The sequence below is a fragment of the Euleptes europaea genome, chromosome 9 (genome assembly GCF_029931775.1).
Source record: "Euleptes europaea isolate rEulEur1 chromosome 9, rEulEur1.hap1, whole genome shotgun sequence".
NCBI lineage: Eukaryota > Metazoa > Chordata > Lepidosauria > Squamata > Sphaerodactylidae > Euleptes > Euleptes europaea.
Window position 1 is genome coordinate 90,760,192 of NC_079320.1, and position 72,089 is coordinate 90,832,280.

At 46.0% G+C, this 72,089-nt stretch overlaps 1 protein-coding gene across 1 annotated transcript; it reads right to left on the minus strand.

Moving 5' to 3' along the window:
• Positions 1–14,925: 14,925 nt before the first annotated feature.
• On the minus strand, positions 14,926–50,079 carry CPZ (carboxypeptidase Z). Its single transcript, XM_056855474.1, has 9 exons — positions 49,953–50,079; positions 41,264–41,473; positions 39,815–40,011; positions 34,011–34,172; positions 33,543–33,701; positions 22,937–23,072; positions 20,832–20,971; positions 15,584–15,683; positions 14,926–15,269 (listed from the first exon to the last, which is right to left on the minus strand). The coding sequence occupies exons 1-9, from the start codon at positions 50,077–50,079 to the stop codon at positions 14,926–14,928; spliced, it is 1,575 nt and encodes a 524-aa protein (XP_056711452.1).
• Between the last annotated feature and the right edge of the window lie 22,010 nt (positions 50,080–72,089).

A 72,089-nucleotide genomic window follows, 5' to 3' on the forward strand; every position in this document is an offset into this window, starting at 1 on the left:
CCCTCAACCTAGGGTTGCCAGGTCCCTCTTCGCAACCAATGGGAGGTTTTTGTGGCAGAGCCTGAGTAGGGTGGGGTTTGGGGAGGGGAGGGACTTCAATGCCATGGACTAATTGCCAAAGTGGCCATTTTCTCCAGGAGAATCAGGGTCATATGGAGGAAGACAAAGGACATCTCTGTCTGGGGGCCCGTGGTGGCTCTCGGCAGCCCTGGAAAGGGAACATTCCCTTAAAACAGCCACAGTGGAACTTAAAGCCTCCTTGGTTGAGTTAAAGCAATGCATTAAACACTATAAACCACAGTGCTGTGTGGCAAGAGAGACTCTCAGGTTTCAATTTTGCAGGGCATAGCCTCTTGATGTTAGAGGAAATCAGAAGTTTTTTTCCCCAGTTTCAGAATGAAAACCATGTATTCCCCACCAAATAATCACTCACTCTGATCTGGAGAACTGGGTTTGATTCCCCCCTCCTCCACATGAGGGGCGGATGCTAATCTGGTGAACCGGGTTGCTTTCCCCATTCCTCCACATGAAGCCAGCTGGGTGATCTTGGGTTAGTCACAGATCTCTTAGAGCTCTCTCAGCCCACCTGCCTCACAAGGTGTCTGTTCTGGGAAGGGAAAGTGATTGTAAGCCGGTTTGATTTGTCCCTTAAGTGTAGAGAAAGTCAGCATATAAAAACCAACTCTTCTTTTTCTCTAATTTAAACCTTTATTTAATATCAATCTATTAATTCTTGAAATGATTAGACATGCAGTTATTACCATTATACAGATTAAAGCTATTGAGAACAATTGTGCATACATGACATTCCTACTCCACCTAAATTGAATTCTATAATGAATGAATAGAAATTTCTAATATTCTTTCCCAGAACTTTTGTAGAACTAAAGAAAGCAGCAGATCCTGAGTGATTCACGGCATATCACCTTATACAGCGTGCTTATGTTTAAAAGTCCATGTCTCTGTTGCGTTGTCTGATTTATACCAGCTAAAGAGTGACATTCTTGTAAGCATGCAAAGATATTTCCAGCTGAATACAAATATCCATTTTTGTACTGTTCTTTCCTGGGATCTTTCTGAGCACAGAACCAACTATTCATAACTCATTTTAACAGCGATCTACTTCACTGTGGCCAACTTGTTTTTCAAGGCTAAACACAGAACATTGAAGCTGTGATTTAAAAAGCCTGCTGGTAATTTTTACAGGAAGCTAAGAACCAAAAGTATATTCAGACCAGCCAATATTAATCAAATGGAAGAACCTGGAAAATTCATAAGTAAACAACATGGAATTATATGATTGACATTACATTCTACCACAATAAGTCTGCCTTTGACCATTCAGAAGGTTAAGTTAGTGAAAATGCTGTCATCAGGAATGAGTCTCTCAAATTCTGATAATTTTCTTATTGTGGCATTTTGGGAGAAAATAAAAGTGCTCATGATTTTTAAAAAAATGTTTCTTATGATCTGGGACCTCTTGATCATGGAATTTCTTCTTAGAATCATAGAGTTGGAAGGGACCACCAGGGTCATCTAGTCCAACCCCCTGCACAATGCAGGAATTTCACCATAGAAGCGACTTGACTTACCAAGTCACAAGTTTTGGTTCCTCAGGCCGGTTCCAGGGGAAGGAAGGTTTCCGCAGAAGGGAGGGAGATGCGCCGCTCTCGCCATTGCACGCGAGATTCGGCTCACCCTCCCGGGGCTTCCCAGCCTACCGCTGAGCTGGCATCCTGCATTAGGGTTTGTTGGGAATACAACCAAAGTGGGTGTCAACGCGTTCGTTGCAGGTATGAGCACAACTGTGATAGCTGTTTTGGCCCCCACCCTCAGCCATCTTGCCTCCGGAATCAATCTAATCAGCAGCCCTTTCGGCAAAACCACCCCCTTACGGGTTGTGGCAAGGGGGAGGGTGGAGCTGGTGCCGACGTGGCCAATGACTCCAACTCCAACAAAAAGGTCCTTATACGCCACCAGTGCACTGCCTTGGCCTGACACCTGTGCAGTCGGAACATTTAGGTAGATTGTTAGAATTTTACCCCCTTTTTTTTTGTATTCAGTCCCTCCCTCAGCCCTGGTCGAATACAATGCCTCTCACGGTTGGCAGACATCATTCTGGGGTCATTTCCCTGTGGTTTTAATGGTAGGTTTCTGGGGTGACAACCAGGCTGTGGGCCGGGCAATAAATCGGCAATCATCACGCTTTGATGAACTCTCCCTTTGTTGGTCGCTGCAGTCGGAGCGTTGGCGGGAGCAGGGCGGGAGCTTTGGCAGTTTTTGGCATGGGGACTGATCCAGCTGGGAAGAGGTGCATTTCCTTCCAATTTTGGGGATCCCCATAAGGAGTCTTGGGATGGAGTACATCATCATTGCCCAGCTCGGGGGCCTGTTTGGGGTGCTCCACTCCCAGGTGGTGTAGGCTTCACACAGAGATTTGTGTCCTGGTGTGGCCATCAAAGCGCCACTCTGGTGCTGTCCCAACATGGGTTTTGGTCATTTATTGATGCTTTCGATACATCGGATGACAGGGTGGTCATTCAATCTCTGGATCCACCCCCATGCTCCGCCAATCTCTATCTGTTGTAATCAATAAAGCTGTGGCCATTTTCCCCCCAAAGTACAATTTGTCTGTGTGTTTATTGGGTTTGCCCTTCCCCATGGAGCCGTTTGCCCATGGGACCACAACTACCTCCCCCACACACACCCAATGACCCCTACTCCATGCCCAGAAGATGGCCAAGATGCCCTCCCTCTCATGAACTGTCTAAGGTCATAGAATCAGCATTGCTGACAGATGGCCATCTAGTCTCTGCTTAAAAACCTACAGGGAAAGAGCACTTACCACGCCCAAGGAAACCTGTTCCACTGAGGAACCGCACTAACTGTTAGAAAATTCTTCCTAATGTCTAGATGGAAACTCTTTTGTTTAATTTCAACCCGTTGGTTCTGGTCCAACCTTTTGGGGCAACAGAAAACAACTCAGCACCATCCTCTTATCTTAAAATTGCTGATAATCTATCCTACACAACTAACTTCACAAACTAACTAAACTTACAAGACTTTGTGCATTCTATTTATTTATTAACTTACTTCATTTATAGCCTGCCTTTCTCACTGAGATTCCAGGTGGATTACAAAGTATAAAACTATGCAGTCCCCTTTTCCACAGCAGACTTCAGGTTTGGCAAAAGAGAGAGAAAAGCTCTCAGCTTCTGGTCAATATTTCAAGGAGTTCCTCAGAAGCAGGGAGTTAGTTTTTGGACCAATAAGAAGGGAAGAGTTTAATCAACAGACCTTTTCCTTAACAGCCTCTGGTGTTTTTGCCCACAGATCTTTTTGGTGTGGAGTGCTAAGAAGGTACTGGGGAAGTACTGGGGAAGAAGGTACAGAGGAGAAGTACTGGGGTGTCAGACTGGAGAAGTTCTGTATACATTCTCCCCTTGGATTGGATAGGTGACAGGTGATTGTGACAGATGGCCAAGTTGTGGCATGTATATGTTGATTCTGTCTCAAACCCCCACCCCCAGTATGGGAAGCTTAGATGCTTTGCACTTCTATGCACAATGGAGTTTTGTACTTCACCGCAGGCTCAAAACAGCTCAAGTTTGTTCCTTCATATAACTCAGGATTTATTTTCATAACAGGGACACCCCAGACAAGACAAGCCAGCCCAGGAGACCAGGGGAACCCAAGTTCTTGCCACTGCCCAGAGGTGGGGGCTGCTTATACCTGTCATGAAACTTTAGGATTTTTTTAACCATAGAGATTCTGAAATTCCCAGAAGGTCATGACATCACTACCTCTCTGAAATAGGGATTGACATCCCAGAGCCTGCCCCTGCCAATGCTCCCAGAGTTTGCCAGCCCTTTAGGATGAGAAAGGAGGGTGAGGAGGCTGGAAAGTTCCTTGGAGGGAACACCCCACTCTTGACAAACCCCAACATGGGTCCTACTTTCCTTGACAGGATCCTAGACAGATAATTCCACTTGCAGCACCAATGGAGGCACCAAGACCTGTCATAGGACAACTGTCCAGGCTAGGACCCAAGTGATGCTTTGAGAATCTAACATTCCTCAAATACTTAAAATAGGCTCCAGTTCCACCAACAATCTTTACAGAAGGCTAGTCTACTTCTAAGAGTGCATTGAGATGGTCCTCAGTCATGAGTTAAACACCTAAGTGATGTACAGCAGTGCTGAAGATGCCCATATAGTGCAAGTCCATGTCTGGTTTCAGGAGTTTGTTTTGGTGCTCAATGGGCAATATGTGAGGGTTTTCTTTAAAAATTGCATGTTAGCAATATATCAAAACAGCAATACACGATGCATGATTAGAGTTGCCAGCTCCGGGTTAGGAAATGCCTGGAGATTTTGGGGCTGGAGCCTGAGGAGGGCGGGGGAGAGACTTCAATGTCATAGAGTCCAATTACCAAAGCAGCCATTTTCTCCAGGTGAACTGATCTCTATCAGCTGGAGATCAGTTGTAATAGCAGGAGATCTCCAGCCATTACCTGGAGGTTAGATACAACAATTTTAAAAAAATCACCTGCGCTGTAAAGTTGCTACAAAACAAAAACCAGCACACAGCTCAAATGCAAAAATTCTTCAAGTAATCAAATATATATAACAAGGTAAGGAAAGAAACAACAAGCAAGTGTGATGACAATATATGCAATAGAGAGCGGAATAACAATAACGAGAAATATAGTTCAAAAGAACTTAGTTCAATGTCTGAAAAGACTTCCACTAGGTTGCACACGGAAGGGGAGAAAAGTCAAAACCCCAAAGTCCATGTGTGTCTAGAATGGTGGTAGCTAAAGTTGTGAGCAAGGGAGAAGAACGTCCCCCAATGCGGCAGGAATAACAAGATGGAAAACGCCTTCCGGAATTACAACGTTTTTTGCAATAAGTTTGCTTCTTCTGCATTTTGGAGGTAGAGTTCCATTTGGGAACTCTACCTCCAAAAAATCCCCCATAGCTTCAATGGTGGGAACTTTCAATTAGCTACTTCCTCTCCACATGGGTCTATGTTGCAAGTAGGCTAATTGAAAGTTCCCACCATTGAAGTTATGCTCCTGTGGGGGCATTTTTGGAGGTAGAGTTCTCAAATTTTCAGGCTAGCTTGAAGGGGCTCTCCTTGCATGAACACCAAAGTTTGGTGAAGATTGGGTCAGGGGGTCTGGTTTTATGGGGTCACCCCTTCCTCCATAGAAAAGCATAAGCATCTAGGCAAGGATCAGAGAATCTGACAAGTTTCTGTATGGAGGGGGGCAACCCCTTCCAGAACCCATAACTTTGGATCCTGATCCAAACTTCACCAAACTTGGGGGTTCTTGCAAGGAGAGTCCCTTGTAGCTGCGCTGTTAATTTGGGGGCTCTACCTGCAAAAATGCCCCCCAGAAGCCACGAAAAGCCCGGGGAAAGCTGAACCTGAAAAAAACTGAGTACTTATCCGGCTTTTTCGGGGATTCAAATTCAGGTTTGGCATTCTCTCCAGGTTGAGGCATTTGGTAAACTTGAACTTGAAATTTACCAAAATGGCTTTTTTCGGAGGGGTTTCGGTTTGGGTATACCAATATGCACAGCCCTAGATATAATTGTGGGAACCAATCCTGAAACACTTACCATTTAACCAGTATAGAAGTGAAACTACAATAGTGTGTGTGTGTGTGTGTGGAGGAGAATACACATTCCAACCACCCTCAAATATGAGGTGTTACTTTTTCTCCAGCTTTCCAGTACTTCGATGGCTTACCCCCCTCCCCACACACACCTTGGGGATGGGTGAAACCAGTTGGGTTCACTGGTGTGGAGGGAAATGCATTTGCAAAACTGGGGGGGGGGGACACACAAAAACAGCCAGCTCAATATTTCTGCTGCTGCTCCCACATGCCAAGTGAATTGTTGCCCTGGTTCCAGCCTGAACTTGCTGCAGAGCCAAAGAAAACAGCCAGTCACATAGGAAATGGACTGGGGGGCAGTAACTGCATAAGCAAATGGACTGTATTCAGTAGAGAGCACCATCACAACAGTACAACAGTGAATGCACACAAAACAAGGGGGGACAGTCGGAAACTGAATATCTGAAAAGGAAGGTAAGACATACACATGGGGAAGTTCCACATAAAAAACTGCAGTGTGGAATGAGTGCCCCAAATGTGCTGTGATCGGAAGTGCCCCACTTTGATCTACAGCCCACTTATTTCTCTTTTTGACAGTCCACAGTATCTGTAAAAGTCTCCTCTAACACTACATTTCAAATGAATCAACTTTCTTCCTGTAGGCTTCCTGTCCAACTGTCCATAGTAATAGGGAATACTATGGTATTAATTACCTTGATCTTGGTTGCCAGCAACACATCCTTACACTTATAGGTCGTCTCTAGCTCCTTCATGGCTGCTCTTCCCAGTCTCAATCTCCTTCTGATTTCTTGGCTGCAATCTCCCTGTTGGTTGATGATGGAGCCAAGGAACAGAAAATCTTGAACAATTTCAATTTCTTTATCATCAACCTTAAAGTAGTCATTACTTTTGCCTTCTTGACGTTCAGCTGTGATCCTGCTTTGACACTTTCTGCTTTAACCTTCATCAGTAGTGTTTCAAGTAGAATCATAGAATCATAGGGTTTGAAGGAACCACCAGGGTCATCTAGTCCAACCCCCTGCACAATGCAGGAAATTAACAACTACCTCCCCCCACATCCCCAGTGGCCCCAATCCTCCCCCCGCCATGCAGGATCCCACAATCAAAGCACTCCCGACCGATGGCCATCTAGCCTCTGCTTAAAGACCTCCAAAGACGGGGACTCCACCACCCTCTGAAGCAGCACATTCCACCATCGAACAGCCCTCACCGTCAGAAAGTTCATCCTAATGTTTAGGTGGAATCACTTTTCTATTAGTTTAAATCCAATACTCCGTGTCCTAGTCTCTGGAGCAACTGAGAACAAGCTAGTTCCCTCATCAACATGACATCCCTTCAAATATTTAAACATGGCTATCATGTCTCCCCTCAACCTTCTCTTCTCCAAACTTAACAAACCCAACTCCCTAAGTCTCTCCTCATAAGGCATGGATTCCAGACCTCTGATCATTCTGGTCGCCCTCCTCTGGACACGCTCCAACTTGTCAACATCCTTCTTAAATTGTGGAGCCCAAAACTGGACACAGTATTCCAAGTGAGGTCTGACCAATGCAGAAAACAGTGGTAGTATTACTTCCCTTAATCTAGACACAATACTCCTATTGATGCAGCCCAGAATTGCATTGGCCTTCTTAGCCGCCATATCACAATGTTGACTCATGTTCAGTTTGTGGTCCACTAAGACTCCCAGATCTCTTTCACATGTACTGTTGTCAAGCCAACTATCTCCCATCCTGTACCTGTGCCTTATATTGTTTCTGCCTAGGTGAAGTACTTTACACTTCTCCCTACTGAAATCCATTTTATTGCTTATGGCCCAGCTCTCCAGTCTATCGAGGTCATTCTGAACTCTGACCCTACTCTCTGGGGTATTAACTACCCCTCCTAACTTGATGTCATCTGCAAACTTGATTAGCATGCTCTCCATTCCATCATCCAAGTCATTAATAAAAATATTAAATAGTACCGGTCCCAGGACAGACACCACTGGTCACTCCTCTCCAGGATGAAGTTGTGCCATTAATGAGCACCCTTTGGGTTTGGTTGGTCAACCAATTACCAATCCACCTAACAGTAGCAGTGTCCAGCCCACATTTTACTAGCTTTGTTTCAAGAAGATCATGGGGGACTTTATCAAAGGCTTTACTGAAATCAAGGTGCACTACATCTACAGCATTCCCTTCATCTACCATACTTGTCACTCTTTCAAAAAAAGATATGAGATTAGTTTGGCATGACCTGTTTTTGAGAAACCCATGTTGACTGTCAGTGAGCACGGCATTTCTTTCTAAGTGCTTACAGACCGTCTGTTTAATTATCTGCTCTAGTATTTTACCTGGTATTGATGTCAGGCTGACTGGGCAATAATTGTTTGGGATTTCTTTTCCCCCCTTTTTAAAGATGGGGACCACATTTGCCCTCCTCCAGTCTGCTGGAACTTCTCCTGTTCTCCATGAATTCTCAAAGATTATTGCCAGTGGTTCTGAAATCACTTCAGCCGGTTCTTTTAACATCCTTGGATGTAGTTCGTCCGGCCCCGGAGACTTGAATTCATTAAGAGTAGCCAGGTATTCCAGTACTATCTCAGTGTCTATACTATGCTGTAATTCCCCTATTGTATCCTCTGCGCCATTATTCCCAGGTTGAGCACTATTCCCCTTTTGGGAGAAGACAGATACAAAAAAGGAGTTAAGTAATTCTTCCTTTTCCGCCTCCCCTGTTAATAACTCACCATCCTCTCCACGCAATGACCCAATCGTTATCTTGATCTTCCTTTTGTTATGGACATAACCAAAAAACCCTTTTTTGTTGTTTTTAACTTCCCTGGCTAGCCGGAGCTCATTCGGCGCTTTAGCCTTCCTGACTTTCTTCCTACATGTGCTGGCTACTTGTCTGCATTCCTCTTTGTTGATTTCTCCCTTTTTCCATTTCTTGTACATGCCCTTCTTAAATCCTATCTCAACCAAAAGTTCTTTAGTCATCCACCCTGGTTTCTTCAAACCTCTACCTTTTTTTCTCCTCGTGGGAATTGATTGAAATTGCGCCTTCAATATCTCCCTTTTAAGAATTTCCCATCCTTCATGTACTCCCTTTTCATTCAATATTCTCACCCACGGGATCACACCCAGTAGTTCCCTAAAGTTATTGAAATCAGCTTTCTTAAAGTCTAGAGTACATGTTTGACTATTTCTTGCTTCTCCTTTCTGCTGTATAACAAACTCCAGGAGAACATGGTCACTCCCACCTAAGGATCCCACTCCTTCTACCCCATAAACCAAGTCATCATTATTGGTTAAGATCAGATCCAAAATGGCTGTTCCCCTTGTCGCTTCTTCCACTTTTTGACTATAAAGTTGTCTGCAAGGGAAGTGAGGAATTTGTCGGGCCTAGTTGTTTTGGCAGAGTTAGCCTTCCAACAGATGTCCAACAGTCTTCACTATTTTCTGCTAGTAATGTGGTGTCATCGGCATATCTCAAACTGTTAATGTTCCTTCCATTGGTTCTGGGTCTACTTTCTGGGGCAATAGAAAACAACTCCGCACCATCCTCTATATGACAGCCTTTAATATACTTGAAGACGGTTATCATATTACCTCTCAGTTGTCTCTTCTCCAGGCAAAACATACCCAGCGCCTTCAACCTTACCTCATAGGACGGTCTCCAGACCCCTCACCACCTTCGCTGCCCTCTTCTGGACACGTTACAGCTTGTCTACATCCTTCTTAAACTGTTGCCCCAAACTACACAATACTCTAGGTGAGGTCTAACCAGAGCAGAGTAAAGCGATACCATCACTTCACATGATCTGGACACTATAATTCTGTAGATACAGCCCAAGATTACATTTCCCTTTTTAGCTACCACATCACACTGCTGACTCATGTTTAGTGTATGGTATACTAAGACCCCTAGATCCTTTTCACACATACTACTGCCAAGACGAGCCTCCCTCACCCTATAATTATGCATTTGATTTTTCCTACCTCAATGCAGAATTTTATATTTATCTCTGTTAAAATTCATTGTATTAGTTTAGCCCAGTTTTCAATCTGTCAAGATCATTCCATATCCTGGCTCTGTCTTCTACTATATTTGCTACGCCTTCCACTGGGGGTGTGGAGGGGAGGTTATTGTGAATTTCTTGAATTGTGCAGGGGGTTGGACTAGATGACCCTGGAGGTCCCTTCCAGCTGTATGTTTCTATGAATGCCATTGAGTGTGCAGAACTAAATATTGCAAGAAATACCAGACACAGTTGATTTTATACGATACATGACCAACCCATGTTGATCCTGGGGCGTAGGTAAAGTTTTTAAAAAGATCTAAGAGTGTTATGGCCTGGACTTTCTATTGCGCTAGAAAGTTACTGAGAAGGTGCAACTTTCAAGATCCTGCAGTAATGCTGGTTTCCTGGATGCCTCCTTTTCCCTTTGTAATCTGGACATGATACTGAGATTTGACTGTGAAATTAAAGGTGGAGTCAGGAAAGTCAACTCTCTTCAGGAAAGACTATTTTAAAATAACAATAATAATATATTCATTGAAACCAGTAGTGTACAGTGACACAGCAACATTTGTGGATGCCACAGAACTGTTTAGGATGGTGAAACACAAAGGGTGAATGAAGAGCTTCTAAGGGGCTGCTCCAAAGAGGGCAACAAAATGGCAGATGAAATTCAACATAAGTGCAAAGGGATATGTACATCTGAACAAAAAAAATCTTAATTTCATGATTTTCCTTTTGTTATGGACATAACCAAAAAACCCTTTTTTATTGTTTTTAACTTCCCTGGCTAGCCGGATTAATTTCTGATGGGGTCAGAACTTGTGGTGAGAGACCAAAAGGAAGGCCTTGGGGTGAGACTGGGCAGCACACTGAAGACGTTGACTGGGAGCAGGACAGTGATCAAACAAGTAGAAATTCCATGCTAGGAATCATCAGGAGAGGGGCTGAGAATAAAGCTGCTCGTACAGTGGACCCCTGGTAGGAGTCCCGGCTGCAGACACATTTGGAAGACTGCCATACAGTTCTGGTCTTTAGTAGATCAGTCTCTGGAGAAGGAGGCCTAAACCTCACCAGTGTGCTCTTCTCTACCATTTTTGTTCATGCCTTCAGGACAAAGGCCTCTGATGTCTGCCTAGATTTGACTTTGGATCCCAGTGGTGGTTTGTATGGAGGGCCCCGATCTGTGTGAGCATGCAGCGGGGGGGGATATCTAGGCCTGTTGAGCCTACTATCTCAGAGTTCTTTTTGTCTGAAACTCAGATTCTTGCCTGCCTCCTAAATAGGGTTGTGCATATCGATAAACCTGAACCGAAAATAAATCCAAAATTAGCCATTTCAGTAATTTTCAGGTTTTGGGTTTACCAAATGCCAGAATCTGGGGATCTTTGCTCAGAGGCACGGCTCTGTGCTTTCTCCCATTTTTCTATCTTTTCTTTGACTGATTTTGTTAGGGCCCATAATTGGGGCCCTTTTGAGGTAGGGATTGTGTAATCGGAGCCAACTTGATCTGACCAACCATCCAACCACACAACCATCCATCCATCACCATTGGTTAATTTGGATAAAACATAAGGCTTGTTTAAAAGTCGGAGCTCACCAGTCCCGCCCAGAAGGATATACCCTCCAACTAAAAAGAAACGGCTTCAACAGCTGCTGACACCACCAGTCTTCCAAAGGAGACTCCCTCACTCACGCAGATGAGCAGTCTCCTTCAGACAGCCCCCATGGTCGAGACTTTGGCTGGCTCCAATGTAATACCCCCCGCATTGAAAACCTGCTGTCAAACTGAAGGTCGCCCTGAGTAGAGGCTTCATTTCCCCACACCGTGACCATCTCTTGAAATCAGATTTTTGATGACCACAATAAAGAACTGTTCATAGGATGTCATTTGCCACCAAACAAAATGTTTTCCTGCTTTATTTTTCTTGCATTTAGGCTTTTTCCTTAGTTTGGAAGCTAATTTGCATGGACATCATACTATGCACCCCAGATACGAATGGAGCCCCCAGACTTTGAGGCACCAGCCTGGCAATCGGCTCTTTCCGCCAGTCCTCGACAACGCTGAACTTCTGAACCTGAAAACCAATGGAAAGCTTGGCTCCAAATGCCTACAGGATGGGGTGACCCCTTTGCAGGCCCATAGAATTGGACCCCCTGTCCCAAAGTTCACCAAACTTCGGTGACCATCTAAGGAAAGTTCCTTGTAGCCATGCTGCAAATTTGGGGACTCTACCTCCAAAAATGCCCTCACAGGAGTTTCGGAAAAAATCCCCATAGACTATAATGGACCAGATTTTTCGGTAGCCCAGAAATAAGCTGAATACCAAAATTTACAGGTATGGATATTCGGCTTATTCCGGGTTTACTGGAAAAAATCAGGCCCAATAAATCCAAACCCGAAATTTACCACAAAAAATTTTTGCACAACCCTACTCCTAAAGGCCGACTGCTATGGCTCGTCTCCCTCAGGGGGTCTTAATTATTCAAGAACATTATCTCCTGTGAGCATGGTCCATCCTGGGAGGAAATCACCAAAGCTCCTTCTGCTGTTAAAGCTCACAAGTCACTTCCTTAAGCACGGTTATCTCTCCTTTGGTCAAAGCCTTCTCAAACTGGTCTATAACACCCAGACTCAGCATGAGAATGGTTCAGACAAACTGGAAATAACGATCTGATTTCAATATGCACCTGTATGGTAAGGAACTAAGTGAAGGAACTACATTGTGCAAACTATGCATTTAAATTATGCTTAAGAACCTAGAAAACCATTTACGTCCCATAAGGGCATAATACCCTGCCACTTCCCCAGTGAAGACAGCCTGCTGGATGAGTGTAGATAATAAATTGACATGGTGCTGCAATCACTGCATGGCTCCCTGCCATACATCGCGGGAATCCTGACCCCCACTCCACCCCAGATAGCCTCTACTCCTATTCTCTGACACAAATCTTGAGGTGGCTGCAACCTGATCTGGATGTGTGTGGTATAAGCCTGCCTTGTGATACGGCTTCTCCAGGAGGAGACCCCCTCAAAACTGCTGTCCAATGGACCGTATTTATTTATTTATGTACTTCATTCATACCCCACTTTTCTCCCCAATGGAGATCCAAAGCAGCTTACATTATTCCCCTGTCCTCCATTTTATCCTCACAACAACCCTGTGAGGTAGATAGGTCAGACTGGGACACCCAGAAAGTTTCCATGGAAAAGTGGGGGTTCAAACCTGGGTCTCCCAGATCCTAGATGGACACTCTAACCACTACTCCACACTGGAACAAGAGTGGAGACTGCTCACCCCAAGACAGGACATACAGTGAGGGAAAAAATGACCCAGAGGAGAACTGGGTGATTCAGATGTGCATTGGCAAACTGCAGACGGGCCTGTACATATGCTGTCTTGAGCAAGGGGACCTTGCGGGCTCTGCAAGATCTCAGTCCTTCACGGCGTAGTGTATTACCAACTGTTTTCATGGTGACTATGGTCCCAGCTGCCCTGAGATCATTGACAAGTTCCCCCCGTGTAGTTCTGGGCTGCTTCATCACCGTTCTCATGATCATTGCAACTCCACGAGATGAGATCTTGCATGGAGCCCCAGACCGAGGGAGGTTGAGGGTTAGGGTTAGGATCTGGCTGGTTGATGGGGGAGCAAATACTTATTTCACTCATTATAATGCACTTCAATCTCTGACTTTTGTCTTCTGGTTTCTGGGGATTATTCTGTCTCTCACAGCTACAACAAACCTACCATTAAAATTATGGACTGGTCATTTCTTCGTCAGAGGGCAAACGGGCAAATTTAGCAGGGGATCAAATACTTTTTCCCTCACTGTACCTAGAAGTGTTGGCAGCACACTTCACAGACTCTTGAACTAGGTAAGAATGATGATGATGATGATGATGAAGAAGAAGAGGTAGTTTTTATATGCTGACTTTCTCTACCACTTAAGGAAGAATCAAACTGGTTTACAATCACTTTCCCTTCCCCTCCCCACAACAGACACCCTGTGAGGCGGGTGGGGCTGAGAGAGCTGTGACTAACCCGAGGTCACCCAGCTGGCTTCATGTGGAGGAGTGGGGAATCAAAACCAGTTCTCCAGATTAGAGTCTACTGCTTCACCACTCTTAACCACTACACCACGCTGGCTCTTAAATGGTTCCATATTCACTTTGTCTCCAAAAATGTCTTTGGTAGCCATATTGATAACCAACCTTCACAAGCTTTGTGCAAGTTAGTGGTCCCTTACAGAAAGTTGAGATTCGTTGAGAAGAGTCCAACAGATTCTTAGAAGAGGAACAGAATTCTTGATGATGGAAAAGAAATGGTGAAGGCCCTTGTCCTGCCAAGAGCACAGCTAACAAAGTGACACTGTGGGATGATTCTGATACGACTTGTGTGGTGGAAGCTGGCTATCAAGGGCTGCAGAAAGACCCTTCCCCAGGAGTTACGTGTAAACATCAACAACAAGAAAAGGAGGAGGAGATAACACCAGAAGCTACGTTATATGGAGATCCACTGGATCCTCAAGAGGAGGTGAGCAGACAACTGTTCCCCATCCCTCATTTGCCTTGGGAGTCTGGCTCATCGCTTGGGTATGGGTACTCTTGGTGCTTGGAGAAAATTCTATGAGATGGCAAACCTCTCGTGAAGATGTCAGCGAGTAGGTTCCTGCCTCCAGCTTGATTCCCTTCAAGTTCTCGCAGACGCACCTCGTCTGTTGAAGTTTTTTAGACTATGTAAGTCATTGGCTTATGTTTAGACTTTTCTTACTTTCTAGATTAGGAAATCTACCTGAAAATTAGATGGTTTTTGAAGAAATCATTTCAAGTTGGAAAAATGAATGAAACAAGTTATGCACAAGTGTAATGGTATGAAGGAGGGGTCCTTCCTAAAAAAGCTTTTCCTAAAGGGTGTTTCAGCTCATAGTAACGAATGAGTTTAAGACATTTATAAAAACACGTTAAAGGATCAGAAATATTTTCTTCAGATACTTACGTTCTTAAAATCTGATGATGAACTTCACTGGCATGAGGGAAAACATAGAACAAGGAAACAATGTCTGTATCACAGGCAGCTTTAAGTACATGCTGATTTTAATATGCATATTTTGTGTATGTAAATAAGTACAGAAAAGTGATGTAAAGTGTGAGAGGATATTATACTTACACATGAATTAGATTCAAATGCTTCCATTAGCATCCAAGGTAGTACTGGAAATGCAGCCGACTGCTAGTTCTTTTCTGGGGGGAGGGGAAGGGCTGCATCTTCTAAGAGTTTAGTGATATTTAAGCAGCCACAGAGGTTTATGGTTATTCAGAGAACTGAAGTATGACCACCACCAGGGCTTCTCTCGATCTTCTCTTGGCTCTGGCTGAGCATGCGGAGCATGAGGATCAAAGTCCGCCAGTGGATCCAATTGCTCTTGTGCTCTTCTCATGAAATCACGGGCAATTTTGGGGGGTTTCCCAGTCAGGGGACGTAAGACAAAGTCTACCCGTCCAGCCTTGGTCATCTTGGTAGGCAAAGTTACCTTCTTGAGGACTTTGCTATAGCCACGAGCCTGGGCACTGATCACATAGGTTCCAGGAGGCAGGAGTCGCCAGTAGTCCCCATCAGCAGCTGCAGGAAACATATCCTTATTCTTATTTCTCAAGCCACAGAAGAAAAGATGCACCACACATGCCCATCCACAGCTCTCTGTGAGCAGGGAGTTGGGCAACCCTCCACAGCAGCACCCTCAGTTTCCAAAAACATCCCATTTCTTTGACTATGCTGGTAATTTTTATGTTTCCTTATGTATTTTTAATGGTTTGTACTGTGCATGGGTTTTAGATGAGGCAAGGTATAAAATAAACATAAAATAAACAGCCATATTCCTACCAAAAGCAAAGTAAAAATCATGTGACATTACTCTGTTTTATCAGTCCAGTTACCTGTAAGGATGTCGTGACGAATTCCTTTGACTGAAATACGGGCATTCTTGATTGGGTTTCCAAATTTGTCAGATACCCTTCCTTTTATTCCACTATGGACCTGGCAAGAAAGAAAGCAATTTCAGCAGCTGGTCATACTTCACGGAATCATAGTTGGAAGGTGTCACCAAGGTCATCTAGTCCAACCCCATACACAATGCAGGAAATTCACAACTTCCTCCCCCACACACACCTGCAGTGACCTCAACTCCACACCCAGAAGATGGCAAAAAAAAAAAAAAAAAAAAACCACCAAACCCTCAAGGATCCCTGGCCAATATGGCCTGGAGGAAAATTGCTTCTTGACCCAAAGCGGCGATCGGCACTACCATGGGCATGCAAGAAGGGCCACAAGCGCCGAACACTGACGCAACCCTTCCTTCCCTCCCTCGCATGATCTGCCTAAGGTCATGGAATCAGCATTGCTGACAGATGGCCATCTACCTTCTGCTTAAAAGCCTCCAGGTAAGGAGAGCCCACCACCTCTCGAGGAAGCCTGTTCTACCAAGGACCTGCTCTAATTATTAGAAAATTCTTCATGTCTAGAAGGAAACTCTTTTGATTTAATTTCAACCCATTGGTTCTGGTCCAACCTTCTGGGGCAACAGAAAACAACTCGGCACCATCTTCTATATGACAGCCCTTCAAATACTTGAACATGGTTATTATTTCACCTCCCAGTTGTCTCCTCTCCAGGCTAAACATCCCCAGCTCCTTCAAACTTTCCTCACAGGACTTGGTCTCCAGAAGCCTCACCATCTTTGTTGCTCTCCTCTGGAAACGTTCCAGCTTGTCTACATCCTTCTTAAATTGTGGTGCCCAAAACTGAACACAATACTCTAAGTGAGGTCTAACCAGAGCAGAGTAAAGCGATACCATCACTTCACATGATCTGTTGATACAGCTGAAGACTGCATTTGCCTTTTTACCTACCGCAGCACACTGCTGACTCATGTTCAGTGTATGGTCTACTATGACCCCTAGATCCTTTTCGCACACACCACTGCCAAGACAAGTCTCCCCCATCCTATAATTATGCATTTGATTTTTCCTACCTCGATGCAGAACTTTATATTTATCTCTGTCGAAATGCATTGTATTAGTTTTAGCCCAATTCTCCATCCTGTCAAGATCATCTTGTATCCTGGCTCTGTCTTCTACCGTATTTGCTACCCCTCCCAATTTAGTATCATCTGCAAATTTAATAAGCAAACCTTTTATTCATCCAAATCATGTATAAAGATGTTGAACAACACAGGGCCCAGGACAGATCTCTGAGGAACTCCACTAGTCACTCCTCTCCAAGTGGATGAGGAACCATTAACAAGCACTCTTTGGGTGCAATCTGTCAACCAGTTACAAATCCACCTAACAGTCATAGGATGTAAACCACATTTTCTCAATTTGTCAACAAGAACATTATGTGTTACCTTATCAAAAGCATTACTGAAATCAAGATAAACGATGTCTACAGCATTCCCCTGATCCAGCAAGGTAGTAACTTTCTCAAAAAAAGAGATAAGATTAGTCTTGTTCTTGAGAAACCAGTGCTGGCTCTTAGCAATCTTGAAACTAATGGTCGCTCCATCACACTAGGCACTCTTCCCACCCGCCAGCCTCTCTGCGGCCCCACCAGAAAAGCTACTCCTTCAACGGACAGAAGAGACATTGGTTAGGTCTCCAGGCCTTAGACCACTTCCTGACCTCCACCTTCCCTTTGTCCTCGCTGCTGCTCCTTCCTCCTCCTCCCCAGTTTCACATTCCTACTGTTTTATTTTCCCCAAGGCACTTCTTAAAATGTCTTCCAATGGTTAACCAACATCCAGAATCTGGCAAGGTTATTAGTCCAGCATAAGTTGCAAAAGAGGTGCAAAAGGACATATTGCTTTGTAATAAGTGCACTGGAACACTATTTTTTTAAAACCTATGGATTATCCAAATCTCTCTTGGACTATTTGGAGTAGCCATTTAAAAAGGCAATGCTTAATGTATTTGTAGTTATACACATGATGAAAAGGAGCAGGGCATAGATCAGGGGTCACTGGGGGAGAGGAGGGGAAGGTAGTTGTGAATTTATTGCATTGTGCAGGGGGTTGGACTAGATGATCCTTGAGGTCCCTTCCAGCTCTATGTTTATAAGAAAGAAAGAAAAATCAATGGATAATTCTGACCTAGGCTTAGAAGGGTCCTACTAACTGAGCTTTCATGTGGGCCACGTTTGCTGGACCAGAGCACTAGTACGATATGCTCTCAGCTGATATCATTTTACCTCAATTGGATTGTCCAGATTTCTGATTCATACCATACTTACCTGTACTGCTCAGTTCTGTGCAACACAAAGATGTCCAAAAAATAATATTACATCTTCACAATGAACTCAATTATAATAGCCTGCATTTGTGACAAGATAAAGAAGGGTTTACATTTTACTCGTCATACAGATTTGCACAAAACATCAAGTAATCTGGTCCTTGTCAGAATGAGGGGAAAATCTGAATCAGTTCTGGCAGGCACCATCCTTATCAGGAGTGTCTTCATTAGAGGGCTGCCTGACTCACAGCTCTTTCCCCCTTCAGGTTCAAGTATAATGTACATGGATTTAATCCAGCCTCGTTTGCCTTCGCTAAAACAGATCAGCTGTAAAACAAAATTAATTTATGGGTCTGCACAGTATTTTGTTTTGAAGGATGATATTACCGATAACGAGAGGCTGTTCAGTGAAGAATAACCCATAAAGCCTGTGCAGAGAAGCTGGTATACTCCTAACCACATTAAACCACTGTTACAAATGGGCTCCTCAGAACGAGGCGCGGGCTTTGGTTTTTGGCTTGGAAAGGACTCTTCTACTCCCAGCCAGGGGAGTTGTGGCCAGTCAACACTCAGCAGCTGTAGGTTAGTCATGAGAACACAGAGGTTGACTTGGTGGGGCTGTGTAGGGCCAGTATAAAGTGATGCCCCACAGAAAAAGGATTTCAGCAGCCTGACCCTGACACAGAGCAATATCTGGATTTCTTATTTAAAATGTCCTCATAGAGAAGAACGTGAAAGCAAAATAGTGCTGAAAAAGGATCTGATGTAAAGCTGAACCAAAAATCTCCACTGAATTTTGATTTTGTCTAGTTTGCAATAGTTCACTGCATGTTCCGACTATGAGCGATTTTAACTACTCAGACGTGCACCAAAACAGAAAGGTCTGTGGTGTTGTCCTGTGCTGTATTATTGTCACATAAGATCCTTTAAAACTGTCTTTAACCTTGCTGTGTTTTCTTTTATTGTTATATTTGGGCCGGTGGTTTTTGTTATACTGTTATGGCCTTTGGCCTTACACGATAAATTTTAACTACCTACCAACCACTGCAATTGGATACAAGAACAGTGACTGGTTGGCATTGCATGTATGGGCATCATCCTCACACACCCAGCACTGCAGACAGCCTGCATGAACTCCAGTCAACAGTGCTGGCTCCCCAGAAGCATGAGCCCTCCGGAGGGATGCGATGCAGAGGGTAGGCATCTGGGAAAGGAGAATGAAAGGGTGTCTTGATCTTAGCAGAGGCTAAGACAGCCGGGATCCAAGAAGTCCCAAGTCCAAGCCTCAGTCCCTTTATACAAGCCCCTCTTTTGATGTCCCCAGTCCCCATCCACAATCATATTTCGATTGCAGGGATTGCGGAAATAAGGGACAAGAAGTGCTTTGGATGAGCACAGATCTTATCTCAGCAATCTGTACAACAGCCTTGTACAGTCCAAAATGCTATGCAAGTGGAAAAGGGTGGCAGAGCCTCATTTAAGAGACTGCTATGTTTCAGGGCACTGCCTAGAATGGAACTGAGGGAGGGAACATCCTTAAAGGCAAAAAAGGTAAAGGTCCAGGTCATTACTGACCCACGGGGTGATGTCACATCACAACGTTTACTAGGCAGACTGTTTACAGGGTGGTTTGCCAGTGCCTTCCCCAGTCGTCTTCCCTTTACCCCCAGCAAGCTGAGAGCCAGTGTGGCGTAGTGCTGGGTGACCTTGGGCTAGTCATAGTTCTCTCTGAACTCTCTCAGCTCCCCCTACCTCACAAGGTGCTTGTTGTGAGGAGGGAAAGGGAAGCCACTTTGAGACTCCTTAAAGGTAGAGAAAAGCAGCGTACAAAAACCTACTCTTTCTTCTACTCATTTTATCGACCTCAGAAGGATGGAAGGCTGAGTCAATCTTGAGCTGGCAACCTGAAACCAACTTCCGTCGGGATCGAACTCAGGTTGTGACCAGAGCTTTTGACTGCAGTACTGCAGCTGACCACTCTGCGCCACGGGGCTCTTCCTTGCAGGCAACTAATTCTGCAGATCTTGCCCCTACAGCCTAGACTCACAGCTAATGTCAGGGGAGAGTCTTTTCCCCCCTCTAATCCCATCATTGTCATTTTAAAGAGTGAGTTTGCTTTAATTTTTCATTCATTTTGATTACATTCATTTCATTACATTCATTTCAGTTCATTTGTTTTCATCTTTGCTGTTCCTTTTGGTTTCCCTTTCATTGCAGTGGAAGGATCAGCCTGTCTCCTCTGACTGGTAATGGTGGTGTTTTGAATCCAAATGGCACAATATTCGTAGGAGCTCTGATCCTCTTACAAAGCACCAGACCTGCTGAACCGTGCAGGGATATTTATGATATTCCTCTGCCACCTCACCCCAACCTCTCCTGGCTGCACCAGGCATCATCTGGGCCCAGGAAATGGTCTCTGAAGCCGCAGTGAGCCATCATCCCTGATTTGGGATGAAAAGTAACACAAGTAGCTGGTTTGACAGCAGGAATTTGGACCTTGTGTTTCCAAATGCTCCACTATCATCTCATATTCAGGAGGATGCCCCATAAGAAGGCTAAACGAGAGGGGACACTGGGAGATTTAGAAATGCCACTTTCCAGCACAGCGACACTTGGATCAGGGCCGTGGGAGGAATGGGTTTAGGTCTTCTCCACTTTGCTGTTTGCCAGTTTAAATGCACACTTTCAGGGGAGGGGAGCTTAACTGTTCTGGAAGGGGGAGGAGGCCATCAAAGAGAGAGAAGGGACCTCACAGCATCTTGCGGCCCTGAAATATCTGCAAATTGCAACCTAGAAGAAAAGCAAGATGTCCTTTGTGTAAAAGCTGTCTAGAACCAGCCCCAGTGAACCGCTCTGTGAGGGCAAGAAGGAAGGAATGAGCGCGAGAAAGGTGCATTACCATTTCCATGAATTTCACCAGAGCTTCTCTGTTCTGATGCCAGAGTGAATAGAGGTCATCTTCCACAGGAAACTTCTCACAACCAAGCTCTACAGTAATTTCAAAACAGTTTGTGTGAAGGTAATTAAAATCTGCCATTCCTAGAAAGAAGAATTGTGGGGAATTAATTAGTGAGCTTAACACAATGCTAATTCTGACAATGCTGATCAGGAACATTTTTACATAACCTTAAACATTACTTTGAAACTTACCTGGTTTGTCCGTGGGCTTGTGAGAGCATGTGAACATGGGACAGAAACCAGCAGGCAGGCATTTATAAATAGAATGATGTTCTAATTAATATTACTTCTACGTTCACCTTTCAGCCAGGTGGAATGAAAAAGGTGGGTTCAGTAGAGACACGTAGATTGGATTTTTGGTGGACGGTTCAGTGAATCCATTTTGCTCTGCCAAAACTCTGAACTAGACTGAGGCATCTGAAACCAGTTCTACAACCCATGCTAGGCCTCCACTGTGCCAACTGAGTAGCAATACTATTGCTCCTTTTGTGTGATGTAGGTCCCATAGCCCAAGGGCTGGCTTTCTCAGCAGGCCTCCTTACCTCTGCTCCAGGGCCTCCAAGACCATGTTGCTGCCCCCTCAGAGGCACAACAGAGACTTCCTGGCATGGGAGGTCAGTGCAGCACAGCCAGGGTTAGCCCAAGGCACATTGTCCTCTTCTCCTACAGTTCTAGTATAGGATTTTAATCAGCCACTAAGCGGTCATTCCTAGGCTGAGTCCAGAAATGCTTCCACCCCAATCAGGCGCCAGGGTTTCAACCCATATTTTGTTGGGCATAGGGTTGCCAGCTCTGGGTTGGGAAATTCCTGGAGATTTGGGGGGTGGAGCCTGGAGAGGGAGGATTTTGAGGGAGAGGAGGGACCTCAGCAGGGTATTGTGCCATACAGTCCACCCGCCAAAGCAGCACTGATCTCTATCATCTAATTCTGTCAACCACCTGGAAGTTGACAGCCCCAGGAAGGGGCTTGGGGTGGGGACACGGGGGGCAGAGTGTTGCGTGCTCCATGGCAACACCTCCTGAGCAAGACCTAAGCACGGCTGTTAACAACAGGACATTTGGAAGGTCATTAATTTGTAGGGTTGCCGAAAGTCAGAAGCTACTTGACAGCACATATCACACACACACACACACACACACACACACACACACACATATTTCAACCTTATTTGTTTGCGGGGGAGGGGACCAGAAAATAACTAATCCAGTGAAATAGAACAATCAGATCAGAAATGCTGATGTTCTGGACAAACTGGCCCTGGTCCACCTCCAGTCACACGCAATGAAGATGTGTGCAATTAGTGTCCCAAAGAGGGATTCACTTTCTCAGACACATTTCCAGAGGGATCCATCACATTAGTCAAGCCTGGATGAGCCCTGCAATGCAGACGTGGGCTTGCAGCGGCTCCACATCCAGCAGGGGCTCCACAGTGAGAAATACGTCGCCAGGTGCAGAGATCTCCCATCTTGACAGCCTTGCTCATTTGGTGGCAGCATTCCTGTGGGGGGGGAGGGGCAGAGGCCCCAGCCAGTTTCCATGAGGGCTCACTGGAGAACAATAACATCCCTGAACAAGGAGCTGGGCTACCCCTGCTTTATGTTACCCCTTGCTTCCTTTAAGCACCTCACCATTCTAACAGTATATGTGCAGGGGAGCAATTTTTATGATCTAAAAGCAAACTCACATTCTTTGAATGAAATATTCCAGGTCACAATTTACAGGCCAGCATTTTTTGTTTGTTTTAAGTTTGGGGCAACTGTGCCCAAGGATGTGTGTGTGTGTGATGCGCCCACTGTTCCCATCCTGGCCATAACTAGTGCTGGGCGTGTGCATTAGCACCTTTTGCCAAAGCATCTCTCTTTTCTGCTTGTTTAGGCTGTGTTGCCCACCTGCTTTTGAAAGGGGTTCCTCCTGTAATGCACTCTTGTGTAAACAGTGCGTGACTGCAACGGCTTCTGCAGCATCTTCACACTTTCTTCTCCTCTAGTGCCTTAGATCACACGCTGCAGCCCACTTACAAGACTAACAATGACTAAAAAGATTACCTCCAGGAAAGCTGTACCACTCAGCTCCATTAATGATGCCTCCTCGTTTCACAAAATTTCCACCACAACGCATTTCTGACTTGTCTGATATAACAGGGTGTGCATTTGCGTAGGCTTTGGACAGCAGCTTGAACATCTAAAAAAGAACATGTCGAATTGCTTTCAGTTTTATAAACTAAGCCACAAATCTTTCATTTTGTGTGTGTGCATGCCCCACATAAGGGCCTGAGAACTTCCTGGGCCCACCAGCAGGCTCACAGCTAGGCCTCCAGCACACGGAAGCACCATTTGTATGAACTTCTGGATTCTTCATGGATTCTCAAGCAAAGCAGACCCAGTATCATAGGAAGTGTCACTGAAATCCAGCATCCAGGGTTTCAACAAGCTATGACTTCCAGTGTAGCTCACCACTCTGAACCCCCAGGTCACTGTGGTGGCTAAAAAGGCAATTGCTGCAGGTCTAGGGTTGCCAGCTCAGGGTTGGGAAATTCCTGGAGATTTGGGGATAGAACCTGGGAAGGGTGGGGTTTGGGGACAGGAGAGACCTCCTCAGGGTATAATGCCATAGAGTCCACCCTACAAAGCAGCCATTTCCTCCAGGGGAACTGATCTTTGTAGTCTGGTGAGGTAATTCTGGGAGATCACCAGACCCCACCTGGAGGTTGGCAACCATATCCTGGTTTGATTACTTGAGGCCCTTTGTGCATTCCTTTGGGGAGCTAACCTGAGTCACAGCCTTTGATTCTGGCTAGGATTGATTTTGTAGACTCCCAGCAGATATTTGGAATTTCTATTTGAAGTCCTGGGCAGATTATTTATCAAACTGCTTGTTCCCTTGATTCCCCCTCCTGGGTTGCTCTTCACTGACAGGAGCTGCTTGGCACAGGCCGCAGAAGGTCTCACGGGTGGAGCTTCCCATTGCCTTTTGACAGTCAAAACTCCAGATTCTGTGCTACTAACATTTTGGTGTTCACCTGTGGATGCTCTAACAAAAGGCCTACGAGAGTAAAATGTCCTGCATCTTAAGCATTAATGGAACAGCATCCGACTGATTGGGGCCTAGCCATTATCGTCCCAATATATCAAAAAGAGGACAAATCTAATCCCTCTAATTATCACCCAATCACCTTGCACAGTGTAAGCTTGACACTTGTGCTGGAAGCCTTGGGACTGGTTGGATCGAGAGAACATCATAGTTGAAGAACAAGCGGGATCAATACCTGATTTTACATCACCTGGCAATGAAATATGGCACCAGGCCCCACAAGGCGCTCTATGCGGCCTTTGAAGCATTACAAAAGGCTTTTGATAGTATTGCCCAGGAGAGATTATGGGCTAAATTAGAAGCAAATATCCCAAATGTTTTAATAACTTCTGTGTATAATTAACTACAGCACAATAAGATCAAGAATTTTAATCTCTGTAAATTAATTTTATATTTGTATGTAAATTGTGCTGTTAAACTGATGTTGACTGATCTTTTGATCGTAATAAATGTTGAACTGAATGGAATAGAATAACTCATGGACAAGAAGAGAGTTCACAAAATACATAAAATGCAAACCTCTGTGTATTTTCTCTTTGCTGTTGGGTACAAGACCCACAAGCGCGCACACACCCGAACACGCTGCCTCGACTGCTACTCTTGTCCACAGTCACAGTCAATCCCACTTAAAGCTCCAGAAGAACTTCAGAGGAAACTGCTTATCTATTGATTATCCATTCTACTTCGAAGGGTTCAAAGTGACACAAAGAACAACTTAGAGTCAATCAATTGCCTGGTCTCACCTGATTCCCCTTTCTGGGGGCCATCTAAGAACACATTCCTGAGGGCAGGGCTTTCTGTCAATGTGCAACCAGACACAAACTGCGCAGGTGCCAGGGCACAACTTTCCCCACTGATGGGGAATTTACTGCAGGTTCCAACAATACAGTACAGGTACCATTACTGTTGTAGTCCATTGCAGCGTCTACAACTGGAGACAATGACCCCATTGCAAAAGAAAATAATGCTCTTGCTGATCAAGCAACCACGAACATCACTGAATGGTTCCCTAGTGCCAGAAACTCTTCCAGTTTCTTCATTGCTCCACCCCACCAATCCCTCCTCATCCAGTATTCAGGATACAGCTAAAATGGGCTCAGGGACAAGTCTCAAATGGCCTGAAGCACTGACTGCCTTAGGGTTCTGATGCAGATAAGAAATATTCCAAGCAGCAAGCCCAGACTGAGTCCATTTGAAGTAGTGTTTGGACAACCCTGCTGCTAGGACAGCAGCCTACAACCAGGGATTCTTGTTTCCTTCCAGCAGGGCAGGACAGGTTGTACTCATATTTGCAAAAATGTAACGAATGTTTTGACTGTGTTTTCACAACAGGTGCTTAGAACATCAGAACATAAGAGCATCAGAAAAGCCCTACTGGATCAGACCAAGTCCATCAAGTCCAGCAGTCTGTTCACACAGTGGTCAACCAGGAGCCTCTAGGAAGCCCACAAACAAGACAACTCCCTCCTCCATGAACATGTCAGCTCCCCTCTTAAAGCCTTCCAAGTTGGTAGCCATCACCACATCCTGGGGCAGGGAGTTCCACAATTTAACTATGCGTTGTGTGAAGAAATACTTCCTTTTATCAGTTTTGAATCTCTCACCTGCCAGCTTCAGCAGATGACCCCACGTTCTAGTATTATGAGCAAGGGAGAAAAGCTTCTCCCTGTCCACTCTCTCTATACCATGCATAATTTTATAGATCTCTATCATGTCTCCCCTTAACCACCTTCTTTCCAAGCTAAACAGCCCTAAGTGTTTTAACCGCTCCTCATAGGGCAGTTGCTCTAGTCCCCTGATCATTTTGGTTGCTCTTTTCTGCACCTTATCAAGCTCCGCAATATTGTCAGAGGTGGTCTTTTGTTTCTTCTTCAGTTGTCCATACTAGTCGTGGTGGAGCTGACTCGTACAAGCAGTCAGGCTCCTGACATGAGTTAAGGCCCTGCGAGGTGTTTACATAGTTGCTCTGCTGTTCTCACTCCCGGTTTCCCCCCGCCCTCTACCCTGGCCTTGAGCAGCTAACAAGCTGCAGTCTGTTTTGGGGTTGCTTCGCTCTCCTCTCTACCAGACATTGTTATCAGTCCCTTTCCCAAGCCTGTTAGCATGCGCACCTGTGATGTAATCATGTAACCATGTCTTAAGTATTATCCTGTACCCAGGCCCGCCATTAGCAGCTTTGCAAGTTACCTTAGCTGGACCTGATGCTTCTACAATAAAGTTTGCCTGCTTCTGACTTGGCTGTCTGAGCGAGTGGCTTTTTGGGAATTGCCCAGGTTGGCTGGAGAACCTGACAAATATCCTTTTTTAGGTGTGATGACCAGAACTGTACAAAGTATTCCAAGCGTGGTCTCACCATAGAATTGTACAAGGGCAGTATGATATCAGCAGTTTTATTCTCTATTCCTCATCTAATTATGGCCAGCATGGAATTTGCCTTTTTCACAGTAGCCGCACACTGGGTTGACATCTTCATCGAACGATCCACTACCACCCCAAGATCCCTTTCTTGGTCTGTCACTGCCAACACAGATCCCATCAGTATATATGTGAAGTTCAGATTTTTTGCCCCAATGTGCATCACTTTACACTTATTCACATTGCCATTTGAAGCCCAACCACTTCCATTGGACTGTGCGGGCCATAATATAGTTCCAGGTGATTGGGTGCTGATCAAGGAGTTCTGCAGAAATAATTGCCTGCAGCCAAGGTGGAGTGGACCCCTCCAGGTACTACTCATAACCTTCACAGCAGACAAAGTCATGAAGAAGAAAGTGTGGATTCATGCCAGTCACGTGAAGAAGACAGCCCCACAGTCTGTTGTTGAATCAACAAAGGGGATCCCAGACCCTAAAATCTGGACCTAGTTCTGGAGAGGGAACAAGGAGACCAATGAACCAGGAGTCTCTCTCAGACGACGAGTGTTCTTCCTGAGTGTTCTTCCCGGTGTTTAGAAGGCAATCCCTAGAGAAGGTCTGCAGCTGAAGCTGACATGACACAAGGACTGAGTCATGTTGTTTAGAGGGTTTGTAAATCTGGTATTAAAATGGACACTGGCTACTCGTCCATGTTTTTCAACCTTGCAAAGGCTGCAAAAATAGGGAATCTAACTTAGCATTGGATATATGAAGGGATGCATGCCTAAATGCAAGAGGTCAAGCTCCTGGCTAGCCATGTGCCCTTACGTTGGTAGAGGAGACCCTTGGTTAAGGCATGGATGCCATCGAAGTGGTCAATGGAAAAGCCAGAATAGAGTATTGGAATGAAAGCAGGAGGTTATGGGGATATCAAGAGAAATGCTTTTCCAGTCTTTATAGACCGGGCATGCCTCAATTTAATGTAATATGCGATGCTGTCCATCCTATATGCCTAGAAAATAAAGATAGCTTCACTTATGCTAACTTAAAATTCCCCATATTTTCCCACTTAAAATTCAACTCATGCAAAAGTTGGAAATGTAAAGAGGTGGATGGCACCTTTTAACCTATGGGTTGAACTTGCAAAAAGACAAAAAAGTGTTGTAAAGAAATACATGGTGAAATCCAGAAAATTATAAAAATCAAATTTGCTGTGAATGCTAAGATTATGCTACTGGGTATCTTACCCAATAGTATTCCAAAAGTCTTGGAAGAATTATTTAGATATATGATAACGGCAGACAGAGTTACATTTGCAACAAAATGTGTCCATGGTGGGAAGACTGGGAAAGCGGCAGCCCATTCCTGAGCAGAAGGGCTGTCCTGGTGACTGGAGGCAGGCGCTGCCTCCAAAGGAGCCCCACACACACACCTGAGGCTGAATCCTTCCCCTTCTCCCAAAAACCCATGCAACTGCTCCATAGGGTTGCATGGGGAAGGGGCGTTCCTGGGCCGAAAGGGCTTTGTAGGCCACCAAAAGATGGACCCTCCCCTGGCCCTGTGCCAGAACACCCCCGGGAGGATGCCGGCATGAGGCTGTGCCAGCGTCCCTGAGTGGCGCTGCCACGGTAGCACCAGGAGGACAGCATCCGGGTCCCCACTCCTACACACGAAGCCAGCTGGGTGACCTTGGGCTAGTCACAGTTCTATTAAGAGCTCTCTCATCCCCACCTGCCTCACAGGGCATCTGATGTGCAGAGGGGAAGGGAAGGTGATTGTAAGCCGGTCTGAGTCTCCCTTAAGTGGTAGAGAAAGTCGGCATATAAAAACCAACTCCTACTCCTACTCTTCTTCTTCTTCCTCTTTGAAATTATTTTTAGATATCCTTGTTTAGATGTATTATAATAATTACCAGTGCTTAGTAGTTATTATTTCATCACCATTTATTTTGTAATATTTGTTAATATTTTTGACATTGTTATGCTGTTGTTATGCTATACATACATTCCTTGTTATCATTTCTTTTTTCCAAGGAAATTGTATATGTTTTTAACTTCTGATGTTTCATTTTCTTTTAAGTAATTGAAATAAATCTTTTGTTAAAAGGAAGAAGCCCATGTGGACAATGGTGGAGCACTCTTGTGGCACACTGTCAGTGATCTTCTCCTGTGAGGAGATGGGTTGCCATGTCCTTTAAAGGACCTGCCATCAACTAAAGCTCCCAGACCATCCTCAAGGGTGGCCCCATGAAGAACACGTTACAGTAAACAGCCCTGAGGCTAAGGGAGAACAAATGACTGCCACCAGGTCCTAAATGGATCAAAGGAGTTGCCACCTTCTCAAAATAGGCATGAGTATGGCCCCCTCCACTGGCCTGACTGGGATCAACAGCCATTTGGATCCTCTTCCCAGAACTGTTTCCTGCAGTGTCCAATCCAGCTGGTTGTTACAGAACTATATGGGGACTGAGAGGATTTGTGAGGGAGGGGAAATCTCATTCCACCTGCTGGATCCCCATTTCCACTTACTCCATCTTCCCCGCCTTACATTCCTCTTCATGGTGCCAGTGGTTGGTTGCTATTGCAACCTAAAATGCCACCCAAGCTCCATTTTTCCCACTTTTGATATTTTGGAGAGATTCCGTTGATTTTTAAAAAAAACAAATTGGATTTTTCTGCAAACCCAGGAGTTTCCCATTCCTTGGCTTCTACATACAAGAATGACACCTCCCAGTCGTCTCCTTTCCAGGCTAAACATACCCAGCTCCTTCAACCTTTCCTCATAGAACTTGGTCTCCAGACCCCACACCATCTTCGTTCCCTCCTCTGGACACGCTCCAACTTGTCAACATCCTTCTTGAATTGTGGTGCCCAAAACTGAACACAATACTCCAGGTGAGGTAATCTCCAGAGCAGAGTAATCTGTCAACCAATTACAGTTCCCTTGATCCAGCAAGGTAGCAACTTTCTCAAAAAAAAAGAAATGAGATTAGTCTGACATGACTTGTTCTTGAGAAACCCGTGCTGGCTCTTAGTGATCAGATCCATCCTTTCTAAATGCTCAAGGACTGACTGTTTGATGATTTGTTCAAAAACTTTTCCCGGTATAGACGTCAAGCTGAGGAGTCGCTAGTTACCCGGATCCTCCTTCTTCCCCTTCTTGAAGATGGGGACAACATTTGCCCATCTCCGGTCTTCTGGCACCTCACCTGTTCTCCAAGAACACTTCCCCTTTCTGAGAAGATTATGGAGTGTGTGGTTCCCCTGCCCTCCCAAGCTCCCCTGTCTGGTCCTGGCAATGGGTCTGCCCTTCTATTCCTGATCAAGGAAGCTGCTGGCCCAGCTCTCTACGTCTCTAGATCAGAATCCACTCCTTGCTGGGTTTGGTATGGTTACATATGTGTACATGGTGAGTGGCTTGGCAACAATGTCCAATCAATGTCTAAGCCACCTCAGAGAGTCAAATTGTTTTAGCTGGGCCAGTTGTCAAAGCTTCTGACTTGCAACCCCTCTTGCTCTTTTCCAAAGTTCAGAAGCTCAATTCTTCCTAGCTCAGAGCTTGCCAGCAAAAGTTAGGAATGCTCATTCCAGGGTACTTTTTGTCTCCAAGAACAAACTAAAATGTCTTATAGCAGCCCTACCTTAATGTCAGTAGCACTAGACAATAGATATTCCACTAACCACATCTGAAAAACTGTGCATGTGCCTGGCTAAAATATTCCGGTGGCAAAGTGTCTGCTTGAGAGAAAACCGCAAAAGCCACAGAGCCATGAAAGAGCAGACGTGCCACAGAGATTATGAGGTGGAGACAGCGAGGTCCTGAGCACTTGTGACTGGGCAGTCAAAAAGAGTCTGTGGCAGGATCAGACGGGCTGCAACTGCCAGAAGAGGCAACCCTGCAGCTCAAGATACCCAGCAGGGTCAGCGCTGCTCAGGACGGCAGCCAATGCAGGCCGATTGCTGAGCCTTTGCTGACACGTCTGCAACTCCCCGTGGCTTTGTATTCTGAAGTTGCTTTTCACCTTGTGCAGAAATTGCAGTGGAGAGTGCCTAAGTGCCCAGCCCAAAATCACCCTCTGAGGTCTTGCATGAAGGCTTGGAGAAGTTCTGGAGAACACTTGCAGCTGGCTCTTTATCATCATTATTATTACTGTTATTGTTAGAAGCATCTATGAAAGGTTCCCAAATATCTAACAATATGTCCATGTGCAACTGTCTCCTGTATGTTGACAAGGTTGTACAGGTATATGTTCAAGTGCTGATAAGGTTGTGAGGTCCGCAATCAATTAGATTATGGGAGGTGGGCACTTCTCTCTCCAATGCTGCAATATAAGAGCATGGGAGGGTTCCTTTCCATTGAGTATCAGCCTCCATGGGACAGGCAAATAGTTTAAAAGTACATAAGCATCCTCAAAGATCAATGACTGTCCTAATACAAAATTGATATGAGAAATTACTTCCTCCCAAAAAGACTGAATTAACTGGATACTTGTGCCCAAAGCATAAATTTAAGAGGTGCATCCAGTAAATTATAATCCCAACAATTAGACATTTTAATTGGTCCTTTACTAAAAAGGCGCTGTGGTACCGAATATATCCTAAACATAACCATTTTGTTCAATGAGTTGCAGTTTGAGATCCACAGAAAACACAGGTATAAAGTTTAGGGCCATGTCACCATGGCTTGGGCAAAATGGAGCAATCTAGCGCCTTATTCCATTCATCCCTGAGATTTTTTATATCATAATTATTAATCAACATCAAATATTTTAAAACTAATATTGTAGGTTTTGTTTTCTGCATTGACTCAATGAGAGTTTCCAGGAGCCAAGGGAGGCTCTGAGACATTTAGTGCCGCAGGGTCATATTTGGATACCAACAGATGTTGCGGTTGTAAATACTGCCATCCCACAAAGGTTGATAAGTCAAACCCAGACCCCCAACTGAGAAATAAAAAAAACCTCGCCATTGTAGCCTGGTAATTGGTCCAAAGTAAAAATCCCCCTATCTGTCCAAGCTTCCCATAAAGAAAGATTTCTTCCCAGTTTTTACATTTGGGTCAGCCCACAGTATAGGCAGTTCATGAGAGGCAGTTCATGAGAGGGAGGGCATCTTGGCCATCTTCTGGGCATGGAGTAGGGGTCACTGGGGGTGTGTGGGGGAGGTAGTTGTGAAATTCCTGCATTGTGCAGAGGGTTGGACGAGATGACCCTGGTGGTCCCTCCCAACTCTATGATTCTATGATTCTATTCTATGACTGCACATTACTTTGTAGGAGGCCTCCCCGGGTGACTAGGCCTCAGTTTCCCCCCTCCAGCCACTGTAAGAGGAGACGTTTCTCTGGGAAAGAAATCAAACAAGCAACATTCAGTTCTTCTTAAAATTTCCAGCACAGAAGCTCACCAACCTCATGCCTTGGCTTGAGTTTTACTGAGGTTACTTTGCATACATTGCATCCAGTAAATAAAGTGGCTTCTGTTCCATGAACCCGCAACAGAAAAGAAAAAGAGCAATATGTAATTATTCTGTTTTAGGAGGAAAGTTTCCCCTTAGGAATTGGCCAGAGGTGAAAGCTAAACTTTAGGCCTCAGCCACTAGGGTTGCCCAGGTCCCTCTTCGCCACCGGCCGGAGGGAGGTTTGGGGGGCAGAGCTTGAGGAGGGCGGGGTTTGGGGAGGGGAGAGACTTCAACGTCATAGAGTCCAATTGCTGAAGCAGCTATTTTCTCCAGGTGAACTGATCTCTATCGGCTGGAGATCAGTTGTAATAGCAGGAGATCTCCTAGAGGTTGGCAACCCTACCAGCCACCCAATGGGGCCTTGGGCAAAATAGAATAATTATTTTGTTAATAATGAATTTTGAAAAACAAAAAAGCAGACAACGCCTTGCTTCACCTTTTACATGGTGTCCTCCTCTCTCCTTCCTTTTTAAATATCCTCTCCCTTGCTCCCAACCCCTCAGAGTGCTCTTTTTTCTTACAAGAAGCCCCACTCGCTTAGCAAAAAAGGAAGTAAATTTGCCTTTTGACCTGATAGAAGAGCACCAAGGAGAACTTACAGGACCAAGGAAACCCTCCGCTCAAGAATTGTCCCTACTGAGGCCTTGTTGATGAGTGGGCAAGTCCGGCCCTTTCTCCAGGGTGACAAATCCTAGGCCCGGCAGCCTCCCCGTCTCTCCTGCTCCTCGTCTTCTTTTCAGAAGGTTCACGGGGAAACGGAGTTGCTTCAAATACAGCTGGAGCAGGAGGAAGCTTCCTCTCCCCTCCAAAGCATCCCCTCACTATCGAGCCACTTGTTTTGAATAAGTTACCCCTTTTTTGTGTTTTAACACCCAAATCAGGCTCAGAGTCACCAAGAGACTTCAGATTCGGTTTGGGGCCTTGGTCATTAAAAAAATAACAACAACCCTCACTTGTTTTCTGGGTGTGGGTTCAGTTCAGCTCCTCACTTTTAAATACATCACAACTATTTTGATACCTTGTAATAAATAAATGTCAGGATTTAAATAGGCACCCCAAAATCCAGATCTCAAATCACACTTTAAACGCAGAATGTGCATAAACATAGATCATTGTAAACTCATGGGGTTCCATCCTGCAGGCAGCATCTTGCCCGTTTGCTGTCTTAACTTCTGAAACATAAAAGTTCGTATTCAGTTATTGGTGGGAGTGGGGTCCTTAAAGAAGGAAAAAACATTCTAAGGGGACAAAGGTGTATGGAAAATCTTTCTCTTCTAATTCACGGTTTAAAGGCAATAAAATGGACATGAGAAGGGAAACACACTCCATGATGCATTTAAAGGGGGGAAGCGCTCAGGGTGTAATTCTAGACATGTTTGCTGGGAATAAATTCCACTGATTTCCAAGTAAAGAAGCTTCAAGTTGCAGCCCCCAAAGGAAGCCCCATGGAAGCGCTGCTTCTGACCGACGCAACAACACTGCCCCCTTCTGACACCATTTTGTTTTACTCAGAGCTGGTCTTGCTTTTGCTACTTCTGTTGACAAGAATTCCAGCTCACCAGGACAACTGCAGACACCAAGTGGGGTTTGACCATTTTCTTCTCAAGCACAAAGGGTCTTGTTCTAAAATACTGAAACGGTGGATGTGACAAGTATAATTGGACTTTGTTTCCCTGCTAAATTCCTCATCAGTTAGACATTTAAGAAAACATTCAGGTTTGCTTTCAAGTTACTCTGCAGTTTGGCATTACCTTCTCATCAGGGGTAGGAGAGAACATTTTCTCTTCCAGAGGATGCCTGGAATAGTCATAAGGGTAAGAAACCACCAAATCACCCCCATGGAGACTTGCAGAGAGGACGAATGGGATGGACCTCAACCACTTCATCACAGCTTTGGTCTCAGGTGCTACCTGAAGAACGTTTCAAAAAACAACATGCATTAAAACACATTTAAGATACTCTCATTAAGACATATGAATACCACACACTGTGTAAAAGCTGCACAGTCTGATCACTAGAGGAAGCTACAAGGTATCTCCTTAGAACAGGGTGATTGTCACAATAACCAGAGTGACTTATATGCAATAATGAATCACTTGGCTATTAAAGTGTACCATTAAACACAATACTGCTTTACACTTGGATCTTGTAAATATGGCCAAATAAGTCTCTCACTTTGGCTCCCAGAATCCACAGTATTGCTGCTCATATATCCGTACCTTACCCCACCAGTAAGACTCTGGGATGGGGAGGTGGTCCGTCCGTGCCCCTCTGATCCTTGCCAATCTGTAAGCTTCGGCTGTCAAATCTGGGAAGTTCCTGTTAAGGTCAAGATTCTGAGCTGTCTGTCTCCCATTCGTCCAGCCGTTGTAGCCAGCTCCCTAGTATGCATTGGACAAAAAGACAAGGCCCACCATTTTGGAGGATACTTTTATTGACAAGACCAGTCAACACAAACAGCAAATGTAACTTTTATACTGTTAACTGAGACTTAGGTTTCTTAAAACCAACTAAACAGTAAAATCAATGCACTTAAAATAGTTAGTGGCAAGAGCATTCAGAATAGTCACAAGCATATAACATAAGAATATAAGAAGGGCTCCGCTAGATAAGACCATCCATCTAGTCCATCTAGTCGAGCATTCTGTCTCACACCGTAAACAATTAGTTACTATGGAGGGCCAACAACAGGGCATAGAAGCCGCGGCCTTCCCCTCTTGTTACCTCCTGGCACTGGGATTCAGAGGTTTGCTGGTACCTTTAGTCACCATGGCTAGTAGCCACTGATATACCTCGCCTCCATGAATTTGTCTATCCCCATCTTAAGCTGGGCTTGTGGCCAGCACTACATTCTCTAGCCATGAATTCCACACTTTAATCACTCATTGCATAAAGAAGTACTTAATTTTGTCCACTGAGTGCCCACAAGTTCTAGTATTTGGGGAGAGGAAGAAGTTCTGCTTACCTACTCTCTCTGCCCCATGCGTACTTTTATAAACCTCTACCATTTCCCCCCTCAATTGCCTCTTTTCTAAATAGAAAAGTCCCAGACTCTTCAGCCTTTCCTCATAGAGGTGCTCCAACCCTCTAATTATCCTGGTTGCCTTCTTCTGCATTTTTTCCAGTCCTGCAATGTCCTTTTTGAGATATGGGGACCAGAACTGCACAGAGTACCCCAAAAGAAGCCATATGCAAGAATTACAATATTGTCTGTTTAATTTTCAATCCCTTTTATAATAACCCCCAGCATGGAGTTAAACTTCTCTCCCCCTGCGTCAGTATTTTCAATGAGCTGTCCACCTGACCTCAAAGCCCCCTTCACTCTCGATTTCAGCACATTCAGACCAGGGGTGTGCACACATTTTCCCCCCAGTTTTTTTCCAGGTTTGAGTTTATCAAACCCAGAAATTTTCAAAAAATCTGGAAAACCCGTTTTTTTTAAAAAAAAATATCAGGTTAATAAACCCAAACCCGGAAAATGCCAGACAAGAAACCCAGATCTTTCAGATCTGCCTCACCAGCCTTCTCCGGAGTCCAGAGGAGGCTGGGGCGGGGAGATCTAAAAGCAATCCGTGTGGCATGGATTCCCCACCCACCCCCGGCGGGGCTCCCCCTCCCTTACTTACCTGCATTTAGCTTCAGTGTTGCAGGGAGGGGGGGGTAAAAAAATGGCGGTGGGGCCATAGCAACCCCAAATAAATTCAGTATTATTCAGGGTTCACTTTCTTAGCCCCCATTTATTGCTCCCATTTTTGCCGGTAAAAACAACCCCGAAATATACCAAAAAGGTATTCTTCGGGGGGTTTAAATTCGGCGTATTGATATGCACACCCCTAGTTCAGACCCCATTAATGCAAACTTAAAGTTGGTGTTTTTGTTCCAATGTGCATCACTTTACACTTGCCGACACTGAACTTCACTTGCCACATTACTGCCCACTCCTGGAGCTCTTCGTAGCCATCCTTGATTTTCACCATCATGAATAATTTTATATCATCTGCACGTTTGGCCACTACCCTGCTCACCCCTAGTTCCAGATCATTCATGAACTAATTAAATACTATCAGCCCCAATACCAGGCTTTGTGGGACTCTACTGCTTACTTCCCTCCATTGTGAGAACTGTCCATTTATTCCTACTCTTTGCTCCCATTTAACCAATTTTTTATGTACAGGAGGACTCATCCTCTTATTCCTTGACTGCTAAGCTTACCCAGGAGTCTTTGGAGAGACACCTCATCAAAAAATATTACAAATAAGAGACAGCTAAGCCAAGTAGAAATTTAATGTGAAAGAAAAGATGGACCTTTGAGATGCACATCTTTTGAGATGAAATTGTAGACCAATCAAGTGTATATGTTTTGTATAATGCCTAGAAGCTACAAATAAGATATGTGACAGTCAAAACATTCAGAAATTATTAACATAGTGGGACGGAAAGAGTTAAATATAGAAGTGACAGGAGAAATACCAAGGATTATATATTTAATTAACTGTCTCTTTAGAGAGGTAGAACGTAAAGTTGTAACTTGGATCTATTAAAGACCTCACAGATGGTGGTGGTTAGATATTTTGGGGCAAGTAAATTAGATTAACTGTATAGCAGCAAATTTAGCATGCTAGATTAATTATATGTATAGCAGCAAACTCAGTATGGTTTGTTATATTTATTTGCCTTTCTATTTACTGTATTCTTTGTATTTTTTTGTATTTTTGTATGTTTTATATTTTCTGTGTTCCTGTATTTTCTGAACCTATTATTACATAATAAAATAAAATACAAAAAATACCCCAAAAAAAGCCTTTTGGGAAGTGCAAATATATAATGTCTACCAGATCACCATTAACTGTGTGCCTGTTCACTTTCTCAAAGAACTCCAAACGTTTGGTGAGGCCTTTGCAGAAGCCACACTGAGTTTCTCTCAAGAGATTTTGTTCCTATATGTGCCTAATAATTTTATCAGTTTCTACTAATTTACCTAGGACAGACATTAGGCTAACTGGCTTGCAATTTCCTAGTTCCCATCTGGACACTTTTCTAAATATGGGGGCGACATGTGCTGCTCTCCAGGTGGTAATTTTAGCAACAATTCACATATACTGGTTTTTGGGGCAGAGCCTGAGTGGGGAGGGGTTTGGGGAGGGGAGGGACTTCAATGCCATAGAGTCCAATGGCCAAAGCGGCCATTTTCTCCAGGTGAACTGATCTCTATCGGCTGGAGATCAGTTGTAATAGCAGGAGATCTCCAACTTGTACCTGGAGGTTGGCAATCTTATCCATAGGTCTAGAACTTCATTTCTTGTCACCTCAATTTGACACAGTTCTTCAGACTCCTTTTCTGCAAATGGTGGCCGTGGCCTGGATGTGCGCCCCACACTTTCCACAGTGAACACAGATGCTGAGAACTCATTTAGCTTCTCTGCTACCTCCTCATTCTCTTTTAGTAGTCCTTTTATTCCACAGCCATCCAAAGGCCCAACCGCCTCTCTGGCCGGTTTCCTGCTCCTGAAAAAATGCTGGTTGTTTGCCTTGATGCTTTTAGCAATCTGCTCCTCAAACTCTGTTTTCACTTGCAGAAATAATGTTAACTTGCACTTCTTTGCTCTGGGCTCCCTTCACTGTTGAGATAAACTTTTTAGAAGAAGACTTTTTGCCTTTTATTGCTTTATTGACTTGGGTCGTTAACCATGCAGATGTCCTTTTACATTTTGCTGTAATTTTCCCACCCTGGGGAATGCATTATCTCTGGGCCTCAGTGTGGTTTTAAACAGCTTCCAAGCACCTTCCTGTAATTTGAGGCTCCCAACTTTCCCTTTTGTGGTGGAGACTTACAAATAATGATATAGATAAGAGTGTAGGTTTGGAGGCGAGGCAGGGCTGGCAGGCTTGTTTGCCCAGTGCCACTCTGAGCGGTGGGATAAATTTTTTTAATCAGCACAGCAGCTGCATTGTGACGTCACCTCCAGGAAAAACCCAGAAATGATGAAGGGGAGCTCTAAGAATCGCCAGAAACTCTATGCTTTACCACTTCTGGGTTTTCCCTGGCCAGGGTTGCCAACTCTGGGTTGGCAAATTCCTGGAGATTTGTGGGTGGACCCTGGGGAGGGTGGGGTTTGGAGAGGGGAGGGACCTCAGTGGAGTATATTGCGATAGAGTCCACCCTCCAAAGCAGCCATTTTCTCCAGAGAAACTGATCTCTGTTGTCTGGAGATCCGCTGTAATTCCAGGAGATCTCCAGGCCTTGCCTGGAGGTTGGTAGCCCTACCTGGAGGTGAAGTTGCCACCTAGCCTCCTTCTCTTGCCCTGCCACTGCTTGCACCACCCCCAGCGCCCCCACCGGTTCCAAGGCTTGGCAACCCTAAGGAGAGGCCGTTCTGACTCCTATTCAGGGAAGAAAATGAATGTTATTGTCATCAAGATGGCTGCTGGAGTTGTTGCAGGTAGGGTCCCTAGGGCACAGGTGGTATATCAGTAAAAAACAACAGTTGTCCCTTCACAAGTGGCTGAGATCGGTTCTTTGTGGAACCTGCAGGATCTTCCTAAGTAAGGTTCCCATTTGCTCACTTACGGCAGGAGACTTCTAGGCAATTGTGGCAGTTGCCTGCTGTCACTCAGCAGGTCTGGGGTGGGGGTGGAAACTGGTGGGCCAAATGGGGGGGTGCAACTGTCATCCCCGCATGATGACACAACTTCCAGCACTAGCTGGAAGTGACAGCATCACTCTGGGGGCAAAAGCTCTAACACGTGCGCCAAAACTCTACAGAGCGTTTGGGTGAGTGCTAGAGCATCACCCCTGGCGCAATGTTGTCATGCTGGAAGTTGCATCATTGTGCACAGATGGCCTTTCCCCCCTCACTCCCCATGAAGTTCTCACCTTCCCCCATCTCCTGCCAGTTGCCAGGCCACACCTGGCAATCCTGTTCGCAAGTCCCCATTACATAGGGTTGCCAACCTCCAAGTAGTACAGAGGCTCAAACTACTGAAACATATATCTAATGCAAACCACAAAGAGCAAGTACAAAGCCATAAACACATGCATATAACAAACAGTCAAAAATCCAAGTGCAAACATATATACACTCCAGCTACAGACACAAATTCCATGTTGAAGAAAGCAGTCCAATATTAAGTTTCCAAAAGAGACAACCCGAAATCATACGGCTCAATAATGTTCATAAGGATCCACCGGAGCTGGACCCACCAAGGTAAGGCAAGACAAGAACGCGACTTCTAGATAATTAACGTGTTTTGTAAAATACACATACCAAAGCAGCAAATAGTTAAATTGTGGAACTCCCTGCCCCAGGATGTGGTGATGGCTTCCAACTTGGCTTTAAGAGGGGAGTGGACATGTTCATGGAGGAGAGAGGTATTCATGGCTACTAGTGAAAATGGATACTAGTCATGATGCATATCTATTCTCTTCAGAATCAGAGGAGCAGGCCTATTATCTTAGGTGCTGTGGAACACAGGCAGGACAATGCTGCTGCAGTTGTCTTGTTTGTGGGCTTCCTAGAGGCACCTGGTTGGCCACTGTATGAACAGACTGCTGGACTTGATGGACCTTGGTCTGATCCAGCAGGGCCTTTCTTATGTTCTTATGTTCAAATCACCATGCAAACAGAAGACAACAGTAATATCTACCCACCAAAAACCTTCTGAAAGAATCCAGCCCTGGCCTCCAAAGCCTCCAGTAAGACAGCAGACCTTGGTTGCCTGCAAAGTGAACTTCTCCTGTCCAAGAGGTTCGGCAGCAGAAAAGACATTTTCTCATATTGTGAACCATTTTACTTCTGATGTGGGGGAGGGGATGCAGGAAAGGGCCTCTGAAGATGATCTGGCTAGACTCATAGGTCAGAAGGAGGTCCTTGAGGCATTTTGAACCCAGCGCCTACTCCACGTATACCCAAAGGTTGAGCACTTCGACTTCTGAAGGTTCTTCTATGAAATACCCACTAGAATACATTTACTGTTGTTCCATACAATACACTCTGCTTGCACCTAGAACCTGTTGGGCATGTACCTCTTCTGCCGCAAGTTCATACCCATCTGGATTCATGGAAGGGAGGAGGTGAATCCGTGTGTTGTTTATCAAAGTCTGAATCCTTGGATTTCCGAGGAGATATTCAGAGCAGAGGTACTGAGCAAGATAGATTAATAATTCTTTTCCCACAACTTCATTCCCATGCATGTTGCCGATGTATTTAAACTCTGGCTTAACTGTGAAGAAATAAAGCAGGATAGATTATTTGGATGCTTTCCAAATTGGAGAAGGCAGTTGCAAAGATTCGTTCATTGATCACTATGCCTTGTGAAAATTCTAAAATGTACTAATCAAGATCTACCTAAGCCTATTTTTAAATACCATAGTCACCTAAAAGGTAGGATATTTTAAAAATCCTTTTGGCTTTAGATAAGAGTCGGCCATCTTCCATCCTTAAGGAGTCTCTCCTCCCTATTTGCACACCTGACAGCAAAAAGACAGGGGGCAGAGAGAGGAGCGTGCCCCCCATCAGCTGGCTCGCATTGCTGATTTCAGCCCCATGAGCCAGCTTACAGCATTGCTGAGACCCTGGGCAAAAGGGGTGGAGGCAGAGAGAGGAGAGTCGGGGGGGTGACTTTAGATTCAGGTTCATCTTCCTTTTGGGTAAATATGGCATTGTAAATGCTCTGGACCTAAAGAGAGCCCTTCCCATTTCTGCAGGAGTTGGAGGCAGTTGCAGCTTGGTGCTTAACTTACTAGGTGTGAGGTGTGAGATGAGGAGTCAGACTCAAGGTGCCCAGTTCTGGAGGTGCAGGACCAGTTTCCTGCCGTTGCCCCTCGGGAGAGAAGCCACAAGTCCCAAGTAGTTACAGCCTCGGCAGCACCAGCCACACTTGCACCAGCCTGGAGGGTAGCTGTTTCCCCCGGAGCCAGGCGGCCCAGCCCGTGCCTGCCTGGTAAAGCAGTACGGCAGGCTTGTCCTGTTCAGGACCCTGCTGAGAGCTCACCTGGGCCCAGAGCCTCACAGCCCCACCCCCTTCAAAGCAGCAGCTTCCTCTGTGGCTAGAAGGAAGTCCGGATCAGCTGCTGCTGCTGCTGCTCTCTCTCTGCCCTCGCTGGGAAAATCTTCTGTATGCTACACGGTAGACCTGTGTCCATCATTTTTGTTACCCGGTAGCCGGGGAGGGGTATGTGTGTCAGGATTTGAATGATTGTGGATATAGGAAGCTGCCTGATGCCAAGTTGGACCACTAAAGTGGCCTCATCCTTGAGCCCACCACAGAAGGTCTGGGCAGAGCCAGGACATTTCCACCCCTGCAATGTGTGCTGCACCGGTCTTTCTCTCATGAGCCTAACCACAGCTCCAGGGGAGAATGGTTAATTGTGGAAATGGTCCAGGGTATGGATTTTAAAAATATCCTACAATGACCGTGGTACTCTGAATTACCTCTGTGTTGTTTGGATGCCCACAGACTTCTTATTACTCACAAAGCTCGTGTCTCCCAGGACTGGTAGAAAACTCAATCACAAAGAGGTCTTTCCCTTCAAAGCTTCGGCCGATGCTGTAGAGTTGGGCAATGTGGGAGCACCTGGAGACGGTCTTCTTCAGCTCCCTCACCATTTGGGAGTAAGAGTGGTGGGTGAATTGAATGGATGTCGGTAACTCCATGAGGACATCGTCTGAAAATTCTGTCTCCCCTGTAAGGTAAACATGTTCCTTTAACTACGTCGATTGTTTCTTTAGGCAGCTGCAGAATCTGAGACCATCGTTTCGTCAAGGGTTAATTCAAATAGGAAGACCATCAAACATGACATCCAAGCTGTAAAGAGATAGTTAACTTTGTATATTTGAATCACATTTACCACCAGATATCAGAGATATCTGTTTGGGCATTAATGAAAGCCAAGCGAAGAAGGCTCGGTCGGTTACTGGAAGGGTAACTGACTAGGGTTGCCAAACTCCAGGTACTAGCTGGAGACCTCCTGCTATTACGACTGATCTCCAGCCAGTAGAGATCGGTTCACCTGGAGAAAATGGCCACTTTGGCAACTGGACTCTATGGCATTGAAGTCCCTCCCCTCCCCAAACCCCGCTCTCCTCAGGCTCCGCCCCAAAAACCTCCCACCAATGACAAAGAGAGACCTGGCAACCCTATAACTGACCTATGTTTTCTCTGACTTTGGAGTCCAAACCAAGTAGGCCCTGGCCCTGCAGTGCCCGGGGGGGGGGGGCTGCCGGCCCTCTGCTTTCCATTCCCATTTCCCTGCACTGTCTTCACCTTTCCATTTCGCTGGGGGCAGTGTGGGAGATGAGAGGGACAGCAGAAGGACAGAAGGGTTGCCAACCTCCAGGGCCTGGAGATCTCCCAGAAATGCAACTTATCTCCAGAGGACAGGGATCAGTTCCCCTGGAGGAAATGGCTGCTTTGGAGGGTGGAATCTGTGGCATCATACCCTGCTGAGGTCCCTCTGCTCCCCTAACTCTGCCCTTTCCAAATCTCCAGGCATTTCCCAGCCCAGAGTTGGCAAGCCTAGAGGAGAGAGTGGCTTACCAGAACCAGGACACTTCAAACCAAACTACAGGTTACATTTTCCCCAGCTGTCACCCAGCAGCTGTTGGGAAACGCGGGTGCCTGATTTGGCTCAGAACCACGGCATGGGGGGAGGAGATCCTACCTTCCCTCCACACCATTTTCCCAAGCAATAATGGTCTGGGGAGGGAGAGATTTGCCCCATGTTTAGCCCTTGTTTGGATCACACTAAATGGTGTTTCTGCACACACCATTTTGTAAGGATTTATGAAATCAAGTTAATTGGCCGCTAGGCACACCCTAGCCATTTTAATATTGGTTCCACAGAACCCTGATCCTTGCCATATTGAAATATTGGTCATAACAAATTCTAGGTCTATGGAAATGCTCCTGGCCAAAGTCTACTGACTGTATAGTGACCTAATGACCTCAGTGTAGCAGCCTTAAAGGGATTAGCTTCTTTTAATCTCATCATTCTATGTATGTTTGCTCAAAGGATGCTGGCTACAAGAGGAATGTGTCATTGTCTTCTCTATGCCTTGATCTCATTAATCATGGTATGCCTTGCCTAAGTTCCATTGTGTGATCACTGACTGACCTTTGCTATCCATTGTAATATTCCTTAATAAAACTGAGAGATCACTGGGGCAATTCAGATTGATCTCTGGAACTCAAGACACTGTAAGCGTCTTCCCTCAAAGCACCGTGAGTGCTTTCCCCAAGGCACTTTTGGGGTGCCTTTCCTTCATCTGGCGCCCTGCGAACAGGGACTTGATGCAAGCCCGCTTACTTCACCCGGCAAGGGCTTCGAGGTCCACCCTTCATTCTGTTTACAGAATCCCAGGTAAGTATGGGCTCCTCCCTCTCTGCTGGACAGCAGAAGCGTGTGGAGGAATTGAGCTATCTTTTAGAGAAGATAGGACAGAGCATTTCCAGCTCACAGCTTTCTCAGCTGGTTCAAGAAATAGGGGAACAGTGTCCTTGGTACCCTGAACAAGGATCCCTAAGATTGGGAGATTGGGAAAAAATAGGAAAGGTTCTCCACACTGAGCCAAGAGCATCCATTCATACTCTGAAGCTCTGGCATTTGTGTCGGTATGCCATTGAGAAATTTGGTCCCTCTGACAGTCCTCTCCTCACCTTATCAACTGTCTCCCCTCCATCTCAGTATCAGTTACTTGTAGTAGTTCCTCTATCGGCACTTCCTGAGTGCTCAAGTCCTCTTCCAGAGAAAAACAAAAACAAATGCAAGTCCTCTAGGTCCTGTGATCAAAAATGCCTTTGAACAAATGGTGGAAGGAGTGACAGAGAATGGCAAAGTGGAGGCTGAGGGACTGGCAGAATCATTGGAGGTATTTCCTATCACATATGAGCAGGATGCACAGGGAAATGTTCAAATTAATTATGCCCCTCTTTCTCATTCAGTTTTTAGTGAAGCAAGGACAACAGATCACATGGCAGGTAAAGGGCAGTTTTCTACATTGGAAACACAAGATCAGCTGGCTCAGGTAACTTTGACAGCCAGCACCCAATGTGCCCTTCAGGCTTTTTTAAAAATTCCAGTCACAGAGGTGCCACCTCCTTGAGAATACAGGAAAAGGAAAAATCCATACCCTATGGGTCTAACTTTTCAATTCATTTCAAGTTATTGTTGATGGTTAACATGTTTTCAAGACTTTATTTTGCAGCAAGATTTGTAGAGCTATCCTGAACAAGCAACCCAATGGAACAACTTCTTTTCTCCAATTTTGAGTCTCTCTCTTGAATGAATGACAGTGTGAATGTGTGGTCTTGACCTATTTGTCTAATTTAAAGTTATTGCTAGCAATCTGAAGATATATTTATAATTGGGTAACCTATTATGATCATATTTAGTTTAATGTTATTACTATTTGAAAATATTGCAATCTTTTTATATGTCATGATGTTCAGCAGAAATTGAACCTCTTCAGTCAGAGAATGTGTACCAAAATCAGCCAATGTTTAACTCTTCCTTTACAGGTTAATGAAGGAAACAGCCTCCTCAGCAAGGAAATTTGTTTTTGTCCTTTCTAATCTAACTTTTGTCTAATATTAAAAATGTGTAGGTTTTAGTCATGGTTTGCAATTGTAGTGAAACCTCCTTGGCTCAGAGAAGTCTATCTGGCACAGGAAAGAAATAATTATATAGTGTGTTTTCTCCTTGTAGGAAATGGTATTGTGTATGTGTTTTCCTGGTTTGAATATATGTCTCTGTACCATTTAGAATGTTCACTAGGAACAACAGTGAATTTCATTTCAAAAAGCCCGGCCAGCTTTTTTAATGTCAGTTCACAAAGAAAACTAAGAATAAAAACACATTTTGCGTAGAAAAGGAACAAAAATTGGCAAGACAAAAATTCTAGCATTTTCTAAACAGGGTTTTTGTTAATCCTTAAGGTACCATGGATTAATAAAAGTCTTGCTAGAGTTCTTGTGTGAAATGAATTTCAGGAAAATTATTTATCTTTTAGTTTCTTTTAACCTGCTTATTTTGCATTATAGTTTAAGTATAGAATATAAGTTATGCATTTTACTTTTAATGTGTATTACTGCGCAGTAATATGCATTTTAGTAATATGGTTTCAGTAAGATATTTTTAGTAATATGTTTAGTAATATGATTTCAGTAATATGGTTTCAATAAGATATTTTCAGTAATATGACTTTAGTAATATGTCTACTCCATTTGCTTCATTTTTGCATATATTGGAAACTGTTTATTGCATTTTTAGAAATTATATTGAAAGTGGCTCTTGCTGCCTTTTCTTCCTTAAGGAAATCAAAAGGGGCAGGAGAGAGTCCACTAAGCTCCGCTGTCCACCCCCCTTGCCTATATTCTGATAAAAATCAAAGGGTACAGTATATAGAAATGATGTATAAGAGAAAAATTATAGGAGTGGCTTTTTGCCTAAGACTGCAGTCGGAAGCCACAGAATGGGATTTTTTAATAGGAACTTGGTGAATGGTTTTTGAATTGTTTAGAAATAAGCAGAATCTCCCTCTCTCACCTGGGAATTGCTGCTCTTATTAGAGGCAAACTTTTCCTCAGGTTGACTTCTATTGTATCTTTGGATTATCAAAAGAAAAAAGACATTAAGTTCTGGTTCCAATTAGGAAAAAATTGAAATTTGTATAGCATGGGACTTAAAGCAATCCCCACGAAAGTTTTTTGAGTATGTGTCCGATCTAAACCTATTTTAACTTTGTGAGCATGGCTCTCTGTACATGTACAGAGACACGTGCTCTATTTTGCTCTCACCTTCAGTTTTCCCTATGGGAGCTCTATATATTTGTTTGACTACTACATGTCTTTATAATTTGCCTAAAGATTCTAACATGCATAAGACATTGCAGCTTCATTTTTTATTGGTCTTTTGTAATTGGCTAATTTTAAAATTTGTTCTTACTAAAATGAAATGCTCATGGTATTTTTTGTACAGTGCTCTCATGGGTCATCATTTCAGCTCATGAGCAGATTTTCTCCCATTTTGAGTAGTTTTATATAGATAGATTATTACTATTTTAAGAATGCATTTTGCTTTTAATTCATAAGGACCATAATCAAATAGTTCTTGCTTTTGTGATTTTCTTTAGAAAATTAATTGACACTCAGTACGCATTTTGAATTGTCAAGAATTGAGAGGCAGGGAATAGCCTCTTCTTTCCTGCCTCCAATCTTTTGTCCTGTTTTTGTGTGTGTTTGCCTTCCACAGCAAGTCTCCAGCAATCTTTCGTTAATGCAGCTCGATGTCTTAAGGCACTCTGCACATGAGCAGAAACATAACCCCTTTTTTGATAACCTTTTTGCTTTCACCCCCGTTCCTTCTCTCATAGGAATCTTTCACACTTGCTTGCAAATTACACATGACGCCTAAGGAAAGCTTTATTTTGGAAATTTTGGTTTTAATTTGGAAAGGTGTCAAATTGGATTTTGTTTTGCTACTACAATTGAGCTGCCTTACCATATGGCATTTTTACATGCTCTTGGGCATCACGCCTCTCAGTCATGTTCAGCCAAACTTTTAAAAAAAGTTTTTTTAAAAAAGTTAGTATTTTTTATTTTGGAAAGCTATTGTTAAGTTTGTACACTCTACCCTTCTTGGTAAGTATTTTTACTTGTTTTCAGTTTTTTTTTAACCATAGGCTCTTTGTTTATTTTTTGTTTCCTTTCCCTTTTAGGTACATCTTTGTTTTAATTTAATGTATGCTAGGGTTCTCCTAAAGGACCCCTCAGTAATCTTGCTTTCTCTCCTCTAGCAGTATGAGAGAGAAACACCTTTTTCAATTTATTTTATAAATATGTATATTGCCTTGATTAAATATGTCACTCTGCTTTAGGATGCCCAGTTCTATCTCCTATCCTGCCAACTGTAACTGGTCTTTATCATATGTCTTGTTTGCTCTGCTTCAAGGTGCAACGTTCTCCAGAGCACCTTTTCAGCCACTAATGTGTCTGTTTTATCCTTAAGTATGCAGGTCTCTGCTCTCGAGCCACAGCAACTACTGGTGGACCTCCCTGCTACAGGCTCCTCCATTACTCCTCTATGCCATCTCCAGGCAGGACAACTCCTGGCATGCAGCAACATGGGTTAAACTGCTGCAGCCTCCCTGCTGGTCTCCGCCCTCTGATGTTATCTGGAAGGGGCAAAGCAACTGAAAAAGGAACCCTTCACTTGTTTTTCTTACAAAAACAAATCTCATAGATTTAATTTATCTTAAGTGCTTGAATATTTTGAGTTTTATTGTCAATTTTATGTAATACCAACTGCAAGGGATTGCCCCTTGAGTCACTGATAATGCCCCCTACATATGTATCCCAAGCATTTCAAACATTTTGTACACAATGAGATATCAAGCTATGCCATAGAACTCCATACATTTCTACTGCCCAGACTCTTGTAAACACAGTTCTACAAAAACAATTAAAAAAGGATGAAATGTGGATCTTCACATCAGAAGTGGATAAATCATAACTGAATATAGTTTTATTTGCTCTTAATCATTTAACTGTTAATTTTGAGAATTTTTGCTCAGCTCAGTGCTAATTCAATGACAATTCTGTGTATTATGTTAAGTCAAAGAGTTCAAGCTGTCAGTTTTGCTGATCACCTACAATTTAATATCTGGGAACATTTATCTAATATATCTAATGTATATAATGTATTTAATGTATCACATTTTTGCTTGTTTGTATTCCTGCATGTAAACATCCTGTAAATGTCAGCAGTACAATGTTGTCTTAGCCGATTCTCCATTTTACTTCCTGATAAAAATAATCTTAGCGTTCAAAAGACAAAATGGGAATCACAAATATTAGATGCACAATGTGACTCTAATGTTCATCTTTTGTCTCAAACTGAATATGTTGCTCTGGTCACCTCATTGGTAGGTGTACCTGGTCTAGCTGTTTATAATCATCGTCAAATCTCAGCCATTGCGTGTTCTTTAGCAAAAACACTTAATGTAACCTCTACAGCTCTTGCTGCATTAAATAATAAACAGCAAGAATTTCATTCAACCATTCTGGATTTCTTAGGAATCAATTACGCTGTGAATCAGTACACAATATGTGTTGCTTTAACATGTATGACCTTTGTTTCTTAATTCTCTATGTAACCAGTTGTTATATTCTACAAAGTATCTCTACTTCATTTCAGCAAGGCAACCAGCTATTTTTCCCTGCTCCAAAGGTCCTATACCTAGCCAGAGACCATCTTCCATATGCATATAAATTGCTAATCGCAATATAAAAAAGGAAAAAGGTGAGATGTAGGAATTTATGAAATCAAGTTAATTGGCCGCTAGGCACACCCTAGCCATTTTAATATTGGTTCCACAGAACCCTGATCCTTGCCATATTGAAATATTGGTCATAACAAATTCTAGGTCTATGGAAATGCTCCTGGCCAAAGTCTACTGACTGTATAGTGACCTAATGACCTCAGTGTAGCAGCCTTAAAGGGATTAGCTTCTTTTAATCTCATCATTCTATGTATGTTTGCTCAAAGGATGCTGGCTACAAGAGGAATGTGTCATTGTCTTCTCTATGCCTTGATCTCATTAATCATGGTATGCCTTGCCTAAGTTCCATTGTGTGATCACTGACTGACCTTTGCTATCCATTGTAATATTCTTTAATAAAACTGAGAGATCACTGGGGCAATTCAGATTGATCTCTGGAACTCAAGACACTGTAAGCGTCTTCCCTCAAAGCACTGTGAGTGCTTTCCCCAAGGCACTTTCGGGGTGCCTTTCCTTCACCATTTCTCCCAGTCACATTACTGGTTGACCGGATTGTGGCTTGGGGGTGGGGCTTTCGTTCAATATTGCCCAGGTCACTGCTTACCTGAGCCATTCCAGTTACCTGACTCAGAAGTAGCAGAGCTGAGTTTTATCCAACTCTCACTTCACAGGGTGGGGGTGGGGGCCAATCAAAAGGGTTATTCTTCTTGTGCTTTATTCCACACACACAATAGGGAGGTCATCTGCTGGCAGTAGATGCTAAGACTTTGAAAAAGGAACACCCACACACAGGACACAGCCAGAGCAGGCTCTGCTGCCCCCTCCTCAAAAAGCAGCCCAGGTGGGCCGGGGGGTGTCTAATTTAAGCATTAGTCCACCTGCCACAATCCCCCCCCCTGCCTTGCTGGGCTGTGCTTAACTGTTTTCAGAACAGGCGTGGCAGGTTTGTATCAGCCTGTTCAATCATCAGACAGGTGGTTGAATATTTTTTAATAAACTTTATTTGGAATGTAATAAAGTTTATTTTTAAAAGGTGGTTGAATTTTGCATAGTGAATGAAGTTTCTGAGTTATCTTTAGGATCAGACCCATACAGAAGTTTGTATCTTGGATTACCTTGGTTATCTTATGTAGATATTAGACAAAAGGATGGTGAGTTTATGTGGGGACCACGTAGTCAAAAGACATCATTCAAATGAACAGTCACTTGTATAGGGAGGGGCTGTGGCTCAGTGGTAGAGCATCTGCTTGGCATGCAGAAGGTCCCAGGTTCAATCCCCGGCATCTCCAGTTAAAGGGACTAGGCAAGTAGTTGATGTGAATAGACCTCTGCCTGAGACCCTGGAGAGCTTCTGCCGGTCAGAGTAGACAATACTGACTTTGATGGACCAAGGGGGATCTGGTTCAGTAGAAGGCAGCTTCATGTGTACATGTGTATGGCTGAGTAAGACTTATCTGAATTATTCACCAGGCTACTTGCCTGAAGGCACAGGACTGCAGCCACAGTCTTTTTAGTGTGCTGCCAAAGGAGAGGAAATGCTGAGAACAGGCCTGCCAGCCACAAAAGAGGAAAGCTGGGCTCCTCTTCCCCTTCCTGTTTCAGGTATTAAAGCCTGGCCATGGCCAGAGGGGCCCTTCTGCTCTTGGCTTGTGGACCTGAGTAAGTAACAAAAGATTGGATCCAGCCCTGGAGTTCTACTGGATTTTTATTGTTCTTTGTTTAATTGTATTTTTGTAAGCCATGTGTGGGCCCCGGTGGGGAGAAAATCAGGACATTTGAATGAATTAATTAATTAATTAATTAATTAATGCCCAGGCATGCTGCTTAGGTCTGAAACTCATGGCATATCTGCCATGCACAGACACCGCTTTTGTTCGTTCTTACCTCTCAGCTTTGCTAGTGGATCAAAGCATCCTTCGACGTCACTCACAAAAAAGCGATCACAGTCCAAGAAGTAAGGCCAAGCCATGTCGATGGCATCAAAGGCAGGGAGGCAGTTCTTCCTCAACATTTCACAGGTGTGGCGACAGGGCTTAACTATTTTGCCCCATTCACACTTTGGAGCCACGATTGAGCATCCCAGAAGCCGCAGGTCGGGATTGCATTCTCCCTGCAGCAAGTTGTGCACCACGCCTATCAGGATGTATTCGGGGCTGTACTCAATCACTTCTCTAGACTTCTGATCCAGCAAGTTAGGGAAAATTGTTTGTGAGTAAGACACATCACTGCAGGAACCCAAGCTGATGTCCACACATTTGGCTGCTGCAGGGAATTAGAAGATAATTACACGAACGTTTCTTGCTCAGGAACCACCCTGAGTCAAATTAAAAGAATCTGACAGTAAACAATAGATAACATAGTGCATGTACTTAATTTACTCCCAAGTGGTTTGTATAGGAACTTAACACAATATATGGGGTAGGGCCCTCTCCTGTACTCGCCACCAGCTCTAGAGTGGGTGGGTGGATACGGGCTGCCCAGTGAGTCCAGCAGAGTTGCTCCACCCCTGCCACCATGGTCTGGGATGGTACCAGCTGGGATGAGCACAGCTAGGCTTGCTATTTACCCACTGACAGTGGACAAACTCCTACACCTTCACTCAATAATTTGAGGAGCTAGAGAAAACGTAGGGGGAAATATCATAGATGGTGATGCTCTAGGAATTTTCCCAATCTCTATTGTGAAGACCATAGAGATTGGAGGAGTTCCTAGAGTGTCACCCAGACATCATGTCCTCCACCCTCCATCCAGAAGTGATGTCACATCCTCCATGATTATCTTTGCCATACAGATTGGGGAGACTACTAGAGCATCATCAGGAAGTAAAATCCACCCCAAGAACCACCCCCAAAATCTGGGGATCCCTTGGATTTACAGCTCATCTCTAGACAGAGATCAGTTTCCCTGGAGAAAATGGCTGCTTTGGAGGATGGGCATTGTACCCCACTGAGGTCCCTGTCCTCCCCAGCCTGGATCTAGCAACCCTATCCCCACCCCCAGATTCCCTGCCGGTTGCCAGGGGGACTTGGCAACCCTACACACAATATGCCTGAATTTATAACGCTCTAGTTTTAACATAGAGTTTCTGGTGATTCCTAGAGATACCCTTGTCACCTTCTGTATCAACTTCCAGGGAGTACACGAGGCTCCCTGGATTCGTGCCAATAGGGAAAACCTGACATGCTGGGTTTTAGCCACCACAAGCCAATAACGTTAGCAGAGCTGGAGGTGGGCATATGTGTGGATCACAAGAGAAGGAGGACAAGTGGAAGCCCCCAACCCCCCAACCCCATGCATAGACTTCTTTCTAGCCAAGCCAAGGAGCAAGGAAATCCAGAGGGGCGTTGAAGGAGCTTGACAATGAATTGCAGGAAAGGGAAAGGGCATGAACTTTACCTTCATTTCCTGCTGGGGGCTGCTGGCACTGGCCTGAAAGAGAAAGGGGGGGGAAAGCATGTCATCAAGGAAATAGGAAAGTCTCTGCTCCAAATATTGTAGGATAACAAAGAGAGTTTAAAAACACCTAAACCAATTCATTCAAATGGTTTTCCACAATAGCCAATATCACACATGAACACATGAAGCTGCCTTATACTGAATCAGACCCCCCTTGGTCCATCAAAGTCAGTATTGTCTACTCTGACCGGCAGCGGCTCTCCAGGGTCTCAGGCAGAGGTCTATTCACATCACCTACTTGCCTGGTCCCTTTAACTGGAGAGGCCACTGGGGATGGAACTTGGGACCTTCTGCATGCCAAGCAGAGGCTCTACCGCTGAGCCACAGCCCCTCCCCAACTCAACTCCCTTCCTACCACTCTCTCTCCTGTGTTGGTGTTACGTCACAAAAACCTTGCCACAAGTCAAGAAAACACTCTGTGCATTTAATTGATGGTCTATTACATATACAGAGGCCAAAAAGATCCACATTTGCAAAGGGGTCAGCTCCTCCCTCCTCTGGAAAGCATTCAATTCCCCCTCCTGTTTTTCCTGGGGGGGGGTCCCCAGAAGCAGAATTTTAGGGGCCCTTGGGAACTGCTCAGGTGGAAGGAGGCAAGGATGCTTCAGCCCTATTCCAGGCAGCCTGAAAAATGCCTCCAGGATCAATGGCCAATCCGCCCTGGAGGAAAATGGCTTCCTGACCCCAAAGTGGTGATCGGCACTACCCTGAGCATGCAAGAAAGGGCCACAAGAACCAAACACTGAAGAAACCCTTCCTTCCTTCCCTCTCATGATCTGCCTCTGCTTAAAAACCTCCAGGGAAGGAGAGCCACCACCTCCCGAGGAAGCCTGTTCCACTGAGGAACCGCTCTAACTGTTAGAAAGTTCTTCCTAATGTTTAGCCAGAAACGCTTTTTGATTTAGTTTCAACCCGTTGATTCTGGTCCAACCTTCTGGGGTAACAGAAAACCACTCTGCACCATTCTCTACGTGACAGCCCTTCAAATACTTGAAGATGGTTATCATATCACCTCTCAGTCTTCTCCTCTCCAGGCTAAACATCCCCAGCTCCTTCAAACTTTCCTCATATGACTTGGTCTCCAGACCACCCACCATCTTTGTTGCCCTCCTCTGGACACGTTCCAGCTTGTCTACATCCTTCTTAAATTGCGGTACCCAAAACTGAACACAGTACTCTAGGTGAGGTCTAAGCAGAGCCAAGTGATACCAATCACTTTGCATGATCTGGACACTATACTTATGTTGATGCAGCCCAAGATAGAATTTTCCTTTTTTAGCTGCTGACTCACGTTCAGTACACACTAATGTTAAGACAAGTCTCCTTCATCCCATAATTATGCATTTGTTTTTTTCCTACCTAAATGTAGAACTTTACATTTATCTCTGTTGCAATGCATTTTATTAGTTTTAGCCCAATTCTCCAGCCCGTCAAGACCATCCTGTATCCTGGCTCTGTCTTCTACTGTATTTAGTATCATCTGCAATTTTAATAACCATCCCCTTTATTCCTTCATCCAAATAATTTTGAACAACACAGGGCCCAGGACAGATCCCTGAGGCACTCCACTAGTCAATCCTCTCCAAGTGGAAGAGGAACCATTAACAAGCACTCTTTGGGCACAATCTGTCAACCAGTTACAGATCCACCTAACAGTCATAGGATCTAAATCACATTTTCCCAATTTGTCAACAAGAATATTATGTGGAACCTTATCAAAAGTCTTACTGAAATCAAGATAAATGTCTACACCATTCCCCTGATCCAGCAAAGTAGTAACTTCAAAAAAGAGAGAGAGAGAGAGAGATAATATTGTCGAAGGCTTTCACGGTCAGAGTTCATTGGTTCTTGTAGGTTATCCGGGCTGTGTAACCATGGTCTTGGTATTTCCTATCCTGACGTTTCGCCAGCAGCTGTGGCAGGCATCTTCAGAGGAGTAACACTGAAGGACAGTGTCTCTCAGTGTCAAGTGTGTAGGAAGAGTAATATATAGTCAGAAAGGGGTTGGGTTGAGCTGAATCATTGTCCTGCAAAAAGTATCAAAGGTAATGTGCTAATCATTGTCCTGTAAGTATCAAGATAATGTGCTAATGAGGGTGTGGTGTGTTAATATGGAACCATTGTATCCTGAAGTGATCTGTTAATGTGTGAAATCCAAAGCTAATCTGCATGGCTATTGTTGACTGTAGTCTTTGTTAGTCTGGAGGTTTGGCTTCCTGTCCTGAAAACCTCCAGACTAACAAAAACTACAGTCAACAATAGCCATACAGATTAGCTTTGGATTTCACACATGAACAGATCACTTCAGGATACAATGGTTCCATATTAACATACCACACCCTTATTAGCACATTATCTTGATACTTACAGGACAACATTACCTTTGATACGTTTTGCAGGACAATGATTCAGCTCAACACAACCCCTTTCTGATTATATATCACTCTTCCTGCACACTTGACACTGAGAGACACTGTCCTTCAGTGTTACTCCTCTGAAGATGCCTGCCACAGCTGCTGGCGAAACGTCAGGAAAGAAAATACCAAGACCACAGTTACACAGCCTGGATAACCTACAAGAACCAGAGAGAGATAAGATTAGTCTGACATGACTTGTTCTTGGAGAGACCTGAGCTGGCTCTTAGTAATCAGATCCATCCTTTCTAAATGCTCAAGGACTGACCATTTGATTATTTGTTCTAAGACTTTTCCCGGTATAGAAGTCAAGCTGATGGGTCGGTAGTTATCTGGATCCTCCTTTTCCCCCTTCTTGAAGATGGGGACAACATTTGCTTGACTCCAATCTTCTGGCACCTCACCTGTTCTCCAAGAATTCTCAAAATAATGGACAGAGGCTCAGAAATTACATCTGCAAGTTCTTTAAGTACCCTTGGATGCAATTCATCTGGCCCCGAGGATTTTGTTTCATTTAAAGAAACTAGGTGTTTGTGCACTACCCCAATGCCAATCCTAGGCTGCAAATCCCTTCCCTCATCGTGTGTTCTGTTTATGCCATGTTGAGCACCATTTCCCTCACAAGAGAAGACTGAGAAAAAGTAGGAATTGGGCAGTTCTGCCCTCTCTTCATCTCCTGTTACAATTTCACTTTGCAGTTGCTGCAGTGGGCTTATCATGTTCTTATTCTTACTCTGTACATAGGAAAAGAACCTTTTTTGTTGTGTTTAGCATCTCTCGCTAGTCTAAGCTCATACTGAGCTTTAGCTTTCCTAACACTCTCCCTACAAGCAGTAGTTATTTGTTTGTATTCCTCTTTGGTTATAAGACCCTCCTTCCACTTCCTAAATGAGTTATTTTATTTTTCAAATCTTTAAAAAGCTGTTTATGGAGCCACCCTGGCCTCTTTAGGCTCCTCCCATTTTTCCTTCTCATAGGAATGGTTTGTGTTTGTGCCTTCAGTATTTCATTTTTAAGAAACTCCCACCCTTCTTGAACCCCCTTCTCCTTAAGTATTTCTGACCATGGGATTCCACCCAGCATAAGTTTAAGTTTGTTAAAATTTGCTCTCCTAAAGTTCAACCTATATGTCTATGTACAGCTTTTCCTTTCCCCAAGATTGTAAATTCCAAGATTACATGGTCACTACTGCCCAGGGCGCCCACTCCTTTCACCTCATCAACCAGTTCTTCCCTGTTGGTGAGAATCAGGTCTAAGATACCAGATCCCCTTGTTTCCCTGTCCACTTTCTGGAATAGGAAGTTGTCAGCAAAGGCAAGTCAGGAATTTATTGGATCTTGCATTTTTAGCTGTGTTGTTGGTGTGTTTATACATTTTTATTGAATTGCTTATTTTCTATATACTTTATTTAAAATGTTGTTTTAATATTGAAACATTTTAAAGTTTGCTGCCATGGGGACCCTAGATGGGTGGAAAGGAGGCTGAAAAAATTGAACAGTCCCGATTTAAGTGTATTCAGGTTTTCACTGAAGCTACGTGGACAGCCTGTACCCTGCATGCCTTGAGCCCCCGCAGGGCATGTGGGGGATATTGATATGCTGGGCTGCCGTGAACCTTCTACCTGTCTGTAATCCTCAGTATAATGCTAAAGGTACCGTGCTTTGTGAACCAGGCACGTTGATCCTGCCCTTCAGCCATTAGATGGCACTACAGGCCACAGAAGAGAGCGAAGGCTGGCAGGCCCAGGGTTCGCAGAGTCCCTTCACGGGTCTTGGCCCGGCATGTCCCAGGGAGCGCCTGCTGTGAAAAAGCAGGCCACGAAGCAGTGATACAGTATGGCAGTGATCCCCAACATGGCACCCATGCCACGCCAACATGGTGCCTGGCAACGAGTTTCCTGGTGCCCATTTGCTTCTTCCCCAAAGCAAAGAGCCAGTCCTCACTAGAAAGAAATGCCTTCACGGGGTGGGGAATGCTTGGCTTGGGATTTCCCAGTGGTTTATAACTGTCCCCACTACTTCATGGCAGCCATTTTCTGATTGGCCTTGGTCCCCCATAGCGGCCACCTCGTGGGTGTGGGTCTCACCCACTCTCCATCCTCTGCATTCTAAAAGTGCCCACAGGCTCCACAAGGTTGGGGTCCCCTGCAGTAACAGTGCTGCCCTCCCGAGGAGGAGAGTTAGTTTTTATATGCCGACTTTCTCTACCACTTAAGCGGAAAACCAAAGCGGCTTACAATCCCCTTCCCTTCCCCTCCCCACAGCAGACAACCTGTGAGATAGGTGGGGCTGAGAGAGTGTGACTAGCCCAAGGTCACCCAGCTGGCTTCATGTGCAGGAGTGGGGAAATCAATCCAGTTCTCCAGATCAGCATCCGCCACTCATGTGGAGGAGTGGGGAATCAAACCCGGTTCTCCAGATCAGACTCCACCGCTCTAAACCACCACTCTTAACCACTATACCATGCTGGCTTCGTGACTGCCTTCTTTACTCACTGCAGCGTCCAAGCACATTTTAAGGGCCACTGACTGAAGTGCTCACTCCTGGGACTGACCAAAGACTGGGGAGCTGTCACAGAGTGCTGTGGATGTTGAATGAGATGTGGTGGATGGCGCACGCCCCTGAAGCTTCAGGATGCAGTAACTGATGAGGGCTACAAGTAACACAGCTGCCCGAAGGCCAACTCAGAGCACCATTGACCACAGTGGCCTTGGATCAGATGGGAAGGCCCAGATGGCAACTGCAGCTTGGCGTTACCAGCATATCAATGTCACATCACTTCAAACCTCCGGGTACTTTCCAAACTCCTTCAAGCTAATACCAAATAAAAGCCCCGCACGAGTCCCCTGGATCTCTCTCATCACAACTTTCAGGACGTCTCTTGGGAAGGTGCAGAGGCAGGCTCGTGCCCACGGCTCTTACCACGTCCTACAGAAGGTGCATCAGAGCATAGTGATCCGGTGCCTGACATCGCCACTAGAAGCCCCGGTCGACCCTGAGATGCAGAACATTTCTCAAGGCTGCCAAGATAAGCAGCCATAAGCAGGTCTGAAAGCACGTCGGGAAAGTGTTGCTTCTGGGGTGACCCCCTGGGCTCAGGGCCACTTGGCCACTCAGCCCAGATGCAGCAGACAAGAAAACAGGCAAAACTGGAGGGATCCTCTCAGCCTAAAGGGGGGGGTGCCTCTCCACCTCCCTTGGGATATAACCCCCCCCCCGTCCCCATCAAACAGAGCCAGCCCAGCTGAGGTGCCACCTAGGGAGCCTGCGGGCACATGTGACTGTTCCTTGAGAGCCCCAGCCACTCACATTATTATTATGTTGTTGTTATCACAGCTGACTTATGGTGATCCCGGAGGGGGGGGTCAAGGCAAGAGATGTTGGGAGGTGGTTTGCCATTGCCTGCCTCTGTATAGTAACCCTGGTCTTCCTTGGAGGTCTTTGATCCTGGGTTTCCAGATCCTAGTCCTAGTCCAACAACTGGAGGGTGAGAGATTCAAAACAGATAATATATCTGTGGTATCCTGACATGTTTGTAATGGCCTATGGCTAAATGCAAATAAAACCATTCATTCAAAACTGATAAAAGGAAGTATTTCTTCACACAATACATAGTTAAATTGTGGAACTCCCTGCCCCAGGATGTGGTGATGGCTGCCAACTTGGAAGGCTTTAAGAGGGGAGTGGACGTGTTCATGGAGGAAAGAGGTATTCATGGCTACTAGCCAAAATTAATACTAGTCATGAGGCATACCTATTCTCTCTGCTATCAGAGGAGCAGGCCTGTTATATTAGGTGCTGTGGATCACAGGCAGGATGGTGCTGCTGCAGTCGTCTTGTTTGGGGGCTTCCTAGAGGCCCCTGGTTGGCCACTGTGTGAACAGACTGCTGGGTTTGATGGGCCTGGGTCTGATCCAGCAGGGCATTTCTTACGTTATGTTATCTTATGTTACCTAAACCACTACACCATGCGGGCTCTCAATATTAGATATAAACCATAACAAGTGCACATGAAATGAGCTGCTTTTTGCAATGTTATTTTGAACATATGCAGGAGCATCTCTTTGAACTCTGCTGTGAATGGTGAAGAAACAAACCCCTGAACTCTGCCCTTCTCCAACCCCGAAACAAGGCATCCTTTGTCGAAGGCTTTCACGGTCAGAGTTCATTGGTTCTTGTAGGTTCTCCGGGCTTTACTTTCCTCATGTTTCGCCAGCAGCTGTGGCAGGCATCTTCAGAGGAGACCCTGTCCTTCAGTGTTACTTCTCTGCAGATGCCTGCCCCAGCTGCGGGCGAAACGTCAGGAAAGAAAATACCAAGACCACGGTCACACAGCCTGGATAACCTACGAGAAGCAAAGGCCTCCTTTGTCCCAGAGCACCTTTTCTAACCCAGTCAGTGGGGGGTGGGGCCCGGGCCTGCACCCTCAGCCTGTCAACAGCTTCAGGGGCGCAGATGCAGCTAAGCGGGGAAGGCGACAGAGCCGCGTTGGGGCGGGGGGAGCCCTGCTGGGCTCCACCGCGGCCTGTGCTTGCAGACCAAGGGTGCAGCCAGCTGCCTGAAACGACCCGGCGCCATCGCCATGGCCGAGGGGCCTGCCCGGCGCAAGAGCTTCGCGGAGGGGAGGCAGCCCGTGGCCAGGTGTGTGGCGGAGCACCTGCGCGGGGGGGGGGGGGCTTTGGTCTGCCAGACGGCCCCGCGCAAACGGCTGGCGGCACATGGGGAGCGGGGAGAGGGGAGGGGGCGCCCCTCTGGCCATTGACTGATGGATGGTTTTGCCTTGGCTTGGCCACTCTCGATGCACCTTTTCCCCATCTGAAACCTCAAAACTCTGCGGGGCGGCTGATTGTTGAGTTTTGAGGCTCTGGGGGGGGGGGAGGTGCATCTCAAGAGTGGCCAATCCAAGGCAAACCCTTCCATGAATAAAGAGCCATTCTCTCCCGCCCGGGACGCGCTTCGGTCTGGCGGCGGGACGGTCATTGCTGGCGCCCCCCCCCCCCGCAATGACCGTCCCGCCGCCAGACCGAAGCGCGTCCCGGCGATGGGCCTCCGCTCGGCCGGGCGGTGGGCGGTGGGCGGCGCGCCTTACCTGGGGCCCGGCGGGGGCGGTGGGCGCAGGGGTGGCGCGCCGAGGCCAGGCTGCCCAGCAGCGCCGCCACCAGCAGCACGGGCAGCAGCTGCCGCCGCGGGGGAGGCATCTCCTGCCAGGGCTGCTGCTGCTGCTGCTGCTGCTGTTGCGGTGTGGGGCCGGCCGGCCGGCGCTGGGCGGCGTGATGTGGCAAGAGGCCCCTCCGCCCCCTCGGGGGGCTGCGCGCCCGACCTCCGCTCCACTCCTCTCCTCTCCCCGAGCGGGGCGGGGCTGCGGCGGCCACGTGGAGGCGAGCAGGCGAGCCGGGGCCGCGGCGTCTAGCGGAGACGCGCTCCCGCAGGACCGCCGGCCGGCCAGGGGCCCCTCGGGGCCGCCGCCCCCTCCCCAGCCGGCGCCTGGCCTGCTGCCGCCGGAGCTGCTGCTCTCCACGGGCGCAGCGCTGGCGATCCCAGCCTCGCAACCCGCGGCACGGGGGCTTTGGGCCCCCAGGAAACGCCGGCAGCCCCGGGGGGTCGGTTTTGCTGCGCCCCCCGCGAAAATGCGGGGCTCCCGAACCGGGCGAGACGCCCCCCTCTCCACCCCCCCTTCCCATATTTAGCTGTGGTGTCTCTTTGTCAGATCCCTCATCAGCCCCGCAGCAGGATTCTTTCATTTGATCTGAACCACAGCCGAGAAGGGTCCGGACCCCCCTCCCCCCGCCCACCCCTTTGTTTCTGGCTCTCTCCGTGCAGGGGTCGCGAGGACATCAAAACACTCGCATGGTCATTTGTGACAGTCATCGTTCCGTTGGTAGTTGTGCAAACAAAAAAAGGCTTTCGTGCCTATGAGAGGACAGGGACAAGGGGAGGGCAGCAAATCACCCCAGTTCTATTCCATCCTGCCAAGAACAGAAACTGACCCACGCTCGCTGGGAAACTTAACCATATAAGCAGCCTCCTGGCATTCCAGCATTATTCTCTTACTAGTGCATTTTCTTGCCCTGACCTGGATGGGCCAGGCTAGCCTGATCTCCTGCGATCTCAGAAGCTAAGCAGGGTGGGTCCTGGTTAGTATTGGGATGGGAGACCACCAAGGAATACCAGGGCTGCTGTGCAGAGGAAGGCACTGGCAAACTACCTCTGATAGTCTCTTGCCATGAAAACCCCAAAAAGGGGTCGCCATAAGTCAGCTGCGACTTGACAGCACTTTACACACACACACACACACAGTGCATCTGCTAATGGCTTCAAGAGGAGTTGTCAGATGAGGGGGACAGACATGTAGGAGGGAGAAGCGCCATCCTGAAAACATGGGGGAAATGCAAGGGCAGAGCGAGACAACTTCTGAAAATCAGAAAATACATGCTTAATTAAAGAGAAGCCATGCAGTAACCCATGCATAAAGGGCCTTGGGCTTCTGCCCACGCCTGCTCCACAGAATTATGACTCCTGCTTCTCCCCATTCACTTTCCTCCAGATCATTAGTCTTCGGCTCGGGAGGGACTTGGACTTTGATTTCCCAGACGCGTCCCCACACTCCTTCTTTCTAATTCTTTGCAGACGTTATACAGAAGTCTTCTTTCAGCGTCCTGAAACCCACTGTGAATCACTGTGAATCCCTCTAAAACATCTCCTCAAATATAATCTATGTACTAATAGCAAAGCCAGCCAACCCTAAGGATACTTAAATCAGGCAACTGGAGCGGTGAACTGGCAAGAACAGCTCTTTCTGTAAACCTGAAAAATGTCACAGGTCTGCCAAAAAATGTGAAATCTACAATAAATACTTGGGGAGGAGTTAAAAAAAAAACCCCAAAAAAAATGTGCCTGTAGCTTTAAACAACAGATTCACTCAGTGTCCATTGCTGGGCAACCACAGTATTCCAGGCTCTCTTCTGTGAGTAAAAAGGCAGAGGGAGCATGCAGGGCCCTTTCCAGGCCTCTTTTAGCCTTTGAGGGAGGACTCACTGGGGCAAGGCCTGGTTAGGGTTGCCAGCTCCAGGATGGGCAATTCCTGAAGATCTTGTGGTGTAGTTGTGAGGGATTGTAATGTTCCTTTTCTGTGTGCTTCTGTTTCTGCTCGTATAAGCAGCAAGGCAGATCTGTGCTAACTTTGGTTCAGGCTGTTGTAAATCCTAAGCAGGCCCCAAGCTGGAATGTCATGCTGACTCCCATTCCCTCCCTGCCTCCCTCCTGCTTCCTGCTTCCCTGGCCTTGGCTTCTGTAGATTGCAATAACGAGCTTCTTGGGACCTTTTGATGTTCTTGTGCGAGGCATGGCCTGACACGATTATCTCATGGTTCTCAAAACATGTAACGGACATCTGTTGTGTAGAAATGTTTATAATCTTGCTCTTTTGGAAATGCTAGCACTTGCAGCTTTGACCCTGTAGGGGCCTAGTCATACCTGATGCGTTCCAATAAACTTACCTGTTTCTGAATGGTCGTCTGAGCAAGTGATTTTATGGAAACTGCCCAGGGAAGCTGGAAAGCCTTACATTAAGTTGCAAGTCCCTTTGCCTCGATTCCTGCTCCTGTACCACGTTTGGACAGGTATGGCAGGCAACGGGGATGACAAGAAAGAGGAGGATGACACCGTACCAAAGAAACCCGATCCGGCCCCCTCGGAAGGGAAGTCGACTGGGAAGACACCCAGTGGAACCGACTCAGGATCGGGTCCGGGTACGAAGCCTAAATCCACCCGGTTAAACACCTGGCTGGAGTCCCCCCGAGGTTGGTCGCTTCCGAAGAGTGAAGCGCGGGCGCGGAGGACCGCAGTTCCCGGGGTTGGGTTCGAGGACAATCCAGCCCGTAAGGAAGCCCTCCTGCTGCACCAGATGGAAGAGGAACGTCAACAGTGGCAGGTGGAACGGCAGGACATGCTTGAACGGATGGATGCCATGACCGCGGTGATAGGGGACATGGCTCAAGCACTAGATGACCTGCGAGTAAATCCACCGCAGCCGCCGGCAGCCCCGGCGGGTGGAGGACAGCAGCCAGTGCAGCCCGTGGCTCCCGCACCGCCCGTCCGCCCCACTCCGCCGGTCCGCCGAGACTTGAAAATCACGTATGATGGGTCGAGTGACCAGTTGACATTTTTTATGGTGCAAGTGGATATTTTTATGCGGGAGCAGGCCAGGACCTTCACCTCGGAAGAGTCCAGGGTCCAATATGTGGCCTCTCTACTGCAGGGTGAGGCAGCCGCCTGGATGGTCCTGCAGTATGAGCTCCACTCCCCTGTCTTGCGAAGTCTCGATGACTTCATGATAGCCCTTTGGCATCGTTTTGAGGATCCACACTTGGGTGAGAGAGCCAAAACAGCCTTGCTACAATTGCACCAAGGGACTAAGTCGGTGGTGCAGTATGCAAGTGAATTTCAGTCGCTCTCGAGTAAGATTTTGGACTGGAGTGAGGCTACCAGAGTGCAATATTTCCGCGAAGGGTTGAACCCGGAATTGCAACACTGGGCTTTTATGCAAGGTAACCCTCCAGATGTGGAAGGATGGGTCCGGCATGCCACCGACATTGAAAATCGGAAGCAGCTGCTGCTCCTATCCAGACAACGTACCGGCCGAGAGACCAAAGTCCGTGGAGACAGACCCGGCGGTCCAAAAGACTCTTGTTTCCCCCCGGGGGGAGGGCCATCAGTGACCGAACGCCGCAAATGCTTCGAGAATGGGGCCTGTCTTGTTTGCGGAGGTAAGGGACACTTTGCGTCTCAGTGCCCTTCCCGGATCGGACGTCCGGGACCACCTCGGCCGGCAGCGACCGAACCCGAAAAGACCCCTCCTGAGGGACAACCTCGCCGCCGGAGCGGCGCACCTGGCCGACGGAGCACGCCTACGGCTTTGCACGCACGGACCGAGCTTGGAGCTTCGAAAGCTGCTGACCCATCGGGGTCCCGGATTACAAATGAAACCTTCGACTCACCGGAGTCACGGATTACAAATGCTGTGTCTGCCTCCTCCAGCGAGGAGGAGGAATGGGACATGCCAGCAAAAAACGCCGTCGGTCTGCTGTAAAGGGGGCTCCTCAGCAGACCGCTCCGAACGTTGTGCAGGGAGCTCCTCTAAGGGTAAGCGATCAGGAAGACAATGTATATGTAAAAGTTATTCTCACCTTGCCAAAAGGGGGACCGTTGTTTGAACTTACAGCCCTGGTTGACTCGGGCTGTGCTCGTACCCTGATAAGTGAGAAAGTCGCCCAGCAACTGCGGGTTAAACGAAAGCGATTACCCGAACCCATCCGCTTTTCCCAAATGGATGGTAGTGACTTTAAAGGGGGTCCAGTTACCCACCGCATGACTGCGGTGGTGATGGGCGTGGGAGAACATTGGGAGCGGCTCTATTTCACCATCGCTCCCATCCAGGCCTCCGTTGTGTTGGGAATGAACTGGTTGCTGGGACATAAACCCTCCATAGACTGGGTTGAACGGACTCTCACTTTCCCCCATACCCTGTGTGAGCACCATGATAAGGATCGAGTGCTCAAAACCCAAGTGGCCGCTCTTGTGGGAGCCCCTCAGGCTGAGGCTTTCCGACCCCAGCTCCCCAGCGAGTACTCTCAGTATGCTGATGTGTTTGATGTGCGGGAATGTGATGAATTGCCTCCTCACCAGGAAACTGCGCTATCGAAGTGGTGGGGGATGGCAAGTTGTCCAAAGGAAAAATTTATCCCATGAGTCCCAATGAAAAGGTCGTGTTACGAGACTATTTGGACACTAATTTGGCGCGGGGTTTTATCCGTCCCTCGAAGGCGCCGTACTCGGCTCCCGCCTTCTTTGTCAAGAAAAAGACGGGTGATTTGAGACTGTGTATCGATTTCCGTAGACTGAATGCAGTCACTCAGTCTAATGCATACCCCCTCCCTCTCATTCCAGACCTGCTCGCACAATTGAAGGAGGGCCGGATTTTCACTAAACTGGATTTGGTAGAAGCCTACCACCGCATTCGCATACGAGAAGGGGACGAACCGAAAACAGCCTTCTCTAGTTGTTTTGGAATGTTTGAGTATTTGGTGATGCCGTTCGGACTTTCTGGGGCTCCGAGTGTGTTCATGCAATTAATTAATGAAGTGTTATATGATTTGTTATTCCGCGGAGTGGTGGTTTACTTGGACGATATCCTCATTTATTCAAAAACCATGGAAGAGCACGTACAATTGGTCCGAGATGTACTGCAGCGGTTGCGCGATCACAAACTGCTAAGGTTTCTAAATGTGACTTTCATCAACCCTCCATCACCTTTCTAGGGTATGTGATCTCTCACCAGGGTTTGGAAATGGACCCCGACAAGGTTCGGGCGGTTATAGAGTGGGACCCCCCTACCACGCGTAGACATCTACAACAGTTTTTGGGTTTTGCAAACTTTTATCGGAACTTTATGCCAAACTTTGCCCAGGTAGCGCTCCCTCTCACTTCGCTCTTGCGCACGAAGGGGAAAGGGGCAGCTGCTACTTTGCCTTCTGCTAAATTGCAGTGGACTTCGGACTGCCAGCAGGCGTTTGAGACGCTCAAGCGGTTGTTCACGTCCGAACCCGTTCTCGCTCACCCAGACTGTGAAAAGCCTTTTATCGTTCAAGTGGATGCTTCAGACGTTGCCATGGGGGGGGGGGCTTTTGCAGCGGGACGAAAATGGCCAGCTGAAACCGTGTGCTTATTTTTCCAAGAAATTCTCCCAATCTGAAATCAATTGGGCCATTTGGGAGAAGGAAGCGGCGGCAGTAAAACATGCCCTCACTATTTGGAGACATTTCTTGGAAGGGGCAGAGGTTCCCTTTGAGGTCTGGAGCGATCACAAAAATCTGGAGGCCTTAAAGGGGACTAGAAAGCTCACGTCGAAGCAAATTCGTTGGGCACAGTTTTTTGCCAAGTTCCGATTTGTTCTTAAACATGTGCCTGGGAAGGACAATTCGTTAGCAGATGCTCTGTCTCGGCTTCCCCAATACCGCAATGACTTTGACCGGCTAATTGAATCCTTGTTTACCCCGGAACAGAGAGGGGAGGTTTCGGGACTGTCAGTAACCACCCGATCACAGACCCGGACCCAGATTTTGTCCCCTTTGAAAGGAGTACCGGAGGCGTTCCAACAGCGGCTTAAAGAAGCCTCCCAAACGGAGGAGGAACAGCAGAGCCTCCCCGCAAACCTTAACCGACAGGGACCCTTCTGGTTCCAGGGGGATAGACTTTATGTCCCGGAAATACTTAGAAAAGAGGTGTTAGAGATGGTCCACAAAGCCAAATTTGCAGGACATTTTGGGTTTGTAAAGTCTTTGCATTTACTGCGGCGACAATTCTGGTGGCCAGGTATGAGGGCTGATGTGGAGTTATTTGTGCGCAGCTGTCCTATCTGCGCCACTGCCAAGAAACGGATGGGAAAACCCCCTGGTCTTTTGAAACCTCTGGAGATCCCGACCATGCCTTGGGAAGTAATAGCTATGGGTTTCATTACTGATCTACCCCCAAGCCGGGGTAAAACGGTACTGTGGGTGATAACAGACTTATTTTCAAAGCAGGTTCACTTTGTTCCTTGTGCGGGGTTGCCCTCAGCTCAAAAACTGGCACGACTGTTTGTAAATCACGTGGTGAAACATCATTCGGTTCCGAGGAAGGTCCTCTCCGACAGAGGGGCCCAGTTCGTTGCCAAATTTTGGAGGGCTTTCCTGAAAGTGATGGGAGTTGAAGAACAGGGACTATCTTCAGCCTACCATCCTCAAACAGATGGCCAAACCGAACGTGTAAATGCCGTGGTGGAGTGTTATTTGAGGTGTTATGTTAACTACCACCACGACAATTGGGTAGACCTGTTGCCTTTTGCTGAATATGCCTATAATAACGCCCCCCATTCCTCTACAGGTTTCAGTCCGTTTCAGGTTGTGTATGGGAGAGAATTTGGTCCCTTTGGTTCCCCTGCCATTACTCCTGAACTGGAGGGGATACAAGAAGTCCAGGATTGGGCACAAGTGGTACAGACTACGTGGCCCTGGCTTCAGAAAAACCTGGAAAGGGCCAAACGCAAATACAAGGACCAGGCAGATAAACACCGGTCCCCGGGGTGGGAACTCAAAGTGGGGGATCAGGTCTATCTCTCCACCAAAAATCTATGGTCACTTCGCCCCTGTAAAAAACTCAGTGACAAGTATGTGGGTCCCTTTCCCATCACTCGGGTCATCAATGACGTCACAGTGGAATTAGCTCTCCCCAAGTCACTTCGAGGGGTACATCCGGTGTTTCATATCAGTCTACTCAAACCGTACGTCGCAGCCCCCCAATTCCATCCTCTGCCGAAGCCCGAAATCCCTACAGTCATAGGGGGTGAGACACATCTCGAAGTTTCTAAGGTACTGGATTCCAAAATGAAAAAAGGGAAGTTGTTTTATTTAATTCGCTGGAAACATCTGAATCTCTCCCAAGATGAATGGGTGGCAGCTCCCCATGTTGCAGCTCCCCGTTTGGTGCAAGAGTTTCACTCTGCCTATCCTGACAAGCCCCGTCCGGCAGAACCAGGGGAAGGGGGGCCTTAAGGGGGGCAGAATGTGAGGGATTGTAATGTTCCTTTTCTGTGTGCTTCTGTTTCTGCTCGTATAAGCAGCAAGGCAGATCTGTGCTAACTTTGGTTCAGGCTGTTGTAAATCCTAAGCAGGCCCCAAGCTGGAATGTCATGCTGACTCCCATTCCCTCCCTGCCTCCCTCCTGCTTCCTGCTTCCCTGGCCTTGGCTTCTGTAGATTGCAATAACGAGCTTCTTGGGACCTTTTGATGTTCTTGTGCAAGGCATGGCCTGACACGGTTATCTCATGGTTCTCAAAACATGTAACGGACATCTGCTGTGTAGAAATGTTTATAATCTTGCTCTTTTGGAAATGCTAGCACTTGCAACTTTGACCCTGTAGGGGCCTAGTCATACCTGATGCGTTCCAATAAACTTACCTGTTTCTGAATGGTCGTCTGAGCAAGTGATTTTATGGAAACTGCCCAGGGAGGCTGGAAAGCCTTACAGTAGTCTGAGGAGGGCAGGGTTTGGGGAGGGAAGAGACCTCAGCAGGGTATAATGCCACCTTCCAGTCCACCCTCCAAAGCAGCCATTTTCTCCAAGGAGACAGATATCTATTTTCTAGAGTTCACTTGTAAGTCTGGGAGATCTCCAGGTCCCACCTGGAGGTTGGCAATCCTAGGCCTGGCAGCAAGCTTTGTGTGATTTGATGCCATTCTATGAAAGCCAGCGTGGTGTATCAGTTAGAGCCTCAGAGTAAGTTCTAAAAGACCCGGGTTCGAATTCCCACCTTGCTATGGAAGCTCACTGGGTGATTTTGGAGCAGCCACATACTTTCAGCCTAACCTACCTCACAGGGTTGTTGTATGGATAAAAAGGAGAGGAGAATAATGTATGCTGCTTTGGTCCCCACTGTAAAGTTGGGTAAAAATGAAGTACATAAATAAAGAATGAATATAGCTGAGAATGGGAGGCAGATAAAAGGTGGGTTGGTGAATGGCTGAGAAGGAGAGAAGGAGGCAAGGGAAGGGGAGAGGATGTGGGAGTTGCCAGGAGGAATGAAAGAGGAAATAGTGTGGGGAGGGGGATATAGGGAAAAGTGAGGTGCCACCCCATATGTCCTTGAGGGTTCCTTACCATGCAACTTGCAATGACCAAGTGGTCGGCACCACAAAACTGAGCCGCTTTAGCGGCTGCTGGGAGGGGGGGACTGAAAGAGGGGCAGATAAATGTAGATTGGCTGTTGGAGGGGAAGGAGAGAAAGGAACAGGAAAAGGGGAGAGGCTTTGGGGGCTTTCAGGAAAGGGAAAGAGCAAATAGGTGGGGGAGTGGGAAATGAGATGCCTCCTGCAAGTCCTTGCAGGTTCCCACTCATATAGGTTCACCCGAGGCACGCAAGGGAAATGCAAAACACAGCCCCTAGAAGCCGAAGCAGAAAGCACTGTCCAATTTCCATGTTCAGCACTTCCTAAGACTTCATTCTGGCCAAGCAGAGTGCTGCAGGGTATGCCAGAGTGAAAGAGCAGGCTGTTGTGTCCCGCTTCAAAGGAATCCTTTCATTAGAGGATGCTCTTTCTAGCAGGAAAGCAGGTTTGGCAACGGCAGTGGGAGCCCCTCTGAGAATAGCATTCTCACACTCTCCCATCTTCAGAAGAGGCCCTTCCTTCGCAGTGGAGCCACGGAACTGTCACTCCAAACACCCGCTTAACATTTATGAGCCAAATGCAATCTCCCAGGCCTACCCACACCAAGAGGGTTCCTGCCATCTTATCTATATACTAAGCCAGATCTGAGGATACTTAAATCTGGTGACGGAAGCTGTGAACGGGCAAGACAGATCTTTCTACAAACCTGAAAATGGCCCTAGGTTTGCAGAAAAAATGTGGTTTTTGAAAAATATATTTGGGGGTTTAAAAACCTGAAAATGATAAAAGGAGCACCTGTAGCTTTAAGCAACAGATTCCATCAGCGGCCATTGCTAGGCAACCACAATATTCCAGGCTGGGTTTCTGTGAATAAAAGGCGGGGGAGAGGGCAGAGTCCTTTCCATGCCTATTTTGGCCTGTGAGGGAGGGCTCATTGGGGCCAGGCTTGGGTAGCGTTGCCAACTCCAGGTTGGAAAATTCCTGGAGATCTTGGGGTGGAGTCTGAGGAGGGCTGGGTTTGGGAAGGGGAGAGGCCTCAGCTCAGAGAGGCCATAGAGCCCGCACTCCAAAGCGGTCATTTTCTCCAGGGGGACAGATCTATTGCCTGGAGTTCAGTTGTAATTCTGGGAGATCTTCAGGTCCCACATGGAGGTTGGCAACCCTAGGCCTGGAAGCAAGCTGTGCATGACTTGATACCACCCAACTTGCATGACTCAACTAGGCCTAGCTGCTTGCTACTGTTCAACAGCAGCCACCCTATGAAAGACAGTGTGGTGGTGTCAGAGTTAGAGCTTCAGAGTAGGTTCCAGAAGACCCAGGTTTGAATCCCCATCTTCCTGTGGATTCTGGAGTGATTTTGGAGCAGTCACATATTTTCAGGCTAACTCACAGGGTTGTGTAGATAAAAAGGAGGAGAGGAGAATAATGTAAGCTGCTTTGGTCCCTACTATTTATTTATTTATTTGTTTGATTTATAACCCACCCTCCCCGGCCACGGGTGGCATAAAAATGAAGTAAATAATAAATATAGCTCAAGATGGGAGGCAGATAAAAGGTGTATTTGTGAATTGTTGAGAAAGAGAGAATGAGGCAGGGAAAGGGAAGAGGACATGAAGGTTGCCAGGAGGAGGGAAAGAGGAAATAGTGTGGAGAGGGGGATACAGGGGAAAGTGAGGTGTCCCCCCACAAGGCCTTGAAGGTTCCCTATCCTGCAAGTGGGCCTGGCCCTGTGGCTAGCACCACACAACTGGGGCACAGTTTTTCTAGCTGGAGGCTGCTGAAGGGGTAGAGTAAAAGTTTAGAGGGGCAGTTAAAGGTAAGTTGGATGTTGGGTGGGAAGGTGATGGGGTTGCCAACTCCAGGTTAGGAAATTCCTAGAGATTTGAGAGGTGGAGAATGGTGAGGGTGGGGTCTGAGGAGGGGAAGGACCTCAGGAGGTATAATGTCATAGACTCCACCCTCCAACGCAGCCATTTCCTCCAGGGGAACTAGGGTTGCCAACCTGCAGGAGGGGGCTCGAGATCACTCTGAATGAGAACTGCTCTCCAGATTACAGAGATCGGTTACCCTTAAGAAAATGGCTCATCTGAAGATGATAGTAGGCAAGGCACTGTGTCTAGGCAGCTGGGTGATATGAACAGAAAGGTAGTTGAGAAGTACCTGGCTGCTTTGGATGAGTACAAATCCCCCAGGCCAGATGGTATGCTCCCAAGAGTGCTCAAAGAGCTTTCTAGAGAGCTTGCAGAGCCTTTGTCCATCATATTCCAGATCTCTTAAAGGACAGGAGATGTGCCACAAGACAGGAGGACAGTGAACGTTATCCCACTTTTCAAAAAAGGGTGGAGGGATGACCCAGGAAACTACAGGCCAGTCAGTTTGACCTCTGTCCCAGTGAAGATACTGGATTAGACATTAAAGAGATCAATCTGCAAGCATCTGAAAGACAATTTGGTGATCCAGGGAAGTCAGCATGGATTTGTCCCGAACAGGCCCTGCCAGACCAACCTCGTTTCCTGCTTTGATCAATTGATGAGCTTATTGGATCTAGGGAATGTGGTTGACGTTGTTTACCTGGATTTCAGTAAGGCTTTGGACAGGGTTCTCCATGATGTTCTGATGGGTAAACTAGAGGACTAGACCTAGAATAGTTAGGTAGATAGAGAAATGGTTGCAGAATCGCTCTCAAAGAGTTGTTGCCAATGGCATTTCATCTGAATGGAGGGAGGTGTCCAGTGGGGTGCCAAAGGATTCAGTTCTGGGCCTGGTACTTTTCAATATTTTTTATAAATGATCTGGATGAGGGTGTGGAGGAACTACTCATTAAATTTGCAGATGACACCAGATTGGGAGGAGCAGCGAATACACCAGAAGCAGAAGATATGAACACACTAGAAAAGTGGGCGGATGTGAACAGAATGCAATTCAACAAGGATAAGTGCCAAGTTCTACATCTGGGTAACAAAGTGAGGGACATGCATACTGGATGGGGAATACACTTCTGGGTGGCAGTGTTGAAACAGTCAGTTTTTCTGACTCATAACATTTAGAGAGATGTGAACTGAAAATACTTCAAGGCTTTGCTCTTGGTTGGTATCCACTGTATCACAACTCTCCCCGCTTTATCAAATTAGAGAAGGCTGTCACCTCTTCCAACTTTTTGATAATACAATGTTATTTCCAGGACCACAGGTCCTCTGTTTCTCTATTCAGGTAACCAGCAAATGAATTGACACCTGTATGAATCTATCCATCCTTTATTGAAAAAGGGAAAGGTTCGTTTTATTAAACAAGACAGTATAATAGAGAACTAAAATTATTGAATTTATGCAGAATGTAATTAAACAGGCAAGTGCAATCAAATCTCCTAACATTATGCATATCAAAACTAGCTGTCTGTTAGAACAAATTTCAGTCTCTTGTTCATTTTTCTTAAGGAATATCAAATAAGTCAAAAGGGTCCCTATTGTGAGGGATTGCTCTGTTCCGTGTCTGGACTGTCCGTACAAGCGACAGCCCAGGTCTCTGTCAGGTCTCTGTCAGTAGAAGGGTTCAGGCCTTGGCTGGACTGTTTCCCGTTTAGGCCCCCGCAGGAATGTCCCGCTCGCTTTCCTTTCCTCATTCCCTCCTCCCTCCTCCGACCTTGACTTTCTCAGGCTGAGTTAACGAGCTCCTCTGATGTCTTTGATGTGTATTCAGTAGCTTTGCCCAGCGCTGTTATCTCTTGATTCCCAAAACATGTAACCGACGTCTGCATTGTAGAACAGTTTATATTCTAGCCCTTTTGACTATGTGAGCACTTGTAGCTTTGGACCATGTAGGCCCTGACCTTACCTGAAGCCTTCCAATAAACTTACCTGCTTCTGAACGGTCGTCTGAGCGAGTGATTTTATGGAAATTGCCCAGGGAGGTTGGAGAACCTCACACCTATATCTTACCAAGCAGGGGTTCTTCAATCTCTGACTGCTGAGCTTCAGTCCAAGGAAATCTGGTTTGGTCTTCAGACTCATGCATAGTTATAGAGAAAACGTATCTATCTGATTAATCTCTGAAGTCACTTATCACAATCATGTGACTATTTCTAAGTACCTGGTTGGCTATTGTAATAAGCAAAATCAGCACAAACACATCTGTTCACTTTAACACATGATGAGTACATTTCTGAAATAACTAGGTAGAAGGCCATAAGCTGTCTCATCAAAATAACTTTCCCAGCTAAAATACTTTATCAGCTAAATACTTTCCCAGGCCTAAAAACTGCAAGCAAAGGATAACATAGCTAACAGGTGTCTCCTTATACTGGGGATGAGATAATTGCTACTGCGACTATGTGAGAGAACAAGGTCTTGGGGTAGGGGTGGGCCTTAAGTTAAATATGAGCAGCCAGTGTGATGCAGCAACAAAAAAGCTAATGCGATCTTGGGGTGCATCAACAGAGGCATAACATGCAAATCG

Coding starts and splice junctions, on each gene's coding strand:
- CPZ (XM_056855474.1), bottom strand. CDS start 50,079: ATGTTGAGGAAGAACTGCCTCCCTGCCTTTGATGCCATCGACATGGCT. Junction 20,972..22,936: donor GTGGTACAGCTTTCCTGGAG/GTAATCTTTTTA, acceptor TCTTCTTTCTAG/GAATGGCAGATTTTAATTAC. Junction 15,684..20,831: donor TGGTGAAATTCATGGAAATG/GTAATGCACCTT, acceptor CTTTCTTGCCAG/GTCCATAGTGGAATAAAAGG.